The sequence below is a fragment of the Choristoneura fumiferana genome, chromosome 28 (assembly GCF_025370935.1).
Source record: "Choristoneura fumiferana chromosome 28, NRCan_CFum_1, whole genome shotgun sequence".
Taxonomy (NCBI): domain Eukaryota; kingdom Metazoa; phylum Arthropoda; class Insecta; order Lepidoptera; family Tortricidae; genus Choristoneura; species Choristoneura fumiferana.
The window spans coordinates 6,726,851-6,785,852 of record NC_133499.1 but is presented as its reverse complement, the minus strand read 5'-3'; the positions used below and the strand labels follow the sequence as shown (position 1 = coordinate 6,785,852).

The 59,002-nt window shown below is 38.4% G+C and overlaps 3 protein-coding genes and 1 pseudogene across 3 annotated transcripts; 2 read left to right on the top strand and 2 right to left on the bottom strand.

Moving 5' to 3' along the window:
• Positions 1-30,875: 30,875 nt before the first annotated feature.
• Positions 30,876-41,411, bottom strand: LOC141443683 (protein dj-1beta-like). Its single transcript, XM_074109028.1, has 6 exons — positions 41,175-41,411; positions 40,893-40,995; positions 34,163-34,282; positions 33,055-33,169; positions 32,047-32,189; positions 30,876-31,070 (listed from the first exon to the last, which is right to left on the bottom strand). The coding sequence occupies exons 1-6, from the start codon at positions 41,279-41,281 to the stop codon at positions 30,966-30,968; spliced, it is 693 nt and encodes a 230-aa protein (XP_073965129.1). The 5' UTR covers positions 41,282-41,411; the 3' UTR covers positions 30,876-30,965.
• Positions 34,582-37,442, top strand: LOC141443682 (uncharacterized). The gene has a single exon (XM_074109027.1). It carries the CDS (start codon positions 34,829-34,831, stop codon positions 36,305-36,307), a length of 1,479 nt encoding a protein of 492 aa, XP_073965128.1. The 5' UTR covers positions 34,582-34,828; the 3' UTR covers positions 36,308-37,442.
• Positions 41,412-43,971: 2,560 nt separating the features above from the next.
• LOC141443766 (uncharacterized) lies at positions 43,972-46,011 on the bottom strand (annotated as a pseudogene).
• A 2,036-nt stretch (positions 46,012-48,047) lies between these two features.
• Positions 48,048-58,996, top strand: LOC141443797 (uncharacterized). The gene is given in 4 exon segments (XM_074109161.1): positions 48,048-48,383; positions 54,481-54,666; positions 54,669-55,131; positions 57,429-58,996. Coding segments are annotated over 4 exon segments (1,887 nt in total). The 5' UTR covers positions 48,048-48,314; the 3' UTR covers positions 58,598-58,996.
• The last annotated feature ends 6 nt before the right edge of the window (positions 58,997-59,002 follow it).

Below are 59,002 nucleotides of genomic sequence, written 5' to 3'. Positions count from 1 at the left end.
ACTTAATTACACTAAAAGCAAAACAGAAAACCTGTTCTTTACGAGATGTGTTTATTATGTGCTACAGAAAACAGGAATCATTTATTTCTCATACGATTACGATGTGCAAATTTCAGTAGCTACTAAATAACAAAGAGAGCAGTGAATTTAGTAGCAGCTACGAGCACCTCTACAACGCGACGTAGCCACGTAGCACTTTTCGTAGCATTGCCATTTAGCATTGAATGAATAAATTAATAAGTCTTTTAAATAAGCAAAAGCCTACTAATATTATAAATGAGAAAGTTTGTGTGTATGTGTGTGTATGTATGTTTGTTACACCTTCACGCTAAAACGGCTGAAATTTGGTATGAAGATATTTGATATTGCTGAAAAATAACAATTCAAATATTTATAGTAGATACCTGCACGTCTCTAATAGTTATTTGTGCAACAAGAGAGCAAAGTTGTTTTTTGTTCCGAGTGTTGATTTTGAATCCCGAGTAAGCGAAGGATTCTATAATTGAATCACGAGCGTCAGCGAGTGATTCTAGGTTAGAATCCTGAGAGCAGCAACGGATTCAAATACACGAGATGCAAAAAAAGTTTGGTCTCGTGTGACACATACAATTTTTCACCTTAGCAGCGAGAACATCATTTAAATATAACATAGGAGTAAAACCCCATATACCTACCTGTTTATAAAACAAACACATTTTTTTAAATATAATCCGATTATTAAGAAACAAATATAATAATCACATTTAAAACCATAAAAAAGTGCCCAGTAGATACAATGCAAATCTCACTCACAACATGCATTGTAATGAGGGCTATCGTTTTTTGTCTCACTAGATGGCGCACTGTTGCGTGAGGTTTTTAAGTATGGCTTTCAAAGTCTGTTATTACGGGCGTAAAAACAAATTTTACATTAAAATCATATTTAATACACCTTAAAACCGTACCATAAAAATATCGAGCATGCCACAGTGTTGCATAGTCCCCGTTTTGTTCGGAAAAAAGGGAGGACAAAGGTTTCCGAAAGACAAAACTGTAACTGTCTCAAAACACAGACATTCATTGCCCCGGAACGCATATTTGCCATAATTAATTTCAGATATTGCAAAATATTCACAAAATTATTCTAATGTCTCACGGAGTGAGTAAAATGCGATTTTGCTCACTGATTTCTCATAGCAAAACCTGCCTGTTTGAGGTGCTGAGGTCAAAAGTATTTTTAAATAACGTACATACTCATACGTGTATGGTAAAGAAAAAAAAAAGACAGAAAGAAAGAAGACATTTATTCACACAAACAACAAAATTCAAACAACACACATGAATAAAACAAAAAAAATACAAAAATGAAAATAGTAGGGGTTTTGTGGGTAAGAATCTAAATTTAAGCTGAATTGAATATTTATGCGAAATGTACGTTTTCATTATCGAACAATGCCTTCTAGTAATGTTCCTGTGAAGCCTCCTAACGAGTAACCGGAGTGCAATGTCTAACAAGATGTCTGTTATTTGGATGGTTTATGTAAGTAACTGTTATAGAGAGTGGCGTGCTTATTGGAATAATGATACCTGCGTACTAGCTATGACTTTGGGTATCAAAACATGCATTTTATTAGCATAGCCTAATAAATAAGCAATCAAATTAAAAAGAATGGCTATCTGATACTATGAGAAGAAGATATTTGAACACGATATTTTTGTACAGAAATGTGTAATTACGCTTTTCAGCAACAATAATGTCCAAAATTCGCGTTTTTCACTCATAACTAATACCTTCCCCGGGACTTAATTAATTAAGTATACTTATGTATTGCTAAAATACTTAACTATGTACTTGCTCATGACAACGGCTTCCAGTTTTGTTTGTGAATTTTTTACCCGACTGCGAAGAAGGAGGAAGAAGGAGTTCTGTGTTTGACCAGTATGTATCTATCTATTTTGATAAATGATACGTCATTGGATTCGTCTTGATGACGCGAGTGACACTGGGTACATGAAATTCTTGAAAAATCAAAATGGCGGATTAAAATCCTCAATTCTATGCGAGGAGGGTATCAAATGAAAGCTAATAATTAGCCTATCCTAAACATACATGAGTTATAATTGTTTTAATCTACCATTTTCACAGAAATATCAAAAAGTGTCAAATAAAACAATAAATTAAAAAAAAAAACAAAAAACCCGACTGAAACTGATTCAAATCGTGATCAGCTCAAAAATTCTTAGTAGGTATTTAATTGGTCCCGGGTCCCGACTGTTGAACTTTAAGTTAGCTACTTAACAGAGTTCTAGTCCACTAGACCACTATTTTGCAGGTGGTAGGACCTTGTGCAAGGTCCGCCCGGATTGCTACCACCATCTTGCTCGCTAATCCTGCCGTGAAGCAGCAGTGATTGCACTGTTGTGTTTCGGCGTGGAGAGTAAGACAGCCGGTGAAATTACTGGCACTTGAGGTATCAAAGTCAAAGTCAAAGTCAAAATATCTTTATTCAATTTAGGCTACAACAAGCACTTATGAATGTCAAAAAAATCTACCACCGGTTCGGAAAAACCTCTGCTGAGAAGAATCCGGCAAGAAACTCAACGAGGTATATATATTTTTTTAAAACAGATTTACAATATTATTAAATGACATGTATACATCACAAGTATTTAACACAACTTTATTTTTTAACACAGTAGGTTCGCTATTTTGAAGGGATCGCTAATGCGGATCGGAATTATTTCCAAATATCCCTGTCCATGATATAATCATTAACTTTATAATACGCCTTTGATATTAATGTCTTCTTGACAATAGATCTGAATTTTGTATCCGTTTCATTTATAATATTTTTTGGAATTTTATTATAAAAACGTATGCAATTTCCCAGAAAAGACTTTTTGGTTTTAGCCAGTCTGTAAGATGGAACTTTAAGCTTCCCTGTGTTTCTAGTAGCCTTTGGCTTATCGACGTTAGTGGGAAAATCACATATGTTCTTCCTAACATACATGATTATTTCAAAAACATAAAGCGACGGCAGGGTTAGGATATCTGTTTCCTTAAAAAAGATCTTAAAGATTCACGCGTCTTCAAATTATAAATTGCTCTAATTGCTTTCTTTTGTAAGATAAAAATTGACTCAATGTCTGCAGCAGATCCCCATAAAATAAGGCCGTACGAAATAATGCTGTTAAAGTAAGCAAAATACACCAACCGTGCCGTCGCCACATCGGTTAGCTGCCGTATTTTCCAAACTGCAAAAGCAGCAGAGCTCAATCTACCCGCGATTGCTGTGACATGAGGTCCCCACTGTAGTTTAGAATCGAGCGTTATTCCTAAAAATACTGTTGATTTTACAAATTCAATAGTTTGACCATATATCCCATCTTAGGCCTCTAGGTTGGCAACGCATCTGCAATACCCCTGGTGTTGCAGATGTTTATGGGCGGTGATGATCTCTTAGCATCAGGAGACCCACTTGCTCGTTTCCATCCAGATCCAGATCCAGTCGAATAAATAAAAACGACTTGTTTTCTTCTTTTTAGTATTTTTTAAGGCAGTCGGGTTTTTGATTTTTTGAGCCCTTGTAATGTCCCATACTGCTGGGCAAAGACCCTCTCCCTTGGATTTCCAACTCGCCCTATCTGCACTTATAACTGGCCAGTCGCTGGAAATTAGACTTAGGTATAGGTTATGTTCGTTAATTTTACTAAAAAATATGATATTGCGTTTATAAATTATACGAGAAATACTATGATGATGAGGGCGCATTGGCGTTAAATTCTATCGAATCAAATTTGCCTAAACGTATTTTGGAACCGTTCAGGAAGTAATATTTCATAATATTTTCTTCACTGTCACAAAATAAACATCCCGCGCATACAAGCAGGTACTTATTCTGTTTAAAAAACATTTTTACAGTTGTCAGCGCCTGAATCGCAGTTCAAACGCACATATAAACTAGTTGATGAGTATGAGGTACCTACGCAGGGGTATAGCTCCGGTTGCAACAAAAAAAACCTCAAAGCAAGTGAAAAACGTTCTGGATCGACTATACAGACCTCCTACGCTTTGTATCTGCAATATTTTACTATAATATCAGCGTAGGTGATGGGTTAAGAGGTATCAATGAACTAGTCGACCCTTTCCGTCGAGAATTGGGTTAGTGCCGGCGTTTCAAAGAGGCTTTCTCCCGTCACTTAGTGAGTTTATATCCTCTTCATAATAATGTCAAAGAAGACATTATAAAACGACGAATAACCGATCGATCAATGCTAGTGGCTGTATAGTGGTAACACAGTTTTGATACGTTATAATAGCATAGCGTAATGAGCGCACCTTAGACTCGGAGTTACCTAAAGATCAGACATTAAATTAAATGACATTGTGGATTAACATGGCAATACATGAGTATATCAAAATTTGTAATTTTAATTAATTTAGGCTACGGCAATACGGCTGTTGTCAAATGTCTCCGACTCTGTTAATTTCCTCTTTCTGTGATGGTTCTTAGCCAATCTGTGTCTTGTGGAACTCTATCATCCCGTACCAAAGTAGTCTCATCTCTATTGTCCTGATTTTTTATACGTTGAAATTTTTCCCGAGTTAGCACTCTGCTTTTCATTTCGATTACAAGGAAAGCACTTATAAAATAAATGTAAATAGTATACGTGTAGTGATGATATCCGCAGTAGAACTAAGGTTACCGACATAGCCCGAAGAATTGCGAAACTAAAGTGGCAGTGGGCGGGGCACATTGCTCGCAGGACTGATGGCCGATGGGGTCAGAAGCAAAGACTACAGTATACATATATGGCCGACATGATGTTATGATGAAATAGTATACGAGCAAAAAATGTATTAAAAAAAATAGCTAAAATGAATAGAAAAAAAAAATTACAATTCATAAAAGACAACGTTACATTTTTTAAACATAGGTCAAAGGTTAATGTGGTAGTTGTAAAAAAAATCAATGGACTTTATTGTTATGCAATAATTAATTCAACAAAACTTTAAATGTTCAATATAATGATTAGAGACAAACGGTTGAAGTAAAATAGGTATTTTAGTAAATTTATTTGTAAAATTTAGTAAGTTGTCAAATGAACCGGAGTTAAGCTGTATCATAGCTGTATAGACCGATTGCTTTTATTCATAAGATTTTTTTAATTTTTCTGTTTTATATGTCTGCGTATAAGAAAAGTTATGTAAATGATTTAATAACTATTGACTAGCATTATAAAATTTGTAATATGACAAATTAAGAAAAAACTCAATAATTATAACATATATTACGCCGTATAGCCTGAATACGTATAGGTATGTGTTCCATTGACATCTAATGCCTTTTTATTTTTTTTCACCTCACTAGCTCGAAAAAGCTTTCTTTATCCTTCGAAATCTGCGTGAAAAGTTGCTTTTTATCCTCTTGGCTGAAAAGAGTTTTTGAAATTCGAACGTTATCGTGAACGGGCACCCCCTTGAAAATACATATCGGCCACTTACTTTCACAACCTCGTATCGCCACATAATATTGCTTTAAAGTCATCTTTATGGTAAGTACGATAGAGTCACAGTATAACAAAATTCCCTAGGGAAAACTTGTTATTCTGTGATAGTGTTGATTTGTTGTATATATTTCGGGAAGATACGAGGTTGAGGAAGTAAGCGTTGAATATTGACGTGTTCACTTCTGTTCTGTTCATTTAAATCTGTTAATTAATCTGTTATTATTTTAACTTTAAGAAGGTTAAGCTACTTGCATAATTAAATGTAAAAGTACTGACTGGCTAACTCATTTATCAACGTCCAACCCAAACCCTGGATCTAGAAAGCTGAACTTATACTTGGACTTCGAAATTCCCTCTTTTTATGGAGACAAGACCGTGGATGTATTTTGAGATATTTCCATGGGATGAGAATTCGATTTAGAACAAGCCACTTGCATAAGCTAGCTAGCATAACCTAAAACTGATTTATAACAGTGTTCAATTTATTTTCTTTCATCTACATTTTTCTCGCTGTCGTGAGGTGAAAAATTGTGTGTTTCGCTCGGCTGTAAAGTTGTTTAGCATCTCGTGCCTTTGAAACCCTCGACTACGCTCAGGATTCTTCTTTTGAACCACTCGCTTCGCTCGTGGTTTAATCTAAGAATCCTTCGCTTGCTCGGCTTTCAATATAAGCACTCGTGGCCAAACAGTTACTTTCCAGCCTTGCATAACAAATAACTATTAATTTATTTCTACCATTGAGAAGAAAGTATAGTTTTCCTCCCTGTTGTTAGATATGATTTGCCTTATTTTTCCGAGTATGGGAGGTTAAAACTTTGTAATAAGACTTACTTACTAAGTCTTCTACATTTGATAGAAGTGCTCGACATGAAGTCTGCGTTATTCTTCTTACGATTCGACGTACCTATATAGAATGGTCGGTAACTTACATTAGTGGGTAATTAGGAATTTTTTGACTCTAAACTGAGTTTGTAACAACAAAAACTCGAACAAGGGTGTTGTCTAGGAAAAAAAAGTGCAAATATCTCGAAAATCTAAATATACTCAGCGGCACAAAATTTGGCCCACTCTCCATACAAAATAACCTATTTTTGCATACATTTGAGGGCCAGATTTTTTGCCGCTCAGTATACATTATTTTAGAACGGCCTAAGGACCCCTATTAGGAAGCTGTTTATTCCAGTTTTCCACTAATTATCTAAGAAAAATAATAAAACTTCAGCGGTATTCTTTCCTTGTTCACTCGTCGTAAATCTTAATTAAGTAAATAAACATTCATAACAGAAGAGATCTAAACCCAAGTCAAAATGGTTTTAAAACGGATGTATTTTTATAAAGAAAGATTTGGCCATTTTTGGTTGTAAATATATATATTAGAAACATAAAAGGGAAACGTACTTTTTTATGTGACCTGCGGATCCGTTACCGTAAATTCCATATCATTTAAAAATGTCGGATCTACAATGTTTGTTGGTCATTTATAATCAGAGCGGAAGTTACTGCTTAGATATTTTTGATTGCGAAATTAAATAGGTATTCTTCACTAGGCTTGGCCAATTTGATGAAGCCAAGTAATTCTGAACCTGACATGAATTTAAGCGTCGATTTTGAACTTTTGCTAAGTCACTGTGTTCAATCATAAGTATTTTTCCCTAAAATCACTTTTCACCAGGGGACTGCCCGAAGGAGGGCTATGCTTTTGAAGCGTATGTAGGTATGTATGTGGGTATGTATGTCTATTGCTTTGGCTGGACGGATTTAACCATATGATGAGGTATTATTGGATTCGTCATAACTGTCGGTGTGTCAAAAGGAGTCAGCTGAAAAGTAAAACATACCTTGACTAAGAATATATACAAAATTCAAAAAGTATTTACTTCTGCAGAAAGGTATACGAGTACACTGGGTCTGGGAATCAAGTCGAGTTTTTCACCATTTCAAGGCGATACTCTGTACATAATTGACATTTTCACTAAGAATACCTGTATCTTTTTTGCATTCTGTGTGTCTGTGATATACTTAGTGAGAATTTAACTTCTCTTATGTCCAGACACACTCTTTCTGTATTGTATTTTTTTTTGTAAATATTATTACTATTTTTATTCTTTGAAAAAAAAAACGAGACTTGAATATTTTCTTTTACTTTTGTCGTTGCGAGGGGTTAGTGGTTTTTATCTTATTTTATTTATTTATCATTAAAATAAATATATTATAATTAATTGTTTGTAACACTGGTTTGTTTGTAACTATGTAGGACAAAATTACTGAACCAATTCTGAAAATTTACTTTATACTTATTTATACCAGGAAAATAGAAAATTTCATAGCACGCAGAAGAAATGCATATGCAATGTATGTTTAAACTTAGCAAAGCGCCTGTAGCTAAGCGATGTCAGTTCATATCCCCAGGATCCGTGTTGTACTCGTATGTAGTATTAGTAACGTGTCCGTATAAATAAATCGACGTTCCATATTCGAAAAATGACTCAAGTCCCATATCTGTGCACTACTACATACAACATGTCATCTCCATGTCATTTACAAGTTTTTATTTAACTTGCCCTGTTCGTTTATTTGTTTATTTATTTGGGAAATCTTGCAAGTTAAATTTGACCCACTTCCAGTAATCCGATCGACTTGAAATTTGGTAAACTTATGTAAATATGGTGACAATACAATAATCTGATAGTGACACCTTGGTAGTCCGGCCAGGATCGTCTCCACAGGTCGGAACTTCAACGTTTAATGGCATCGACTAGAAATTTTGGTATTCAAATGTAGTTTGGGTGACAATACTAATATAATTTAATACCAAATAATTTTTTTACCAAAAACGTAAAACTAATATGTTTCAAGAATTTTCATTAGGCTGTCATTAGTGTTTATTCTTATTACTTACGTAGCTACATTTTTATTAAAAAAATAGATTTAGATAGGGCCGGAATAATAAAGTTATTAACATGAAAACTCTCTTTTTGGTATTAAGTAAGGCATATTACTTCAAATTAGAATCAGCGGGAACGACCAAGAGTTCATTTAATATATTTTAAAGAGTGTCCTTATTTTATAAGGAGCCATGTTATTAAGTTCGTGCGGATTTTATTACAAGACAGGTCGTGTTAATATTTTTTTATTAACCAATAGGTACTGTTGGATTTTATGTGTACTCCCCACATTAGCATTGTCTATGACAGCTCATCCTTTGCACTCTTTTTATCTATGCTTTTCTGTCTTCGCCTTGTCAAAATCCCCACGAGTGCTACGGTGTATCTTTTGAGTCTCTATTTAAAAATCAGTGTCCATCTTCTAATACTATATTTATTTTTTTGACTCACAATGTGGAAATATATTATTGACATAATATAAAGATCTACATTGGCTGGATTTGTGTTTTTTGTTTTCGACACACCTCATACGAATAACCTTGGTAAGTATATCGCACGGCGACGCAGCCCACAGCGCAATTGCTCTTGCCAACAGGTTAGAGTGCCCAGAAAAATCCCAACGCCGTGTGATTGCTCAACAATTATACCAAGAAGGTAATATTTTTTTTGAGGTTATAAGTTTGCACTAATCCCCTCGTGCAAACAGATCGATACCCAAATCCAGCCACAACTTAACATTATGTCGAAGACGGAAACTACGACAAATATCCCCGTTGAAAAACTAGAAGGTATAAGTAATTATGTAAACTGGAAATTTGCTATGCAAATGTTGCTGACCCTGGATGGAATGTGGAAGTGCATCGACGGCACCAATACTGATGCTACCACAGACGGCCGCGCCCTGGCTCGTATTTGCCTCGCAATTAAACCAACTCTTTATCAATATGTCCGTGATGCAAAGACTGCAAAAGATGCTTGGCAGAAGTTAGCGAACACATTTGAACCAAAGGGTTTATACAGAAAGGTTTTATTACTCAGACAACTTCACAAGATTGAATACAAACAGTACAGCGGAATGTCGGAGTACATTGAGGCAGTAATGCGGCTAGTGCAGCAACTGGCGGATATCGGTAAAATCATTGAAGACGATGAGGTTGCGGAGATCCTGCTAAGCGGCCTGTCACAGGAGTTTGACAACTTAGTATCTGGTTTGGAGACAGCCTGTCTGACAGGCAACCTTACAAGCGAAATAGTCCGTACGCGCCTGCTACAGGAGGAGCATCGGCGCAATGGTGAAGAAGGCTCAACGGCATATTATGTTAAGAAGAAGAAGAGTCAGTTATTCTGCAGTTTCTGCAAGAGGACCGGCCACAATATCAAGAAATGTTTTAAGAAGAAGAGGGAAGATCAGAAGGGACCGCATTCCATGTTTGCTTCGGCTAATGCAGTATCCAGACAAGACTCCCAGGACTTCATCCTTGATAGTGGGTCAACGTCACACATGACCTCGGATAGGGACCTCTTTAGCGAGACTGCAGGTAAAAATTCTATTGTATATATAGCTAACGGTCATAAACTAGTTAGTAATATTACTGGTAAAATTCCTCTTTCTTCTAACATATGCCTAAGTAATGTTCTCCATGTGCCAGACCTTACTAGTAATTTATTGTCAGTAGGACAAATTGCTGACAGGGGATATTCTGTCATTTTTAAAAAGGATAAATGTCAAATATTTCAAGACTGTAAAGTCACTGGCAACCCAATTTTGACTGCTAGGAATGAGAAAGGTTTGTATAAAGTGAAGGTGCAAGGACGGCCTGTCTTTGAGGAGGAGCCTCTCAAGCCCATGCAACGGCAAGGTACAGAGAAGGCTCATGCAGCGTTAGATGTGTCCATGGACACATGGCACAAGCGTCTTGGCCATTTATCAGAGGAAGGTATGCGAACTTTGGGTGATGGAAAACATTGCATGAATTTTCGTTTTAAGGAACAACAGCAGGAAGGCATACGTGGTAGCTGCGTGTCGTGCTTGACGGGGAAGATGCCTACAGCACCTTATCCTACTGTCAGCTCCAGTCGCACTACTCAACCACTCCAAATCATACACTCTGATGTCATCGGCCCGATGCAAGTACGCTCATGGGGCGGAGCACGTTACTTGCTTACCTTTACGGACAACTTTACCCGAAAAACATGGGGATACCTAATGAAAAATAAATCTGAGGTGAGTTCTCACTTTATTCATTTTAAAAGCCTAGTTGAAAAACAAAAGGGACTGCCAATAAAAGTGCTTCGTACAGATAATGGTACCGAGTATGTTAATCATAGACTCAGTAGTTATCTTCAGAAGCATGGTATCATTCACCAAACCACTGTGCCCTACTGTAGTGCTCAGAATGGCCTTGCAGAAAGGGCAGGCAAGACTATTTTTGACAAAGCAAGGGCTATGCTACAGGAATCTGGTCTTTGTAATCGATTCTGGGGTGAGAGCGTAATGTGCGCAATTTATTTAAAAAATAGATCTCCTACCAGAGCTTTATCAGGTAGCATTCCTGAACGCTTATGGTCTGAGTCTGAAATAGATGTCAGCCATTTACGCGTCTTTGGCTGTCTTGCTTATGCTTTAATTCCTAGTCAAAAACGTCGAAAGCTCGATCCAAAATCGAAAGCTTATATATTTGTAGGTTATGGTGAAAATTGCAAAGGATACCGTTTGTCTGATCCTACCAATCCTCGTAATGTAATACTTTCAAGGACAGTTACTTTTATAGAGGATAAGTTTCCTGAAAAACATAACAGATGTCAGCCAAGTTGTGGGGATAATTTTTATTTTTACAATATTGACAATTCAAATAATGGCAATAATTCAAATTTTAAGGAATCTAGTCAAGAAACTATTTTAAATGATGATTTAGTTTTAAATAATGATTTAATTTTAAATAATGAATTGAATATGAATAATAAAGCCAATTTTAATGATGAACATGACAAATCCAATAAATCTTGCTCAACAAACCCTCATATAATTTCAGATGCAGAGTCGCCAACTATGCCTGCGTGCTCGCCGCTGTCTGAAAATTACTGCACTGGCGATGAAGGTGCTGATGACGATTATGGTGATGAGGATTACGTGCCAGAGGGCACTATGTCTTCGCTTCCTACGTCATCACTTGATGGTAATGACAAAGGTAATGGAGATTGTGTTCCACTGGACGCGGAAGCTTCTGTGCCTGAGTCTGCTGCACCTGATAAAGAGTCCATGTCGTCGGCTGTTCCCGACACATTTAACTCGCGCCCTGTACGTCGTACGAGAGGTAATGTTCCTGGCAGGTTTAACGATTATGATTTGTCCATGTTATCTATGATGGCTGATGGTTCTTTGGATGAACCGTCGTCATATGAGGAAGCTGTTAACTCTTCAAATAAAGACAGCTGGTGCCAGGCGATGAGAAGTGAGTATGACTCTATGATCAAAAATAATGTTTGGACGCTAGTTGATCGGCCCAAAAACGAAAATATCGTTAAATGTAAATGGGTCTTCAAAAGGAAGCTAGATGATTCAGGTAAAAATTCTAAATTCAAAGCTAGACTGGTTGCTCGTGGCTTTAGTCAAAAGGAGGGGATTGACTATACTGATACTTTTTCACCAGTGGTAAGGCACAGCACTTTGAGAATCTTATTTTCTTTAGCAACAGAATTGGAATTAGAAATTGATCATATTGATGTTACGACCGCTTTCTTAAATGGTGATCTTGATGAAAAGATCTTTATGGAACAACCACCAGGTTTTAAAAGTAATGACAAAGTTTGTTTACTTAATAAAAGCATTTATGGCCTGAAACAGGCGAGTAGAGTGTGGAATGCAAAAATTCATTCAGTATTGTCATTAAATAATTATGTTCAAAGTAAATGTGAACCTTGCATTTATGTTAAGAAAACTAAGTCAGAACATATAATTATAGGTCTCTATGTCGATGACTTTTATATCTTTCATAACAATTGTATTCAAAGTGTTCTAAAAATGTTACAAGATAATTTTGAAATCCGTCATTTAGGAAAGTTACAAAATTGTTTAGGTATGAATATTAATAGATATAATGGTGTTACTACATTAGACCAATCCGCATATGTAAAGCGTTTGTTAATTAAGTACAATATGTCTGATTGTAAAGCTGTTTCCACACCATTGCCTGTTAATTCTAAATTTGAAAAATCTGAAAAGGAATGTATAAGCGATGATGCCTATAAATATAGACAGTTATTGGGCAGTTTGATGTATTTAAGTGTTTGCACAAGACCTGATATATCATTTGCGTGCAGCCAGTTAAGCATGTTTAATAATTGTTTTGATGAAAGTCACTGGCGCGCTGCAAAACGTGTTTTGCGATATTTGGCAGGTACAGTCAATCACGGACTGTACTTCACTAAGAGCGATAGTTTTGATATCAATGCTTACACAGATGCAGACTGGGCAAACGATATATCAGACCGCAGATCTTACACTGGGTTTGTCATAAAGTTAGGCAATAATGTTATCAACTGGGAGTCCAGAAAGCAGCGTTGTATTGCTCTATCAAGCTGTGAATCAGAGTATATCTCTATTGCTGAAGTGTGCAAAGACATTTGCTTTGTTAAAAGTTTCATTGCTGAAATTATAGACAAAACTTGTAATGTAGTTGTATACAATGACAGTCAAAGTGCACAAAAGTTGCTTCTTATTAAAGATCACTCCCATAAGAGAACTAAGCACATAGACCTAAGATACCATTATATCAAAGATCTAGTCCAAAAGAAATACCTAAGTGTTAAATATTTGCAAACAGATCACATGGTGGCAGACATACTTACAAAGCCATTATGTGCTCAGAAACATAACAACTTTGTGAAGGCATTGAATCTTAAACCGTTAAGCTTGAAATAGTATATAATTGTAATGTTGTTATGTTAAGTTAATTATGCATCATTTTATTTTAATGCTCTACTTTATGCATGTTATAATGAGCTACTAGGCTTTAGTTTTTAAACTCTACCATACCTTGTTTGCCTGTTATTATGTAATGTATGCTTATGTAGAGCCATAATTGCTCATGTAGTCTCAGGATTAATGTAATCTAATGTGAGGCGTAAGGAGGAGTGTTGGATTTTATGTGTACTCCCCACATTAGCATTGTCTATTGTCTATGACAGCTCATCCTTTTGCACTCTCTTTATCTATGCTATTCTGTCTTCGCCTTGTCAAAATCCCCACGAGTGCTACGGTGTATCTTTTGAGTCTCTATTTAAAAATCAGTGTCCATCTTCTAATACTATATTTATTTTTTGACTCACAATGTGGAAATATATTATTGACATAATATAAAGATCTACATTGGCTGGATTTGTGTTTTTTTGTTATCGACACACCTCATACGAATAACCTTAGTAAGTATATCGCACGGCGACGCAGCCCACAGCGCAATTGCTCTTGCCAACAGGTACTTTATTCAAGGATAGACATTCCAATTCATTAAGTAGTTAAATAACACCGATACGAAGTATACTAAGTAATTTACCTAATAGTTAATTCATATATCTAGCTATTCTAATACTAAGTAATTTTAAGTATAGGCATTTCCTACAGCAACAATTGGAAAGTTTTAATATAAAAAACCAGCCAAGAGCGTGTCGGACACGCCCAAAATAGGGTTCCTTAGCCATTACGAAAGAATAAGTAATATTTTTCTAAGGATTTCGTAATTTCGTATTTTCGATTTACTCTTAAAGTACTAATAATTCTCAAGCAAACTTAGCCGTTATAGTTTCCCTTGAAAGTTTGATATATGTACTTACTACCATTCTGATTTTTTTTTAATTTTCGCTCGATTTTAATGAAAATTTGCACTTTAAAGTGAATATTTTGCAAACAAATCACTGAAACGAAAAATCGTTTTAGCAACCCCCTAATGATTTCAAATACCTATCCAACGATATCCCACACTACAAGGTTAGATGAGAAAAAAAAACACCCCCACTTTACGTCTATAGGAGGTACACCAAAAAAAATTTTTTTCTAAAGTTATTATTGTACCATTTTGTCGGCATACTTTACATACATATTCGTGGAAAATTACAGCTTTCTAGCATTGATAGTCCCTGAGCAAAGCCGCGGACAGACAGACAGACAGACAGACAGACGGACAGACAGACAGACATGGCGAAACTATAAATCCGTTTTTTTCCATTTTGGCTTCGGAACCCTAAAAACGCTAGGAGACGTCTGCCGTATATTTGTCCCGTTTAGAGAATGATTTATAAATACAAAAAGTTCAGGTACAAGAAAACAAAAGTGGCAAGTCACATATTTATTAAATTGTAAAGATATAATTTGAACAGGACTTGCGCTTGTAATTAACATTGTATCTTAATGCCTCCAACATTAACCGTAAAATACGCCTTTGCGGCCTAATTAATTCTTAAGTTACACTGACCATTGAAAGCTTTATGCTCTTCGTGTATTATTTACACAAATACCACTACCGCACTCATTCGCATACTGTGATTTTGCATATTGCTATATCTACATGCGTAACTAAATTTATGCCTTAATTTGACACATAATTAATTAATGTTTAATTAATGTCTTTATTAATGTCTTATATTTGACACATTTTTTTATTTAACCAAAGTAACTTGAAAAAATTTCAGAAACAAGTAAAATACTTATTTAACCGGCTTTTGAGGTCCAGTATGAAATGAGCAGTAACCGCATAGACTAGGGGCGTAGAAGCGAGTCGTTAGTGGTTCGTGGGGCGGGGTGTTCACTTGCGGAAGCACGAGATAGGGTTAAAGTAGCACTGCCTGAAGCGGACTTGGCGCTTGTCGGCGCGCCACGGTCTCGCCAGGCGGCCGTCGAGGGCTCGGAAGTTCCACCCGCGGGGCTCCGCTTGCGGCCAGGAGCGTCCCACGCGACCCAAGCCCAGTCTGCAACAATAAATTAACAAGTTACTCAATAATAATCAAAACATAATTAAGTACCTTGTTTCTTCGCGCCTGCGATGTGCACGGCAGTGCTCATGCATCATCCGTCTTTAAATCCTTATAAAAGTAATATCAGCGGAATTACAATATTTTTACAATAGCTCCGTATCTACTAGCTATCTAAAAACCCAATTAGCTAATAAAAATCCAATTAAATCCGTTAATCTTCATGCTATCGTCTATGCACCGACAAATCATGGGTTTTAAAAAAGTTTTAAAGAAATGATATATTTTCTCATGAAAATGAGAGTTAAGTAGGGACCAAGTTATATTTGCATTTGAATTCGTTTTACAATTGTTCAGTACAATTAGCTCTCTTAGGGGCTGTTTCACCATCCATTGATTAGCGTTAACCGATGGTTAAATGTGATGCCATCTCCGTCTATTTGAACAAAACAAATAGAGACGGCATCACACCTAACCGCCAGTTAACACTAATCAATGGATGGTGAAAACAGCCCCTTAATCTCTTACCTGATGAATACTTACCTGATTGAATACGTATTGTTCAATTGTTTTGAAAGATTTAAATCCAGTGCCAGTTGCGTTCAGCTTAAACTTTGATTTACCTATTATTTAAGCATGAATTGGGATACTGCTTTGAAAATTGGATCATTGTGGTACCTACTAAGAGCCACCAATTCTGTGATTCGCAGACACAAGACAGGGAGCTAATTACAAAGCCAGGGAAGCTTTGGGATCAAGTGTCCAACTCGTAAACTTCGCTTGCCACCGTTGTTAGTGGTGGTTAGTGTTCTATAAACAATGAAGTACCTGCGTTTAACTAAGCGCTCAGGGAGTAGGTAAAGTAGGCTGAAATTTGTCGAGCGAGAAAATAGTCTTCTAGTGTTGGATCCCATTCGATACGAACGCACGCGTCGACATGGCGTCAAAATCGATGAAAAGGTGCAGTATAAAAATGTATTACAATGTTCGTCAAGGGAGTGATGGCAATAATCAATCGAACTACAGATTGATTTATCAAAGACAGAGGCATCAATACTATTTATTTTATTTACCTACTAAAGTTTCCCGAATCGAGACTTGAAGAACTTTTCTATTTTTGCCGATTATATTGTTTGTGACAAACTTAACTTTACAGTTTCCCCCACACATAATACTGTTTACCAACTCCAAATATAATTTGTAATCGTAAAAATTCATTTTTTGTGATATACAAAAAATTACGGTTTTTAGATTTAGATACTTACCTGGATTCTTTTGTTAATTTAAATATTATTGTTTTCTAGCAATCTAAATGTTTCAATGAAAAACATTAACTAATGTTGCAGTTTTTCCTCTTCTTTCACGTTTTTTTCTTAATAAAGCTTAATTAAAACTATCGATATTTTTTATTTCACATCCCGAAAATATACACAGAACTTTCCTTATTCAGTGCGGCACAGAGTGCATAAGACCTTGTATTTTTATTATAGCTATACATTTTAAACAAAACAAGATGTTGACGTACGCCTTTAGGTTCATGTCAATTAATTCATTAAGTGATTTTAATATTCAAAGTAAATATATATATATATGTATGTTTATGGTGACATGACGTTAAAAAATGATTTAAGTTTCTAAACGGTACAGGATGTAATAAGCCCTGTACCGCCACAATGATAGTTTTATGACCAGGTGGAAATGGAATGGAAATAATAGAAAAATCACTGCCGCAGCGATCGTGTTAAAGAAATACGGGGGAAAAAATAAGTTTTAGCAATAGGCTAGCTAGAAGACTAAAATAAACTGTTTAGTCGTCAGTTAGATTATTAATCCACCTATGAGCGGTCTAGGAGACCACTAGTTTTAAAGGATATGCAATAATTATAGAAATTTAGTTTAAATTTAATAAAAACGTAATTAATAAAATTGTAAACAGTCTATGCTATTATTTGCAATAAAAATTACAAAATAAATCAATAGATTTTTTTATAAACTTTACACATTTCAGTAGGTTTCTCCGATTTTTCTGTAAAATTACTTACCCGAAGGGGAATGAGATCTCTAAAAATAGGAACATAATATAAAGATTATTATTAAAGTTTCATCAAATTGAATGATCAACCAAGTTATTTAAAACTGATTTAATTTTACAGGAACATTTTATTTTTATAAAATTGGAAACCTCAAAACAACCATTTTTTCGGCAAATCGATAATAATTTTTCGAACATTCGAGACAAAATTAGTCTCTTGCATTCAATGATGTCACTTATTTAACCACCTTTCGTGACTGTGATACTAGGAAGCATGTATTACTAAAATATAAAATTAATATTTTTATTATAATAAAAATGATAACAAATAAAACACAAACACACACAACCACCTGCGTTCGTCTCTGAGACCGTTGTCGCCAGTATTATGCTCACTTAATTAAAAGGAATACACCTCCAACGAGGTCGACCACATNGGGGTATCCCGTGAAACCATATCGAAAATACAAACTGAGACATGATGCACAGAAAACCAGAAAAAGAGACCAGCGCTGGGAATCGAACCCAGGTCCTCAGCAATCCGTGCTGCGTGCTATAACCCCTACACCACCGCTGGACAGGAATTTAGACACGAATTTTTCTATGCATACATATCTCAGGTTGCTTATTTCTACTACGCTACTTATGCAGCAGCACTAGCGACATCTATGTTTTCGCTCTCATCGAGAGACGTTCACATTCTATTCTATTTGGAGTCTTTTTACAAAAAGACTCCAAATAACCAATCATAATTTGATTGCTTAGTAGCGACATCTCTTGTCTGGGTGAGCGGTTGGTTCCGATAGAATGTGACGTCTCTCGATGAGAGCGAAAACATAGATGTCGCTAGTTGCTGCTGCATAAGTAGCGTAGTAGAAATAAGCAACCTGAGATATGTATGCATAGGAAAAATTCGTGTCTAAATCCTGTCCAGCGGTGGTGTAGGGGTTATGCACGCAGCACGGATTGCTGAGGACCTGGGTTCGATTCCAGCGCTGGTCTCTTTTTCTGGTTTTTCTGTGCATCCATGTCTCAGTTTGTATTTTTCGATATGGACGAAATTCATTATGACTTTGACCTAAAACCTTATTCCTTCAAATACCAAATGACCGTAATGAGAAAATATTAAAATAACTCAAACCGAAAACACCTAAATGGCAAAATGCCTAATTTCTTTGTGCCAAAAGATTACAGTCGCGGTAGAAAAAGGAAGATTCATCTTATGTGCAGCTGGTAGGACCTTGTGCAAGGTCCGCCCGGTTTGCTATCATCATCTTGCTCGCTAATCCTGCCGTGAAGCAGCAGCTGCCGTGAAGTACCTGTTGTATTTCGGCGTGGAGAGTAAGACAGCCGGTGAAATTACTGGCACTTAAGGTATCCCATCTTAGGCCTCCAGGTTGGCAACGCATCTGCAATACCCCTGGTGTTGCAGATGTTTATGGGCGGTGGTGATCTGTCACCATCAGGAGACCCACCTGCTCGTTTTCCATCCAGTCGAATAAAAAAAAACTCATAGTACAAGATGTTTTGGCTATCGTCGAGCTTAAGCCGATTTCGCGTCGATAGATGTGGGGGGGGGGGGGGTGAATTCTCTGAGATAAACACAAAGTAACATCTGATTTGATAAATCCGTTATTATTTTGTAGGTGCACGAGCGTACACATAGAAATGAACGGCCGTTCTTGTGCGACATATGCAATACCAGTTTCGGGACCAACTCCAGCCTCAAGAGGCATTTGAAAGTGGTAAGTGTTATTTCTATAAAGATTAGTACAGTCGCCAGCTCCAATGTCTGACACAACAAGCGTGCATTAAATATCTGATACGACTCTATTTCTAGGGCCGGAAGGACGTGTCAGATATTTTTGCGTGTACTGCCGTTTCGGCAAAATATTTATCGCCAAATTTCACTTCCCAAATTCAAATTCAAAATTCAAATGATTTATTCCAGTAAATAGGGCCGCAATGGGGCACTTTTACACATGTCATGTTTAAACTAACCAGCGCTTTCGGAAAGCCATCATTGCCAGAAGAATGCGCCGCAAAAAACTTGGCAGAAAGTCATTTTTTCATAAAAAATATAATTACAAATAAAATAACTTTAAAAACTATATTATACAATTAGAGAAAAAAAAAAAATACAAAAATAATAATAAAAGAAAACAGGGATTATGGGGTCCCTTAGTTACAATACTAACACTAACTATATCTAACTATATCTACGTTCAGTGGAAGTGTAGAATGCTCTCCACCTCATAAATTTAAAAAAACTTTATCGCAGTAGTTTCATTTCCCAAACGAATCTTTAGCATATTTACATTTCGCATTTTATTCATTTGGTCAAATTATCATTTGGCATAATTTTATTTTGTCAAAGTTTATTACGACAAACGTTTATTAAGCAAACGTTTTTATTTACTAATATTGTATTCCAAAAAAATGTTTGTCCAAAATGACATTTCGCACAAACCAACCACAGAAACCAACTGCTACCAGAAAAGTAGGTTAGAGTAGGTTAGACCTGCGTCATCCACAGAAACGAACTGCTATCACAAAAGTAGATGAGTACTTACCTTATTTAATTTTAATGACCTAAAATGAATTCACAACCCAAATCAAGGTATCGCAGTAATTTTGTATTATAAATTAATACGTTATAGGTTTGATTTTGGTCACAATGTCGCGATTAAATTTCAAAACGTCAGAGCATCAGAGCCAGAAAAGTTGCGGACGCTAGGTGGCGCTGATGTCGTGCACAGAGCCAATAATGGAACAAGCAACAGGTTACAAATACGTTCCCACGACTGACTACGAGGCGCGTCCAGCACTCAGGAGCGCATGTCCACGTCAGCTCATATCTCTGTGCATTTGCACTACAATATGAGCTGACGCCATAGTGGCCTAGTGGTTTGACCTATCGCCTCTCAAACAGAGGGTCGTGGGTACAAACCCCGGCTCGCACCTCTGAGTTTTTCAAAATTCATGTGCGGAATTACATTTGAAATTTACCACGAGCTTTGCGGTGAAGGAAAACATCGTGAGGAAACCTGCACAAACCTGTGAAGCAATTCAATGGTGCGTGTGAATTTCCCAATCCGCACTGGGCCCGCGTGGGAACTATGGCCCAAGCCCTCTTGTTCTGAGAGGAGGCCTGTGCCCAGCAGTGGACGTGTATAGGCTGGGATGATGATGAGCTGACGCTGCTAAGCTGCCCCTACAACCTCTAACAGTTTTTTATTAAACTCTGTCACTGTTGTATCTTGGACAACAGGAACTCTGTCACTGTTGTCTCTTGGACAACGGAAACTCTGTCGAAAATACAAACTGAAATATAGATGCACAGAAAAACCAGAAAAATAAGACCATCACTGGGAATCGAACCCAGGTCCTCGGTATTCCGTACCGCGTGCTATACCGCTACACCACTGATGGTCAACGGTACCGACACGAATTTCCCCTATGCACCTCATATCTCAGCTTGTTGTTTCTTATTTAGCCACTTAAGCAGTGACGCTAGCGACATCTATGCCGTAGCTCTCATCGAGAAACTTTTTTTCGGCACTCCATTGGAACTAACCGCTCACCCGAACGATATCTATCGTTACTAAGCAAAAACAAACAAGAAAAAGTTGAAAATACACACTGAGACATGGATGCACAGAAAAACCAGAAAAAGAGACCAGCACTGGGAATCGAACCCAGGTCCTCAGCATTCCGTGCTGCGTGCTATAACCCCTACACCACTGCTGGACAGGAATCTAGACACGAATTTTTCCTATGCATACATATCATCAGGTTGCTTATTTCTACTTTGCTCCTTAAGCAGCAGCACTAGCGACATCTATGTGGCGTCGACAGACGTCACACTCTTTCGGAACCAACCGCTCACCCAGACGAGATGTCGCTACTAAGCAATCAAATTATGATTGGTTTTTTGGAGTCTTTTGTATTTTATTTCAACTCCAAATTTGTTACTTTTACGAGTATCCCGTGAAACCATATCGAAAATATATGTAGTGTAGGGGTTATAGCACGCAGCACGGAATGCTGAGGACCTGGGCTCGATTCCCAGTGCTGGTCTCTTTTTCTGGTTTTTCTGTGCATCCATGTCTCAGTTTGTATTTCCGATATGGTTTCACGGGATACCCGTAAAAGTAACAAATTTGGAGTTGAAATAAAAAATACAAAAAGACTCCAAAAAACCAATCATAAGAAAAAGTTGATTGACCTTCGTATTGCGTAACCGCTCTAATCCGATAGCCCGCCTTACCGCTCTCTCTTTCAGTCCCACAGCGCGTCCAAGCCGTTCCCGTGCCCGACGTGCCACCGCTGTTTCGTGTCGTCCGCCACGCGGGCGCGGCACACGGCGCGCGTTCACGCAGACCCTGCGTCGTGCCCGCACGCGTGCAGCCAGTGCCCGCGCCGCTATAAGAGCTGCAAGGATCTACAGAGGCATGTGCACAAAGCTCACCCTAAGAAGAAGAGGGAGAAGAAACAAGAATAGAAAGAGACTGTTGTGTTAGTGCCGTTACATATTTAAGTGCGTCCGTATCGGCTCGCATGCTCGTTGAAAGTCCGAATGTATGTTTCTCAGAATGATCGTTTGTTATAACTCTTCTTTCTCTGAATCCAATAATTGTTCAGAATTGTTATAAAACCAACCTAACTTAACCTAAAGTCTTCTATAGGATGACCAGGTGGTAGGACCTTGTGCAAGGTCCGCCCGGATTGCTACCACCATCTTGCTCGCTAATCCTGCCGTGAAGCAGCAGTGCTTGCACTGTTGTTTCGGCGTGGAGAATAAGACAGCCGGTGAAATTACTGGAACTTGAGGTATCCCATCTTAGGCCTCTAGGTTGGCAACGCATCTGCAATACCCCTGGTGTTGCAAATGTTTATGGGCGATGGTGATCTCTTACCACCAGGAGACCCAGTTGCTCGTTTGCCATCCAGTCGAATAATAAAAAAAAAAAACATTTAAAAAAATGAGAAAATTTTAAGGTTAAAATTATGACAAACGATGATTCGAACAAACATTATGGTATGACTAGCGAGAAGTATGCGAACTTTGGCGATCCCATCAAGTATTACAACTACAGAGGTATGTGCACAAAGCTCACCCGAAAATAAAGAGAAGAAGCAAGAATAGAAAAAGGAACCAACTGTTATATTACCTATATGGTATATGCATAGAATTTATAAAAAGTGTAAACAAACCGATTTCATAAAAAAATCATAAAATAAACACCCTCTGGATCGAATCAATAACACATTTATCTATAATTAGTGTCTTTTAACTAGAATTTTCATTTTAAAAATCTTCGTCAAAATCTGACGTTATTTCTTGAATTGAATGAAACACGTGTATAATCTGTAGTAGCATAGGCTAGCGTTGAGATGGTGGAAAATTTGACATTTTAAAAATCGATTTTAATGCTCGATTTTACTTAGCTTAAAATTAAAAAATAGTTACTGCTTTTAAAATTGAATAAACACTCTTTGGAATGAAATCAAGTTTTATAAATAATAAAATAGACAAAAATACTTTGGTCTATTCAATTAATAAATTAATCGATTTACTGAACAGCTTAATTATTTTGCAATAGGTTCTACGTTTTCACATCACTAAATGTCTGTGGTCGGATAAATGGCGTCTTTGTTTACACTTTTTCATAAATTGGATTGAAATACAATATGGCGTCTAACATTCGCCGCCCCGAGTGCCATCGGTCATCGGTGTGCTAGGGAACGGACATCAAAGGGGTAATCCATAAATTACGTCACGTTCGAGGTCAAGCGGTTTATCAAAATAGTTATTGCCATTTTCATAGTAATACATTGGACAAGGGGGGCTAGAAATTATAAAATAATTACTAGAAACACAATTGCTTAGTATTGTATATACATACATAACTTTGTATGTATAACATCGTCTGAAGTTAAGTTTATTTTCAAGAAAATCTCGTTACTCCTTTTTTATACAATTGCCACGACCATTTTTAATGTTAATTATTGTACTAATAATATAATAAAACCAAAACAAACCTTCATGCAAAATTTTTGGTGGTAACTTTTTCTCCTGTAAAATTTGATCTGATGGAGTTACGAGGTCTGACGCTTTAGCCGATGAATGAATTAAAACAGGTTCATTATCTCAATATATCTCAAATTAATCTCGTCCACGTAACTTATAAGTTAATGGATAACTATAATTTTAAGAGCTCCCAGTATTTTAATTTTTAATGTCGAAAACTTCTGTATATTCTGGGATTTTTTCCCCACTTGCCGGCAGTGCAAACAAAGGGATATGGATAAGTGGCAATTCCTGCTATAGGTAGTGCCACTAGAGTTGAGGTCACGCTACAAGAACATGTCATGTAATGACAGCGGTATTTTGACATTCCCTCATTCATTCTTCTTTTATGCAATTAGTTATTCATGTAGCTGTGTGTGTCATTCACTTCGACTCTCGTGGCGCTACCTGTAGTTACTGGGATTTTTTCCCACTTTTCCTTGTTCCGCAATGCAGTACGACAATCAATCGATGCGGACAATCGGTTCCCGAAAGATGATCCGCCTAGAAATAGGTGCTCCACTGTGCGGAGCATTGTCGGTTCTGCGGACCACGAGAATTTGTATAAATGCAGAAGTGGTACAGTCGACTGCAAAAATATCGATACGGCCAAATTTACAAAAATATGTACGACCTAAATATTTAGCCAAAGTCGAGTATACATATTTTTGTAACTTTTGCCATATCGTCCGTTATCTTTGTAGTTGACTGTACAAGTGTCCAAATTGTTAGATTTCCTTGGGAACAATGATGGGACAGACAGAATAAACATGTTAAATGTATAAATCTTTCTTTACATGTGGAGGGTTAAGAAATAAAAAATAAGTAAATTATTAATTCTTAAGATGAATGTAGCGATAACAGTGTATGTATATTTTCGGATCTTTTAGTGAACTAAGTAACATGTAAAGTACGTTTTTTCTATATATGTATTGTACTAAGTATTTTTAGCGATTCCAAAGGACTTTTAAAATGGTACGCCTATTTTTGTTTTTTTTAAAAGACAGGTATTTTTAAGGGAATATGTTTGTGTAAAAGTTATGCGAGAGATTTCAGTTCCAGAAAGAACCATTTGAGAATAGTCTACAGGACAAAAAGTAACAAATAATAAGTGTTTCTGTAACAGCCTGCGAGGTCCGTTTGGCAACTTTGACATTTGCTTCACATTTGTGATTGGTTAACTAAATGAGCAGATCGTAAAGGTGGGGCCACATCACAGATATAGATTGCACTAGATAACGCAAACACCTCAATCTGTATGAAACCAACTGTGCCACTTTTTAGATCTACTGTGACGAGCAAATTAGCGATGTGAATTCCTGATGTCCGCGCAAAATCGCCCACTCCGTGGGGCTCGAGTCAGTCACTAGACATGATTAGTCATTAGCGCTCAGTGTTTGTATGGGGCCAACCCCGACGTTTGGTCGGGGTTCGGACACGCGAAGTAGATGCATTTGCGTAATCTAGTGTAAGCTATATCTGTGGGCCACATGCAGTCGCTCGTTTCCAGCGTCAAATCTGGTCACGTGACATTAGGCGATAAAGCTGGAAATGTTGAGCTTTATCGCTGGAAAAAAACCTCTTCAATTTCGGCTAAAACAGTTTTTTTTTTCATTCACTCCAATTTTATTTGTACCACTGCCACGACTGCTGCTAAATGAGATTAAGAAATCAGCTCCCAAGGCCAAGATCAATCTTGCAAGCAGTGGCGTAACTATAGGGTGGCAGGGCTGGCAAAATGCCACGGGCCCCCGCCCCAAGAGGGCCCCGGCCCAAGAGGCCGCGAGCTCAGAAATATTTTTTTAACATTGTATCTGTGTATTTTATTTTACTTAAAATTAAACTAAGTACAACGTGTCGATTTTTACTGATAGGGCCCCGTTAAAAGGATTTGACGCGGGCCCCAGATGGTATAGTGACGCCACTGCCTCCAAGAAGCCATCTAGTCGCTGCTGCTAGACGCGGCGACTTAACGCAAGTTTTTTGAGTCGCGGGAAATTCAAAATCACCTTCTAAACGGGGTCACGTGACCAGATTTATCGCTGGAAGCGAGCGACTAGCGACTGCATGCGGGGGCACCCTAAGACGTGTAACGGACCTCTCGATGGTAACGCCATCTAGCCTGTCGCAGTAACACTCATTGGTCGTATAGAGTTGCCACCAGAGTTGAGGTTATAGCAGTGGGAGTTTGCAGTACAATATTTGGGTCAATCAACATTTTAGTGTTTTTATTCTGTTCGGTAAATTTGGGAGACATCAGTGGTACAGTTTGATACGAGATGAGCCATAAAGGAATGAGGGCTATCGTTTTTTGTCTCACTAGATGGCGCACTGTTGCGTGAGGTTTTTAAGTATGGCTTTCAAAGTCTGTTATTACGGGCGTGAAAACAAAGTTAAGATTAAAATCATATTTAATACACCATAAAACCGTACCATAAAAATATCGAGCATGCCACAGTGTTGCATAGTCCCCGTTTTGTTCGGAAAAAAGGGAGGACAAAGGTTTCCGAAAGACAAAACTGTCTCATAACACAGACATTTATTGCCCCGGAACGCATACTTGCCATAATTAATTTCAGATATTGCAAATATTCACAAAATTATTCTAAATATAAATAAACCCGCGTAGCTCACCCAAAAACTATGAGATTTGACATTTCGGAGACCTCACGCTACACTAGCGCCTCTGCCTCTGCCTTAAAACTGTCACAACTAACTTTGGGTGTAGTTAATGTACGACTTTTTAATGCACGGCCTGATAATCCGTGCTCATGTGCACGAATTACCATGCCGTGCATTATCACCCCGTACCGAACTAGCAGGGGACCAATAATGTACGCGCAATAATGTACGACGTGATAATCCGAAGCATTATGTCTTCTGATTATCATGCCTTACGATTTCCGAGACTGAAATAAAAAAAAACCTAACGCTAACCCGGCCGGGTCGGGTCTGCTCCGACTATATCGATCTCGCTCGCTACGCTCGCTCGATCCGCGGCGAAAAATGTCTTGATTCGAATCAATTGGATTCAGATTATCACATCGTACATTATTGCGCGTACATTCAGAGTTGTACATTATTGTTTACGGCTATACTTTACGATTGAGCCAGCGTCATGTCGATTTCTCTCAATAAGAAAAAAAAAGGGATTGTTTCCCTTTGCAATTATAGGGGGCGACACTAGCGCAAACCGTAAAGAAACCGCCATGGCAACGTCAGTTCTCTTTATATTTTGTCGCCATGACAGATCATAATCATGACCAAAGAGCATTAATACCTATAGAAATCATGACATATTTATGAGTTACAAAATAAATGATATTTACGTCGACAGTAGCGATGGAGCTATATTTCCAAAAAAATAATTGAAATAATATGATACTACGGCATCCTACGGACATTTAAGATACTCGAAAAACATAAACCATAAACATATATGGTATGTGCTAGTGCTGCTCTCTGACGGGATAACATTGCAGTAACATTCCCTATTGTTTGACGGCGTCAGGGCCCCATTTGTGGAATTAAACCATAAAAGGAACTGTTGGTCTAATGTAAATATATTTTAAGACTTCATCGAATTATTTTTTGTAGTTGTTGTATGTAATCGTTATGACTTGATAGTATTATGAGGAAATTATGATAAGAGATTAAATGTGGTCACATATCTGGAAGCCTTTATTTCATTGCATTTTCTACTATAAATAAATAAATATCGTGGGACACTTGACACTAAATTGACCTAGTCCCAAACTAAGCAAAGCTAATGTTATGGGCACTAGGAAACGGAAAAACATAGGTACTTAACCCCTTTTTACCGCCGCCGCCGACATGACCACTATGGCACTTTTTTCAGCTGTCCTGTTTTACCGACCGTCCCGGTCAAAGGTTTAATAAGGTAGAGGCGATTTAGCGACCACTTTCATTAAGTTGGAAACTGAACCTTATTAAATTCATAATACTGCACAATTTTCATTGTAATTATTGATAAACTAACCAACAAAAAGTTGGAAAACCCCCTAACCGATTTTGATGAAACATGTCTGAGAACTGTCTCTAGAAAACCCGCACTCAAATCGGTCCACCCGTTTCACAGACAGACACACATAGCGGTCAAACTTATAACACCCCTCTTTTTGCGTCGGAGGTTAAAAATCGACTAGCTTTAAAAATATTGTTTGCCAGGTATGTATTCGATAGTATGCTCCAATAAATAGGGCCTTATAAAGGGTTAAATGAAATACTTTTTTTTTATACGACTGGATGGCAAACGAGCGAGTGGGTCTCCTGATGGTAAGAGATCACCACCGCCCATAGACACCTGCGACACCAGGGGTATTTCAGATGCGTTGCCAACCTAGAGGCCTTAGATGGGATACCTCAAGTGCCAGTAATTTCACCGGCTGTCTTACTCTCCACGCCGAAAAACAACAGAGCAAGCACTGCTGCTTCACGGCAGGATTAGCGAGCAAGATGGTGGTAGCAATCCGGGCGGACCTTGCACAAGGTCCTATCACCTGCAAAACATATTTAACACCCAAGAATCGAGAACAAACATTCGTATTTTTCATACACCAGGGATCGAACCCGGTACCCAAGCTTCGCAGTCAGGTAACCACTGGGCTATCTGGTAGTCATACTACTTCTAATGTCGGCGGCCGATCGTAAAATCCGCCAAATCACGAAATCCCTAGGCATATCGTGAAATAGCGCCATTTCATGAATTGGCTAAGGGACATCCGCCCCATCGTTCAAACTCAACGTTTAACGATTTGCGTACTGACGTTTAAACAGATCATGAAATTCCTAGGCATTATCATGAAACGCCGCCATATCGGTTCTGGCGCTTCGCCGGCCGCTCCCACGGTACGCTCGCTTCACTCGCTCGGCTCGTGCATTGTGGTCACGATTAATACTAACCACTCCTCGCTTCGCTCGTCGTACCTAAATTTTTTTTTCGGCATATCACGATGTGCCCGGTATAGAGCTAGGAATATCGACGAATGCGTTGCTCTAATCGATCTGCCGTATTGTTTCTCAGGCACATCGTCATGATCTGGCAGATTTTAAGATCGGCCGCCGACATCTACACGAAATAAAACACTTTCTAGATATAAATATTTATTCGACAACTTGAATCCCATTTTATCAATACAGGTATTCGACATTATGCCTGAAATAAACTCATTTTGAAATGAATTCCATTAGGTACATAACCAAAAACCTTTATGCCAGAACTTTACTTTGCATATTATTCAAAATATAAATGCACTATATTGTTTCTGTCTGTTCGTAGAGTTGATAATTGGGTTAAACTTTTTAGTGTATGATACTCTGTCCCGTAACTCAGGCACAATACAAGTAATACGCAGTATTTCGACTTCATACTAGCACTCGAATCGACGCACGCACAGCCAAGCGTCATTTACACGGCCGCTAACCAAACTTCGCAAGACTAAGCTACGCAGTGCCACGCCGCCAGTGTTGCCACTTTAGCCACTTTTTAGCTAGATCTAGCCACTTTTACGAAATAGTTAGCTACAAAAAAATTTTTAGTGGCCAAATTTTTTAGCTACACGTTATAGCCACTTAATACGGTTACTACCTACTTAAGTATTACCGCTGTTTCAATCAATTTCAATTTGTAATGTAAAACGTACTTAAGCGCAAAACTAAAAAACCTGAAAAAACTGAAGAAGCCGGACCTTCAACAAGTTCAACAACACAAGATGACATCGATTTTGAAGACATTTTTTCTATAAAAAAAAGTATTATGAATAAATAACTTATTATTATACATATATTTTTTTATTATAAATAATTATTTATGGAAAAATGTCTTCAAAATCGATGTAAGGGAAAGAAATATAAAAAGTAAAGATCACATGTTGGCTTTTTTTTAGCCACTTCTAGCTACTTTTAACACAGTATTTTTTTTCTAAACTAGCCACTTTTTACCGTATGTTTAGCTACTTCTTTGGGCAAGGTGGCAACACTGCACGCCGCGCGCCGCGTTGTCCGGTCGCTGGTAGTGCTGCGCCGCGCCGCCGCTCTATTCGCCTCGTTTCGATTCGATAACGTGGCTATAGCCCTCGGTACTAACTTCATAAGAATGAGATTTTTTTATGTGATAAAATTCAACAAGTCATTTCGAACTTGCCGCAATAGACGCATTTTTTTTCTATTGCCAACTTATAATTTAATAAATAATCATATGTTGTATTCCTACACCTAAAATTACACACATACAATAAAAATCTACACACGTCTGTTTTACTTTTTGTAGACGCCAACCCTAGCGCTCCGCCCAGCCGAAGGTATAAATTTGGAAAATACGGCAGAGTGAATCTACTGCCTATTACTTGTATTGTGACTCAGGACCGTTACCGGTTCACTGTAACCAAATTATAATACCAAGTTCCTAGTACGCCAAAACAGATTATAGGTAGATACTATACCCCGTAAAATCATGCATTTTATAAGTAACTCAGGGGACAATATAGCAGGGGAGAATATATTTTGGAAATATAATTCTATCGTTACCAGAATAAAAAAATAATAATACGACATTATGGCATCCTACGGACATTTAAGACTAAAAAAACTGTTTATCATTTATGCTAGTGCTGCATTCTGTCCGCAGAACATTAATTAAACCTTACGGTGGTAAAATAAATCTTGGTCGACTATACATAGATGTCAATGACCTTTCCCCATTTAGCAACATGGACTCCCCTACTACAACGCTCACTGAGTGCGTGAGGGTTTCAACAGAGGCGAAATATCGCTAGATGGCGTTAGTTTAGAGGACGTTTGCTTGCGATTGGTTCATTTACTTATTTTTCTACTCCTATACTGTAATCTGTGATTTACTTAATCACGAACAGTAATATAACAGCATACATAACAAGATTCTGGAAAAGTCTATATTGTCTATTCCCCATAACAGCACTGTATCGTAATGTTGCTAAAACGATACTGTAACCACTTACTTTTTTTTCTTAATTCGTACATGCTAAGGTGCAGCCAGTTATATTACATATTTCATATGGCTTTTATACAGAATAAAAATTTTCCGAGCATAATCCATAGCCTGCCAACATAAGTAACGCGTATTTTAACATCATCACTGGCAAGTAAACGTTAATCAAAAACAAAATTTTCATATTTATCTCTTGTTTACCTTCTTTTTGCGTTTGCCATACTTTTTACTAAAGTATGAAAACGTTTAAAGTTTACTATTTCTCTAATTTTGTATTGTAATTACTAAGTACCCAGTCGAAGAAAAAGTATTGTATGCAACGTTGTATAAGTAAGTCAAAAAAAGCTCGTGGCGTCTTTTTCTTACGATGTTCGCTAAAGCTCACATCGTAACTCGCGCCACTCACCTTTTTTGAACCCTGTTATACAACTGTTGCATAAAATACTATTAACCAATCACGAGCAAACGTCAAACGGAGCTCACGACACTAACGCCATCTAGCGATATCTCGCCTGCGTGAAACCCTCATTAGGAGATTTAATAACCGCTAATGATCATTCCCTTTTCGACGGCGTCTGCCTTCTCCTTGCCAGCCAGGAGTTGGATCAGGGACAGCCCAAACCAGTAGGCGGTTCCGGGACCCTGAAAAAAAGATTAGTATTTGATAGGGTATTTTTTTATTTCATACTTTTTAGATGTTCCTGTGAAAAGATTGCTTAATAACGCAGTTTTCCACCAGAGTGTTGCGAGGGATGTGTTTTTCAACCAATAGAAACGCTTCATTTACACATCCTTGCACAGCACATCTCTGGTGGAAACAGCTGAGCGGAGCGAGGCGAGGTAAATGAGGCGTTCCTATTGGTTCATGAAAAATACATCCCTAAAAACCTGTAGCATAGTAAAATAGGAGAAATATGTAAACTCCGACCCTTTAGAAGACTTAACTGCCTACTCCGGCGCAGACGCTTAGGGTTGTCAATGTCTATTTTAGATTAATTGTCTACCAAAGTTAACTTAAAATTGTCTTATGTCTGTGTCAGACAAACAAGATTTTATGGCGCTATATTATTATACTAAAGTTAAAAATATTATTTATGAATTCGCCGGATTGGCGATATGGCGACTGTGTATATAATACTCATGTTTACGTACACATAATACTATAACTATCATCATCATCAGGCCTACGCGTCTGTTCCAGACGAATTTTGGCGTGGCGCCTGTGCACAACGTCTTTGGTGACTGACCAGACCGATGCGAGAGCCACATGTTCGCCCATAATACTATATAATTATAGGTGGGTAGGTATCTATTATTTTTTCATGTGTCCTTGCACGAAACTATTACACTACACTTATGTACTACAAATTTACAACTATACCTAATACAAAAAATACGTACGTACGAGTACGCGAACGTAAAAGGTGATCATCGCGCAAGACGAGCGAGCTAAAATCAAAACGTAAGGCGCCGACGGCAGCGCAGCCTTGACTAAAGAAAACTTAATCCACCTTAAATCATCAGTGTGTGCGTACCGGCGCCAACCAATTTAAACCGCGCGTTCTACTTTTGTTTGAAGTGAACTTACTTCTATTTCACTATGCCTGTAGGCACTCACCCGGCTAGTAACAACATTGTCGTCAACGACGACCCTCTCTCCCTCCACGTAAGTGTAGTCTCCTGTGATATGATCCTTGGTGGTCGGATAGGAGGTCACTTTCTTGCCGCGACCAATGCCATGGGCCACAAATGCTGTGGGCGCTGGAACAATACAAAGTCAAAATCAAAACAAACCTTTTCACTTGTTATGCTCGTAAACTTTGTCTTTACGGATCTAGGCGACGCGACATAAAATGAACTTTTTATGCTCTAGTGCATAAAGTAAAATCTTCGTCTAACACCAAGGCGATCAGGTGTCAACAGCCACAAACAAAAAAGTTTCTGTAATTTTTTTTTGTAGTTTTTAATTTATAAAAAACTAAAAAAACTAAATTTTATAGCTTGAAAAATAAAGGGCATCTAATAAGTGAACAATTATTTCCACTGTTGCTATTTATTTCCTCGCAATCGAAGTGAAAAACAGAGTATAAAACTCGAGCATTAAACCCATTTTCCCCTCAATCGCCGTGGCGGCTCGGGTGGCTATAAGAAAGCCTCGGGTAAAATGACTCGTTTTATGCTGTTGTTGTACAATCCAAATGTATCTGTCGGCGGCCAATCGTAAAACCCGCCAGATCACGAAATTCCTGGCGCCATTTCATAATATGCCTAAAAGTTGGCCAGGCATATCATGATGTGCCTGAGAAACAATACGGCAGATCGATTAGAGCAACGCATTCGTCGATATTCCTAGCTCTATACCGGGCACATCGTGATATGCCCAAAAAAAGAAAAATTTAGGTACGACGAGCGAAGCGAGGAGTGGTTAGTATTAATCGTGACCACAACGCACGAGCCGAGCGAGTGAAGCGAGCGAGAGAGAATCGATATTGCTAGGCGATGTCACTAGGCGAATCGTTAAACGGTAAGTTTTGAACAATATGACGGATGTCCCTTAGCTAATTCATGAAATGGCGCAATTAGACTGGCATCTACTTGTAGCTACGTAGTGCAAAGCTCTGTTTACCAGCACAAATGGCCGCGACGATCTTGCCGGCTTTCTCATGTTCCTTTAACAGCGTGCCGACGACGGACGACTTGGAGAGGCGCTCGGACCCCTCCAGGCCCCCAGGAAGGATCACCTGCCACATATACAAATAGAAATAAAATAATATGTAGCTATGTACTACTAAGATAGAGGATAAGTCCGCCTTTGTACTTAACACTTTACTTTCTTTTCTGTAACCTTTTTGTTTTTCCATTTAGTACAATAAAGAGTATAAACAAACAAACAAACAATATTATAAATGCGAAAGTTTGTATGTACGTGTGTGTGTGTGTGTGTGTGTGTGTGTGTGTGTGTGTGTGTGTGTGTGTGTGTGTGTGTGTGTGTGCGCGTGTGTGGCTGGACAATTTGGGTGGAATTTAGTATGTACATACATACCGATATTCCCATGGGATAGGGATAATCTCGAAATAACCGTAAGCTGTGTGCTGAGCAGAGTCCTTTTGGCATCACACTATAGCGCAACGTCTCTAATTTCTCTCTCTTCTCCTCTTCATGTTTTGACTGTATCTTTGTTGTGATGTAGTGTGTTTTTACTTTTTTTATTGTCAATAAATGTGAGATTGAGTTTGAATTAATAATGTAATTCTCAGTCAGGAATTTCAATTCTACTGCTTTATACAGGCCCCTCTTCCCCACTGGGCACACTGGGCACGTGCCCAGGGTCCCGCGATGCATTGGGCCCCCCTAGGACTAGTCCCTACTCCATTACCAAATGATAACCGACAGCTACTCTACTCTCAGGTTCTCAAATGGCGTCCGCGGACCGGGAGACAAGCTGTCGGTAGGCCTCCAACAAGATGGAGCGACGACTTGGTTAAGATCGCGGGGTCGCGGTGGATGCGGAAAGCACAAGACCGGTCTGAGTGGAGAGCCTTGGGGGAGGCCTATATCCAGCAGTGGACGTCTTTCAGCTGACATGATGATGACTCTACTCTTGCCTGAAAATCAGGCTTACCAAATGCAGCATGTTGTGCCCAGGGCCTCTAATAGGTGAAAGACGGCCCTGGCTATATACAATGATGCTCTATCTCTCTCTTTCACCATGTTATCAGATAGTTCCACTTACCGCATCATACTCAGGTTTGTTAGCCAGTGCATCAGCTAACGACTGATCTGGCACTAAGGTGACTTGACGAGAGCAGAGGACCGGGGTGCAGCCATCCAAGCCTGCCAGTATTACAGTCACCTGAAATAATCAGACAAGCTGCAGTTAAAGGACAGTGATAAAGCTATGTATAAGGGGGAGGGTTAGAGGAGTATGAGCTGAGAGCTGCTCTGAGCGAGGATAGGTAGGTAAATGAAAATAAAAAAAAAATATATATATATATTTGAGACAAAATATCACAATACATAAGGAAATTAACAATGAAACCTAACCAACAAAAAGTTGGAAAACCCCCGACTCTGTCACTACAATATTCAATATCTCTAAACACGGCTGACCCGATTTTGATAAAACATGTCTAAGAACGATTGCTGATACAGAAAAGTCAGGATTTGACTTGCTCTCCTAAAATATTTAGAATTTTAGACTATTAGTGGCTGTTAGTATCTGAACTGTGAATATTTCTGCAGTGATGCTGAGTACACATTGTTTACTAACATTCTAATGTAGTGAAAGTGATTAATTTTAGTGAAATAAACAATTTTAGTATAAGTGACTATTAAACTACCCCAATTATATTTATTCAAACTTAATACATTTTCAAGTCAAGTTGTAAGTGGTTTGTTTATGATGGAGTCTGAGGATGAGGAAGAAAGTTGCAATGCCATTTTGAGTGGGAATTTGACACGAGAAGAAATCAGTCAAATTATATTAGGGCCCGAAACAGAATGGGAAAACAAGGACATGGAGCGGGGTGAATCTGGTCGTAAAAGGGGGAGAGAAGAGGCCTCATCAGAGTCTGACGAGATGTTGCTGACGCAAGGTTTCACTTTGGTACATGGCAGAAATAAGAAAAGAGACCAACGTGACTCTCCACATAGAGATTATGAAGTTTCTATTAGCAGCAAGGAGGCTCTACCAAAGAAAATTGGTATGGCAAAACTTCTTAAGGATGAAAATATTACTGGGATAATAAAAGTGGTGTATAGGAGCCCGTATAAACTACTGATACGATTTAAAGACAATGAGTCAGCTGGCACACTAGTGAACTGCACGCAAATTACATCCAGAGGCTGGAGTTGTCGAAAAACAAATGAACTGACATACGTTTATGGAGTAGTAAGAGATGTTGATTTGGAAATTGAGGATGAGAAGATAAAAGATGAGTTACAGTGTGGGATAGAGATCATAGATGTAAAGAGGCTTAATAAAAGAGACAAAGAGGGCAAATGGACTAAAAGTGAAAAGGTACGCTTACGGTTTAAAGGCTCCGACTTACCTACATATGTTTATTCATATGGGATAAGGATGGAAGTCGAGCCATATATATTTCCTGTGACACAGTGCAGCAGGTGTTGGAAATTTGGCCATATTAAGAATTTTTGCCCATCTAACAAACCAATATGTCCTAAATGTGGCGCCGATCATGAAAATTGTGAAGCCAGTGTTTTCAAATGCGTCAACTGTAAAGGAAATCATATGTCTGTGGTGAAAAGCCTGTGCCCAGCTTTTCACAGGGAGAAAAAGGTGAGAGAAGTTATGGCCGAGTACAAATGTACCTATAAGAGGGCACTATTAAAAATTCGAGAGGGTAGTCCTACTCCTGAGAAATTTGATGATAGGGAAGAATTTGAAGACCGCCCTCAACATGAAGAAACGCTTGAAAATCCCACTCCACAGTCAGCAACTACCTTATATGTGGATGTTCTAAAGAGAGGTAATTTTAACACCAATAAAAACATAAAAATAAATAAGCCAAAAGCTACAGGAAAAGGGGAAAATAATCGAACAAAGAAAAATGTATCACAAGAAAAGCTGGCAGGGAAAAACCCTATGGAGAACAACGACAGAGAAGAGAAAGAAGAGTCAGAGACTGGGCCGCAGAACCAGCAGAATAGTAAAAAGGATAAACAAGGATTTGGGATTTTTAGGAGATTTATTGCAAAAATGAAGGAAATATTAATGTCGAGGGATGGATGGGAAGAAAAATTACACAAGGTAGTGAGATATATAGCAGAGGAGATCAAACTATTATTAAAGGAATGTTGGAATTTTGATACATTGCTGAATATCCTAAGTTTCTCTTGTGATGGCCAGACAAAGTAAAATTGACGTTTTGAACATTCTTCAGTGGAATGCGCACAGTATCAAGGCTAAGTTAAAGGAATTAGAGAATATCTTCATTCAGGACAAGGTTCACATAGGATTTATCAGTGAAACCTGGTTATCTGAACAGGATTGCATTAATATAAGCAACTATAATGTGTTGAGACTGGACAGGGATGATGGTTATGGAGGGGTATGCGTTTTCTCACATAAATCGGTTAAATTGCTACCTTATACATTTGATACACCTAATCCTAACCTTGAGGTACAAATTGTGACTATTGAAAATGTTGCAGGGTTAAAAAACATAGTCTCTATATACTGTCCGAACTCCCAGCGCATTAAACAAAGTGATTGGGATAGTTTATTCGGAATTTTTGATAAAGAGACTATTATATTAGGAGATATGAATACTCACCACTTGCTATGGTCGTATAAGACAGACACCAAGGGAGAAAAGCTATATAAGGCCATGTTTGAGCACAACTACATTTGTCTGAATAATGGGGCTCATACCAGGATCAGACTAGCGGATGGCCAGTTGCAGCAATCTTCTCCTGATGTGACGTTTGCGTCGACTGATATCTCACTTAAATGTACATGGATGGTTTCAAATGAATCGCTAGGGAGTGATCATTTAATAATAAAATTAAAATTTGGCTACGAAAAATCTAAAACTCCTATCTTAAGAAGAAATTTTAAAAAAGCTGATTGGAAGCAATACACGGATAAAACAGGCTCGTTTTTTGATAATCAACAATGGTCGCTAAATGTTCAGCAAAATTATGACACATTCGTCAGGGGCGTCAATACCGCAGCTGATACATCTATACCGTGGATTAAACAATCTCAGGACCCAACCAACAAATTCTCCCCTAAGTCATATTGGTGCCCAGAGATCTCTGAAGCTGTAGCACAAAGACGACTAGCTTTAAAATATTTTCGTAGAAACCCAACGCCTAGCAATTTTAGTACCTTGCAAATAAAAATCTCAAAAGCTCGACAATTAATTAGGAAGAGAAGTTCGGTAGCATGGAGAGAATTTTGTACAAATATTGACACTGAAACTTCGCCTTCAGAGATGTGGAGAAAAATGAGATGGATGAAAGGGAAGCCAAGGGGAGACAGTACTTTTGATCCAGCCAAGGCGTCAGAATTGCTGCAATCATTGACACCAGATTCCGTTGAAGAGCCTTTACCAGTATTTTCTAGTAGTTGTAATAATATATTAGAGAGAGGAATTACTATGCCAGAACTTGTTAACTCACTTAAGCGTAAAGATACTGCTCCAGGTACTGATAATATTTCATATACTATGATATACAACTTACCAAGTTCTGGCAAAGCAATGCTTCTATATATCTATAATCTTGTCCTGGTGACTGGCGAGGTACCTGCACAGTGGCGAAATATTAGAGTGGTTCCCATACCAAAATCTGGTCAACCATCATCACTAAGACCAATCTCTCTGATGTCTTGCCCTTGTAAGGTGTTTCATTACATTATTATGAAAAGGCTCGAGTGGTATGTTGAGAGCCAAGGTCTTTTGTCACCATCGACAATTGGATTCAGAAGATCAAGGTCCTGTATTGATAATTTGGTGCGTTTAGTTTCTACTATTCAGATAGGATTGTCAAAGGGAACTGCTGTTGTCGCTTGCTTCCTCGATATAGAAAACGCATATAATAGAGTTAATATTGGCTTTCTTGTGAGGATGTTGGAAAGAATAGGAATTGGAAGAAAGATATGCCAGTATTTGTGGAATTTTCTGTCCAGTAGAAAACTTCAAATCTTTGGCTTAAATAGTAACATTTTGGAAAGACATACAAATCTTGGGCTAGCGCAGGGTGATCCACTATCTCCATTGCTTTTCAATATTGTCACAATGGATATTTGCAAAAAAGTATCTAACATTTCTATATCTCAATATGCAGATGACTTTGTTATGTATAAGGTTGTGGAGGAAAGCTTTGGTTCTGTTGTTGATAACATTAACATGAATTTGGAACTTGTTGTAGAGCTGTTAAATGATATGGGTTTGTCACTGTCCGATAAGAAATCAAACATTTGTATATTCAGCAGAGCCAGAAGACAATATGATAATATAGAAATAAAAATAAATAACAACTTGGTGAACGTAGTTAAAAAAATCAAATATCTTGGACTTTGGTTCGATTCTTCTCTTCGTTGGGGTTTGCACATCAAAGAAATTTGTTCAAAAGTATATAAATACATTAATATATTAAAAATTCTAGCTGGTACTTCTTGGGGTGTTCACCCAACACACCTAAGATGTCTTTACATATCATTGATTAGAAGTAGATTAGATTATGGCAGTTTCTTGTATGGATCATGTGCAAACTCGCACTTGAATAAGTTGGACATTGTGCAGAATCGTGCTTTGCGTATATGTGGAGGATTTATTCGGAGCACTCCAATTCATGTGATGCAGAACGAACTCTGTTTGCCACCTCTTTCAGTCCGCAGACAGTTTTTGGCATCACGTTACTGGCTCAGAGTTGGTTCTGTATCGAGCGATGAAACTATTGAACTCCTGCAGCAGTTGTCTGGGCAGTGCGAACTTAGTTATTGGACCAACAAAGCAAAGCCAATGCTTGTCGCGGTGAACAATTTTTTTAGAGAGGTAGATATGCATAGAGCTCCCATATTGGATATGTATACAATTGGTATATGGGTATCATATATTGACATTCAGGCTTGTGTTAAATGTTTTGTAGATAGTGTAAGCAAACCAAAACGAAGTGTACCAATTGATTGCCTTAAGAATAATGTCATCCAAATGATGGTTCAAGAATATGATGGATTCTATAAATTGTTTACAGATGGATCCAAGAGTATGGGGGTTGGGGCTGCATTTTTTGATCCACAGTTGAACATCTCTAAGCAATTTAATTTGGATTCTAGAATCTGTATAATGAGAGCAGAGCTAATTGCCATATATGAAGCTCTTTTATATGCTCAGACTATTGAAAAGAGCAAGGTAGTTATACTTTCGGATTCGAGAAGTGCACTTCAACACCTGGCTCAGTGTGTCTCGGGTTCCCGAGGTATGCCGGTAGCCTATGATGTCATAAAACTTATATATTTCTTGCAATGTAACCACACCCAAATTGTTTTGCAATGGATTCCATCTCATGTGGGGGTAGCTGGTAATGAGCGGGCAGATAGATTGGCTAGCCTGGCTGTCACAGGGGGGATTGATCGTGTTTCTAAGCCATATGGTACTGAATTAGTGCAACTGGCTAAGGAGGAGTGCGTTTCCAAATGGCAGGAACTTTTTAGTGCAGCATCGTTGACAAAGGGCATTTGGTATGGTACCATGCAGAATAAGGTATTTAAAGTTCCCTGGTTTGATTGTGCCGGCCTTTCCAGGGGCCTTCTTGTGTCAGCACTACGTGTTCGATCTGGTCACATTCCACTTAATTGTTTTTTGCATTTGATGAGAGTTGTGCAATCACCTTTGTGTATGGGATGTGATAAGACTGAAGACCTTATTCACTTTCTTGTGGAATGTGATCAGAATAAGGAGATCAGAGTCAGGTATTTGGATGGTATGGGCTTGTTTAATGGAGGTGTAAATGTAATTCTCAGTCGACCGCTTTCAGAAGAAGCGACGCGAATTTACAGATTCATTGGACGGGCCTTTGCATCCAGAGACGTGGTTTCAGTGCAAGGGAGAGTGTAATATCTGTCTTTAGTGTGGTGTATATATCTGAGGCTCCCCATGAGGCTGACATAGTCACATTTGGTGTGCTAAAGCCTCGTTAAAATATTAGAAGGAAAAAAAAAAAAAAAAGAATTGCTAGAACCGGCTTTCAACTAATTTAAAAGCGGCCAAGAGCGTGTCGGACACGCCCAAAATAGGGTTCCGTAGCCATTACGAAAAATATAAGTAATATTTTCCTAAGGATTTCGTATTTTATACCTTAGGCTGCTATTTACTCTTAAACTACTAATAATTCTCAAGCACACTTAGCCGTTATAGTTTTCCTTGAAAGTTTGATATCATCATCCCAGCCTATATAGTCCACTGCAGGCACAGGCTCCCTCAGAATGAGAGGGCTTGGGCCATAGTTCCCACGCGGGCCAGAAAGTTCAGAAAGTTTGATATACTTACTACCATTCTGAATTTTTTCAAAATTTTTCCACCACCTCCCTCAGTTTAAGAGCTACGGTGCCACAGACAGACACACATTCACAGCATTCTACACTTGCACTGAACGTAGATATAGTTAGTGTTTAGTTTTGTAACTAAGGAACCCCCCTGTATTGTATGTAGTTTAAAAAATGATGTGTAAAAGTGATCATTGCGGCCTATTTGAATTTAAACTACTTTGTTTATTTTTAATTTCTATTTATAATTTCCTAAAAGTTGGTATCCAAAGGTTATCTCAGAGATCTCCCATTCGCGATAAGACTGCATGTTGTTTACTTCTCCCCTCTCTTCATCCCTATGACAATTCAAAAGTGCTATGAGGATTCCGGGCTCTGTTCATGACACATTCCTCACCACGCATCCTCGTCTACCTCTCTCTGGTGGAAAGGCAAATTTTTAAGTACTTACACCGGCTCTTCGCAACATGTCGACAGTTATAATGGTTTCCATCTCTTCGGCGCCTTGAGCCAAGATTACCAGCGCTGACTTCGACATTTTGGATGTTAGCGTACTGGGGAAAGATAAAGTATTAAAATTTAGAAGAAGATGGTACAAAGAATTATTATTTGATATAAAAAAAGCGGTGGAAGAAAATATTTGCAGGTTACCTATATTTTTTTTATCACACTAGACCAAAGCCTAGCTTAGAGCATATAAAAATGCTGGTATAGAACCATAAAATGGACATACCTTTTTTGAAAGTTGCAAAATCCTAGTGGATTAAGTATTTCGCGTCTAGCCGCCGAGAATTTTTGTAGAAAACAAGTTGTTTTGACCAGAATTCTCCGGAATAACATTAAAATGTTGACAGCCGTAACTTTTTAAATATTTGATTAGCTGCAATGTGCTAGGCGGAGCGGAGCTTTTGCGGGGCTAATTTTATTTATCTACTAGATAGAAAGTTGTGTTTTTAAATAACGATTACATCATTAAAGGTCACTATATCACTTTGACCTTTATATAATGTAATAATTTTAATTTTATGCTAACGAATCGCAATGCAACATTACGTTTCATTTTTAAATAAAGTCAAATCAACATCGAATTGGCTTTTAATAATTTATTTCTTAAGTCAGTACGACGTAATAAATCACTTTTTTTAACATGCCATAAACAAGTATAGAGATTACTACATTCGTCCTTCCCATCCCGAACACGTTACATCTCCTCAATGAGTCGACGAGGGGTCGCACTGTCCGGTGGCTTTGGCGTCGTGTAGCCGGGTGATCATAACAGCACGTGGTGCCCCTGGGTGTTCTCTTGTGGTGATGCTACTGGACTTGGGTGTTGGCTGCATGGAGAAGAGGTTTCAGGTGGTGGAGAAACTTCCGCACTTGAGGGAATGCTTAGTGGCGTTGGTGTTTGAGTAGGAGTCGGATTGGGTGTTCGAAAGGGTGGTGACGACAGTGTTCCTGGAGGACTATCTGTCAATGATGCTTGATGTGAGTTTTCTAGTGGTGGGTTCGCAGGTAGTGATTCCGATGGCAATCTAGGACGGATATGATCAGCGTGCCGGCGAATATTACCACCTCTTGGAGTTGAAATGATGTAAGCATAACGATGTTTCCGTTCGGTTACGACTCCTGGTTGCCAGGTTTTCTGCAATCGTGTTCTATGATAAATTGCGTCACCGGGCGTATACTCTGAATTTTTATTTGTGGTTTCATTTATAGTGGCCTGTACGTGTTGGTACTGCCAAGTTCTTCGTTTGTTTGGTCGTATGTTCGATAACAAACAATTCAACTGTCGTCCAAACATGATTTCAGCTGGTGATTTGCCAGTAGTGGTATGTGGTGTGATCCGGTAAGTGAAAAGAAATTCTTGTAGACGCTGTTGCTGGGAGCCTGATGAGGATGAGTATCTGGTTTTGAATGTGCGTACGAGTCTCTCCGCTAAGCCATTAGTTCTTGGGTGATAAGGTGATGACCTGATATGTAATATTCCTTGACGTTGACAGTACATTTTGAATTCTGTTGACGTGAATTGTGGTCCGTTGTCAGATACGATCATTAGTGGTAGACCAAATGTGCAAATATGTCGTCCAAGACGGAGCACAAGTTTAAAGTGGTAATGCTTCTCATTGGTCTCACTTCAATCCACTTGGACAACGCGTCACTTAAAACAGCCAATAGGTGCCTTCGTAAGGACCTGCGAAGTCGATGTGTATCCTTTCCCACACTTGATCTGGAATTGACCACGAGTAAATGGGAAGTTCTGGATTGTGTGGTCTATGTTGTTGACATCTAGTACATCTCTTGACGTAATTGTCTATGTCTTCGTCAATCGATGGCCACCAAACATAGAAACGAGCAAGTGCTTTCATTGCTGATATGCCTGGGTGACCTCTATGAAGGTAAGTCAAAACTTTTTGCTGTAGGTTTGTTGGTATAATCATTCTTCCTTGCCACATAATGATTTTATTTTCTACAGAGAGTTCGTTGCGTTTTCTGAAGAAATGTTTTATGTCGTTAGTATATTCAAGTTCTCTCCATCCAGTTTTTATGTACTTTAAAACGTCCATTAGTGTCTTATCTTGAGCAGTTTTCTCTCTCAAGATGTCTTCAGAAAGATGTAAATCAGCCATCCTAGTTCCTAAAAGGTGTGACTCAATTCTGTGTACTACTCGTTCTGTTTTTGATGGCCGAGTCTCACAGTTGGGCAGTCTTGATAAGCAATCAGCTAGTACATTATTTTCTCCCTTTGATAACATATTTCGTAATTGTAACTGCCTATTATTAGTGCCCACCTCACAAGTCTGTTGTTAGCAAGTTTAGGAAGGTTACGTTGTGAGCCTAATATATGTATCAGAGGTTTGTGGTCAGTCACCAAGGTAAATTTTGTGCCACGTAAGTACTGGTCAAACTTCTTTATTCCAAAAAGAATCGCTAGAGCTTCTCGATCTATAACAGAATACTTTGTTTCTGCAGAACGTAATTTCCTCGATGCGAAAGCTATAGGCTGTTCATTGATTCCATTTTTGTGATATAACACGGCTCCCACTCCCTTCTCTGAAGCATCACAAGCAAGGAAAATGGGGCGGTTTTCATCAAATGCTGTTAAGGGTTTTGATGCGGCTATACATTTCTTTGTTTTTTCAAAAATGTGTCTTTCACGCTCTGTCCATCGCCATGGGTGTCTTCCGCTCGTCAGTTCATGTAGGTCCGCACAAAGTCCATGTAAGTGAGGTATGAAGCGTTCATAGAAATTGACAAAGCCAAGAAATGATCGTAATTCCTTTGAATTAGTTGGTTCAGTTGCTTTGGATATAGCTTCAATCTTTTTTGTAGTAGGGCGTATGCCGTCTTTGTTTATTTTGTGTCCGAGGTATTCTATTTCATTTTTCAGGAAGGAGCACTTTTTCAAATTAACCTTGAGTCCTGCTTTCAACAAGCGTTCAAAAATTATACTAAGAGTACGTAAATGTCCGTCCATATCTTTGCCTGTCACTGCAATGTCATCAAAATATACTGCTGTTTGGGTATATCTCTTAGCAGTTTGTCAGATAGTGTTGGAATATGGACGGAGCTGTGGAGATTCCGAAAGGCATTCTGTTGTATTGAAAATACCCTTTATGCGTTGACAGGGTAAGATATTTCTTTGACTCCGGTGCTATTTCAAACTGCAAGTAAGCGTCTTTGAGATCAATTTTCGAAAAAAGTTGGCCATGCGCCAGATTCTGTCGTAGTTGGTCAAATAGTGGGACTGGGTGTAGATGTTTTACAAGAACAGGATTTAGTGTACTTCTGTAGTCTCCGCAAATTCTAATATCACCGTTTGGTTTACGACGTTGACTGTGGGCGTGGCCCACTCCACAGGCGTCAAGTTCGGATCGACTTCATTAATAATCCCTTCAGAAACAAGGCGATCTATTTCTTTTTCAATATTTCGTTTCATTCCAAATTTGATAGGCCGTGCCGGTAGATGGACAGGCTCTGCTCCTGGTTTGACATGGATATTAACTTGATAGTCGTTTACTTTGCCGAGTTTGCCGTCGAAAAGTTGTTCATATTTTTTTATGATATGTTGAAGCGTTGTATGGTTTACCTTTTTGATAGAGTATACAGGTTTTGGAAATTCCATCCCAAAAATCTCACTCCATTGTAACCCAAAAAGCATCGGGTCAGCGTTTTTCATGACTACTACAGGTACAATTTTCTGTTTGTTATCAACTTCTACTGTCACTTCTGATAAGCCCTTTGATTTTAGTTTGTAGTTGCAATATGCTTTTAACTTGGGTGCTTTAGTTAAAGTTGGAGCTCCTATTTGTCGCCAAAATTGCGTGCTTATAATTGAATATGCAGAGCCGGGGTCCCAGTCCATAGTGCAGCGTTTTCCGTTGATTAGTACATCGATTCTTTTACAGTCCTTGTTATGCGCCTGTGCAATACTGCATACTAATTCATCGCCCGAGTTGCTGTATTCCGAGGTACTTGAACTATTATTGCCTGTAGTGTCTGTTACACGCTGTAGCCTGTGTCGTGATTTTTGTGGCTTGTCTTTCACAAGGTATGCTCGACCAGATTTAATGCAACAGCTTTCGTAGTGTCCAGCAGTGCCGCATTCTTCGCACGTATGTGTCTTGGCTGGGCAGTTGGAAAAGTTATGCGTATCATATTTTCCACAGCGAAGGCATTGGTTGGAACGTATTTTGCGTGGACTTCGGTAGGTTTCATTTCGTAGACTGTTATTTTGTTTGGGTTTGGTCTTTTGTATTCTTTTAATGTTCGTTGGTGGTGTGTCATGTTCGGCTTGTTCACGGGACTGAGCAACGGCGAAGAGCTGTGCGAATGTGACTTCTGTGGTTTCGCCATTGTACGTTTGTTTCAAATCTGGCCACTTTTGTTTTAAATCCGTTTCTAATTCTGTATGATTTAGCCCAGTTGCGAATCTGTCGCGGAGTTGTCGTTCTAATAAATAGTCGTCATAATCACAGTCTTCACTCAAGCTCTTTAGTCGGTTGGCGTAGTGTTCCATCGATTCGTTCTCATCTCTAACACAATTCCAAAACTCTGTGAGAGCTCTATATCGTGTTCTCTTGACGCGGTATAAGTCTAGTAATTTGTGCGTATATCGCTATATGTGCTCGTGTCGAAATTCGGTGTGAGTGCTGTTTTACTTCCCGGAAGATGTCGGGAGTAATGCTGTTCAAAAGGAGATCCTTTTTAAGGGCGTCATTATTGGTTACACCATGTATTGTACATTTGGCTTCGAAAAAATCCATGTAATCGCTTACCCGATAGTTGGCGGGGTTGTATTTTTCCATTGAAAATGTCTTAATTACAGCCATCCTGCTGGGTGGCTGTTGTGAGGTACCAGCGCTCGTCACGCTGCCATCTGTTGGTGTCATAGTAGCCGTCGCCTGTGTCGGTGTTTGGGCGAGAGCTATTTTTAATATTTGTAACATTTGCTCCTGTTGTGCCTGTTGAGCGCTCAGGAATTTCGCGAATTGTTCGGCGTCCATCTCGTCGCCAATAAAATAAAGTCAAATCAACATCGAATTGGCTTTTAATAATTTATTTTCTTAAGTCAGTACGACGTAATAAATCACTTTTTTTAACATGCCATAAACAAGTATAGAGATTACTACAATTTTGTTTGTGAAATTTGATAAATATTAAAATTGCGTTTATTTCTGAGCGAAATTATTCATTTTCTGATCTCGATTTCTGAACGTAAGCCTCCATTTTCTATGGTTTTGTGTTGCCATGTTTTATAGTGTTCCAGTAAATTTTCGGAATTTAATTCTTACAAAAAAGTACACAAACTGCAAACAATTTAATTAATAGTTACATTCCATGCTCTGTCTTGTTAACTTTCTATCAGGCAGTTTTTCCTGTCACTTTGCTAAAATTCTATTCAATTTATTTTTTTAACAATTTTTTGCTTAGTCCCGTTTTGTTCGGAAAAAAAGGGAGGACAAAAGTTTCCGAAAGACAAAACTGTCTCAAAACACAGATATTCATTGCCCCGTAACGCATAATTGCCACAATTAGTTTCAGGTAATGCAAATTATTCACAAAATTATTCTAATTATAAATAAACCCACGTAGCTCACCCAAAAACTATGAGATTTGACATTTCGGAGACCTCACGCTACACTAGCGCCTCTAGCGGTGAATTCATACGCAATAGCCTTCATTGACCTAGTCTAGTCCCAAACTAAGCAAAGCTTGTACTATGGATACTAGGCAACGGATAAACATACTTAGATAAATAATTAATAAAAAATAACTAATTTAAGTATTTTTTTTCGAAGAGACTTGTGACTAAACCCAGAATCCATACTAATATTATATATGCGAAAGTGTGTTTGTATGTTTATCTGTCTTTTACGTCGAAACGGAGCAACAAATCAACGTGATTTTTGGCATAAAGATATTTGATGGGCCAGAGAGTGACATAGGCTACTTTTTATCCCGGAAAAATGCACAGATCCCGAGGGAACAGCGCGCGATAACCGAATTTCACGCGGGCGAAGCCGCGGGCAAAAACTAGTTAAAGTATACTTAATTAAATACATATTGAACATCCAAGACCCGAGAACAAACATTCGTATTATTCATACAAATATCTTCCCCGGCCGGAAATCCAACCCGGAACCTCAAGCTTCATAGTCAGGTTCTCTAACCACTTGGCCACCCGGTCGTCTTTTTATCTACGGCATATTATAAGTCCTCTATTATACGTTCAAAAACCGCTGGCAATGACCAGCATTAAGCAATCGATTTTACTATGACAACTTTCTTGTCTTTGGTAGTAGGTATCAACGGTAACGTTAATGTTCATTACAGTATCAAACATGGTAAGTACTGTAATGAGTTTCAAATTTGGAACAGCTATCAAAATCAACACAATTTAAATGGGCCTCTATTCTAATACGTATGCATAGATAGAACGTATTTTCGATTTAAAAAGTTACTTTGGTATGTTTTAACCCCTGACGCAAAAAGAGGGGTGTTACAAGTTTGACTACTATGTGTGTCTGTAATTCTGTATGTCTGTCTGTGGCACCGTAGCCCATAAACGGGTAAACCGATTTGACTGCGGATTTTTTTGTTTGAAAGCAGGGTTTCTAGTGATGTTTGTTAGACATTTTATCGAAATCGGTTGAGACGTTTTTGAGATATTAAATTTAGAAATGACAATGTGGGGGTTTTCCAACTTTTTGTTGGTTTGCTTAGGGGCCATTCATTTATTACGTAAGACGATTTTTGCCTGTTTTGGACCCTTATTACGTAACAGTTGCATAAAATACTATTATGACTACGATCCATCTATTTTTACGTTACGATCATTGGCGTCGGGGTACACCCGGGGTATAAAGGATTTCACATGGCAGTCCCACACACAGTCAAGGTCTATTTCTACGACATTCGAAACATCGAAAGTGAAAGTTTTGTCATTCGAATTTCGTATCGTGCCATCCCTCTCACGTTCTCCTGCATGTTTTTTTTCAAGAGGAGAATGACAGAGACGGAACTACACTAGCGACGGTTTTGGTAGTAGCCCCCTTGGCGAGGCACAAGGCACAAGGCGGACAGCGGACAGATGTTCGTTGATGTAAACTCTATATTGCCTATGATCAGCTTCCTTTCTTTCGCTCGGTAGATTTTTATTAGACAACGAATTTTGTAGTTTCATGTATTTTGCTATAAAATGTAGAACTAAATAATTTTATAAACTAAAGTAAATCAGCTTCTAATATTGTGTTTAAAAGAACTTTATAGGGTTATTTTTAACTGAGTCTAAAGGGTGTTAGAGGTTAGAATTTGATTGTTCGGAAAAAACTGTTTTCTGTTACTAATTTCCCTGTTTCATGTAAGAAAAAGCATGGATTTCGTGAAACGTGAGGAACAAGCGGTAATTGATGATGAACACTACAAGACATATCTGGAAAACGTGAGTAAAACATTGAGTTTATTTTAATGTAGTTATTTCAACGAATAACGCGTAGCGTAACAAAGCCACAATACCACTCATTCAAAGCCCTTTTTTCTTTTCCATTGGAATAATTAAAATATTGTGCCAGTCTTTATTTCATACACTGGTATCAAATGAGAAAAAAACCACGCGTTTTTAATTATTTAATCAAATGTTTACACTGGCACGTTTTTAGCACCCGATAGTTATTTGACAGAGACGCATTTCAACTGGGTAGTGCTTTGTATACAAAGTCCAAAAGATGCATTTCGAACTAGAGTTAGCACCATTTCTTTCCTTTTTAACCCCCAACACAAAAATCTGTGTATCAGTGTGCCTGTGTGTCTGTCTGTGGCACTGTAGGTCTGAAACGGGTGGACCGATTTGAATGCGTTTTTTTATCTTCCATTAAGTCTCCAGGAGAATAGAATATACCTATTGTCAATAGAAAACATCTATTCTCACAGCTGAAATAAATAAAAAGTAAACATGTATTATTTATCTCCACTTGCTTGGATTTCATTAAAATAAAATCTCTGCCCAACCCCTATACTCCAAAGTGTAGAATTTGAACTTTGTATCTTGCCATCCAGCTGACACATAACTTAATACAAGAGTGAGAGGGATGGTACAATACAAACTTTGCTTTTCGATTTTCGTTGTAGCCCCCCCAGTAATGGAAAAACCTCTGTATCACATACAGTACTGGGCAAAGACAATGTTTTAATTTTTAATTTTGTATAAAACAATTTTTCAAACTTTTGCTGCTAGTTATTATTTAGAGAGTAATAAGTAATACACAGCTTCATTAGTCTGCTTAAAATAAGCTGGCATCCAAAATGAAGTAGCATTCTTTTTACAAGCTTTTATTTAGTGCCACCTGTGTCCCGTTGTCTGTCTGTCTGTCTGTCTGTAATCAAATCTTGCAAGTTGAATTTGACCAACTTCCAGTAGTCAGATTGACTTGAAATTTGGAATACTAATGTAAATTGCGTGGCAATACAATAATCTAGTAGTGACATCCTGGTAATCCAACCAGGATCGTCTCCGCAGGACAGAACTCTTCAACGGTTAATAGCATCGACTTGAAATTTGGTATGCAAATGTAGTTTGGGTGACAATGCAAGTACAGTCAACAAAAAGTACAGTCAGCAAAAAGAGATTAGTTAGGTTATTATTATTTTATTTTCCATCAAGAATTCTATTATTAACAAAAAAAAAACAAAATGTTTAACTACCGACTGAACTAGAAACTGATTTAAGATTTAGATAATGCTGTCATTAAGATTAAAGGTGCGACCAAACTGCTGCTGCAAAAACGGTGATGACACTGAATCGCAGTGACGCACCATATGCGCACCGTTTTTTTTGCATGCTTTCTACACCGCTGCTTAAAATACGCAAATGCGGAATCGCAGTGGCGGACGGGCCGTAAAAGACAAGACTTTTGTTCAGTAAAGTCCTGACGTTTACGGCACGTCACTGCGATTCCGCATTTTAAGCAGCGGTGTGGACGCGATATAAACGGTGCGCATACGGTGCGATTCCGTGCTGTCACCGTTTTTTAAACAGCGGTGGTTTGGTCGCACCTTTAATCAATCATCAGGGATTATTAGAGTATTTGTGTGTGACATTGTTGTTGCTAAGTTCAGCAGTAATAAAAGATAATTGGTTTTGGTTTATTCAGGTCTCAGGCATTACTTTTGTTATACCTAATATTATGTTATTTATTCTGGCGCTCCTTTTCCGGGCAGGACTACGTCTGCCAGTCAGCTAGCATTAAAGTAAAGAATCTAAAACCCGACTGCTTAGAAAAAACTAAAAAGAAAAAAGTCCTAGTTGTCTAGAACTGTTAAGCAACTTAAAGTTCAACAGACGGGACCCATTACTAAGAATTTTTGAGCTTGTCACACTTAAATACTCCAATTCACACTTGGCCAGTGATTTTTGTTTTTTTTGTGCCGATTTGTGGTATGCAACCTTTTGAGTCCTGACATTTTTTAACAAACTTAGTGCTTAAGACCTAGACGTGGTTGACCTGCTTTGCTATTTTGGATATTAGTTCAAAATTCTTAGAATTATTTTTTCAATTAACAATTTGTACTTTATAAAGTACATTCAGCTGTTATTCTTAGTGTTAATTGGTCCTTTATAAAGTACGCGAGAGGGGGCGCGACCACGTGCAACAGCAGGTCGTCGCGGGCAGACATACTTACAGTTCTCGTTAATGCAGGTCATTCTCAATGGTTCGCGGAACACATGATAGAGGATTTAATATATGGATATAGATAAAATATTGTATGCAACTGTACGTAATTAGGCCTTAAAACACTCATGTGACCCTATTACCCACACTCGTGTTTTAAGGACCCCTATTATGATACAGTTGCATAAAATACTATTGTCGTTAAATCAAGTGACGTTATGAAGAGTTTACACTGTGTATGTGTATACATAGAGATTTTCTAAGGTAAGCTATAGGCGGCCTTATCCCTATAATATTAAGAATATTTGTATTGTATTGTATTTTAAAGGGTATTACATGGAATACCTATTTTTTTTTAAATGAAATGATTTATTCATGCATGCGGAGATTGGGTTACAGTTGCAGTCACACTTGCAACTTTAGAAGTCTCACCAAACCCTACCTTTACAGGTGTACATACATTTGTATAAACTAGATGATAAACTACTTATTTAATCAATTATTTAAAAGACTTTTAATAATAATACAGGTTTTAATAAGATGAAAGGTGAAAAACCAAAAACCTCAAGTGCCTCTACTATCAGTATCAGTATAAATTGGAAATAAATGGAAATAGATAAAGATAAACATATCTTAACACTGATGATGGATTATTTTATAAATAATGTAAGCAAACACCAAGCAATTAATTACAAGCTTTCATTTAACTTGTAAATGTTGTAATGTACAGTCACCTTTTTCTTGCGGTGGGAAAATTAAAACGCAAAAGTTATGTGGGACTCCCTCCCCCGTAACCTCCTTCCCTGGCGGAAGGAGGGGGGGAGGGTTACCCACTACAAACCCTCCGGTATTCCTTATTGCCGTTTTTCGGGTGCTCTGGGAGAATGAGTAGACTCCAGGACACCCGCCGGCTGCCCCAGCCTTAGCCGGGCGGGGCTTCCGCACCAGCAGGGGGGTTGGGAATACTCAACCCCCTAGACGCATGGGCCAGGGGTTGGGTCCTGAATGCCGTACTTGCATTTAGCCTTGGCATTCAAAACATCTCAGTAGTATACTGACCAAGTATAATGCAAAATGACATGTTTATCTAATCCCAAAATTGTATAAGTTCCAGGAAGACTTATTGGGCAAAACGTCTACGTCGTGAAATGCACAAGTAGGCCATTGGCGTATCTATTTAGGGGGTTATTTGCCAAGGGGGGGGAGGGTCTGGACTGGATTTTTGTGTCATGATTTCAGTATTATAGAACTTCGAATCAGTAGCCCAACATCCTTGGGTGGGCACTAGACCATACTGTTAAGACGCGGATCCGTGTCAAATTTATATACAGGGTGTATATAAATTAGACACGCCCCCCCTTCTATACAGGGTGTAACATTCATATTGGTCGGTATGGGAAAGTCTGAAACTATAAGACATACGAAGATCTGTTCTTAGGAAACATGTCATCGATTTTAATAAGAAGAAAAACGGCATTCATACATTTACAAAAAAAAAATACTTTTACTCAGTTCGGGAATCAAACTCGGTCGTTTTGAAAAATAAAACATTCATTATTTCTATTTCGATATCGGTAGTGTATCTAGAATGAATAAAATGCATTGTATGTCATATTCTTTAATAATGTAAGTTTTATTTCCAAAACATCTGGGTTCGATTCCCGAGCTGAGTACAAGTTTTTGAAAATGTATGGTTGCAGTTTGTCTTGTTATTAAAATCAGTGACATGGTTCCTATCCTAAGAACGGATCTTCGCAAACTTCTCGTATGTATTATAGTTTCAGACTTTCCCATACTGACCGGTATGAATGTTACACCCTGTATACGCCTATTGTTGTGTCAGACATGCCAAGCCAATCAATGTGTGTGAAGTTCCCATTTCGCACTGGGCCAGCTTATCATCCTGAGATCAGGCCTGCCCCCAGCTGTGGGACGTATAATAATCCTACTAATATTATAAATGCGAAAGTTTGTGAGTGAGTGAGTGAGTGAGTGAGTGAGTGAGTATGTTTGTTACTCTTTCACGCTGAAACGGCTGGACGGATTTGGATGAAATTTGGCGAAAAGTTAGTTTATAACCTGGATTAAAACATAGGATACTTTTTATCCCGGTATTCTCACGGAATAGGGATAAAATCTCGAAATAACAACCTCTGGGCTTAGAGTCATGAAATTTGGTATGTAGGTAGTTGGACGTTTGGAATAACAGATAGGTGACTTTTTGACCCGATATTCCCACGGGATACCTAGGGATAAAATCTTGAAATAACAACCGCAGGGCTTAGAGCCATGAAATTTAGTATGTAGGTAGCTGGACCTCTGGAATAACACATAGGCTATTTTTTATCCCGATATTCCCCCGGGATAGGGATAAAATCTTGAAATAATAACCACTGGGCTTAGAGTCATGAAATTTGGTATGTAGGTAACTGGACGTCTGGAATAACACGTAAGGGACTTTTTGACTCGATATTCCCACGGGATACCTAGGGATAAAATCTCGAAATAACAACCACTGGGTTTAGAGCCATGAATTTTGGTATGTAGGTAGCTGGACCTCTGGAATAACACACAGGCTAATTTTTATCCCGATATTCCCACGGGATAGGGATAAAATCTTGAAATAATAACCGCTGGGCTTAGAGTCATGAAATTTGGTATGTAGGTAACTGGACGTCTGGAATAACACGTAAGGGACTTTTTGACTCGATATTCCCACGGGATACCTAGGGATAAAATCTCGAAATAACAACCACTGGGTTTAGAGCCATGAATTTTGGTATGTAGGTAGCTGGACCTCTGGAATAACACATAGGCTTTTTTTTATCCGATATTCCCCGGGATAGGGATAAAATCTTGAAATAATAACCGCTGGGCTTAGAGTCATGAAATTTGGTATGTAGGAAGCTGGATGTCTAGAAAAACACATAGACGTCTTTTTGACCATCGGGTCGATATTACCACGGGATACCTAGGAATAAAATGTCGAAATAACAACCGCTGGGCTTAGAGGCATGAAATTTGGATGTAGGTAGCCGTATGTCTGGAATAACACATAAGTACGCTACTTTTTATCCCGATATTCCCACGGTATAGTTTTGTAACTAAGGGACCCCATACATCCCTGTATTATTATTATTATTATTTCGTATTTTTTCTTTAATTGTATACTGTAGTTTTTAAGTATTTTATTTGTAATTATTTTATTTTGAAAAAATGACTTTCTGCCAAGTTTCTTGCGGCGCATTCTTCTTGGCAATGATGGTCTTTCCAAAAGTTCTGGTAGTATAAAAAAGACGTGTAAAAGTGCCCATTGCGGCCTATTTACTGAATAAATGATTTGAATTTGAATTTTGCATCTGAATTTGGATAGGGAAAAATTTTGAAACTTCAGCACTGGGTTTAGAGTCTTGAATTTTGTACAGTTATTCACAACACAACCTCAATGAAGACCACGATATAAAAAATTGGAAATTTCCAGGGGAATTTTGTAAAATCCCGAAAATTTCAATTGTAGCTACCACACCGAATAGTTTACGCGTGCGAAGCCGCGGGTAAAAGCTAGTAAATAAATAAATATCACGGGACAATTCACACCAATTGACCTAGTCCCAAAGTAAGCTTAGCAAAGCTTGTGATATGGTTACTAAGCAACGGATAAATATAATTATATAAATAGATACATACTTAAATACATAGTAAACACCCAAGACCCGAGAACAAACATTCGTATTTTTCATACAAATATCTGCTCCGACACGGGAATCGAACCCGGGACCTCAAGCTTCGTAGTCAGGTTCTCTAACCACTAGGCCATCTGGTCGTATTCAGGCTGAGATATAGGTTCTAATGACCAATGTCTTGTTACAGCTCCAGAAATCGCATCAAATTGATACAACGGATTACCAGCACGCCATATCGATGGAACAGCTACACCAAGCCATGCAAACCTCCATCAACACGACCATAGCCCACAATTTCCAGCTGCCCCTTTCGCCCCGCCAGATATCCACTCTTATGCTGAAAACCAATCATTTCAACAGAAATTTCAATGAAATCCCGCCCACTTACAAAGGAATCTGTCAGAGATTGACCTGGTACAAAATTTGACCAATGACTTGTCCCAGAATCTGAGGAATGAGGATATAATCAATCAGAATCTTAATTTACGTTTGAACGAGATAGAATTGCAGAATACTCTAGTGCAGAATATACAGTTGAATGAGCAGGAGATTTCTAGAATTAATCATGATTTGAGGATGAATGATTTGCCACAGAATCTGGGGAGGGATTTGGAGTTGAATGATTTGAGTGTCGCTCATTTGGGCGATGATCGGAGGTTAGTGGATAGCATGTTGGAGCCAAGGTTGGACCAAAGGTTGGTCGGGTTGGAGGATCCAAGGCAGTTGGGCGATCATCTTATACCAATGCCGTTTCATATAAAAGCAGAGCAGGAAGACGACGGTTATTTCTATGATAATGTCAATCATGGAATAGCCAATGTTAATAATGGGTTGAATGGTAAGATTTGTTTTTTTGTTTCTGTACCTGAAGAATAAATGCTACACTGTTCGTCCGTCTGTCCGTCACTGAGCTGTACAGTCACCTGTAGTACAGCTGTCTTGTAGTAGGTATAGGCAGGAGTGTGCGAAAACATCTGACACGTCGTACCAGCTTTAACCTATTGCGGCCCAGTGTCCTATATAGGACTTATTGTAATGCGACATAGAACTCTTTCATAAATCAAAAACCTAACCATAAAAATTTTGGTCAAAATACCACGCACAGGACTTATCACGCTAACACACACGAGTAATATTTACCTCGACGTTTCGGCAACATTACAGTTGCCGTGATCACGAGTAGACTGAAGTGTGGGGTGTCAAGTCTGCCTAGCAGCGCGAGTCCTTCGAACTACCCGCACTTGATCACTAATAGTACCGGCACTCGTATCACGAACTACCCGCACTTGGTCATTTAAAATTTAACACCCCATCAGAAAAAAGAAGTTTTGTGAGGGAAAATCACGAAAGCTAAGACATCATAAATTTTTTATTATTAAAACAAGCTTTTTTGTTGACTGTACTTGCATTGTCACCCAAACTACATTTTCATGCCACATTTCAAGTCGATGCTATTAACCGTTGAAGAGTTCCGTCCTGCGAAAACTATCCTGGCTGGACTACCAGGATGTCAGTATATATTTCAAGTCAATCTGACTACTGGAAGTTGGTCAAATTTAACTTGCAAGATTGGATTACAGGCAGACAGACAGACAACGGGACAGGTTGAAACTAAATAAAAGCTTGTAAAAAAAAACTCGACATATCATTTGTAGCTCTCAACCTTGACGCTGGCAAATTTTTCCCATTGGACAAAAACCATTTATTAAAATAAAAAAATAAAAAGTTTAAAAAACTGAATAAACGCGCTATAAAAAGTATGAAATAAGAAAATGTTTAAGAACTATATACGCAATTAATTTGCTCCTCCGGGACCACATTGCTTGATTGAATAAGAATAAGACGTTACTTTGCGGAGGTTCATATTTGTTTCGAATTTGGAGTTGAAATAAAAACTACAAAAAGACTCCAAAAAAAACCAATCATAATTTGATTGCTTAGTAGCGACATCTCTTGTCTGAGTGAGCGGTTAGTCCCAAAAGAATGTGACGTCTCTCGATGAGAGCGAAACATAGATGTCGCTAGTGCTGCTGCTTAAGTAGCGTAGTGGAAAAAAGCAACCTGAGATATGTGTGCATAGGAGAAATTCGTGTCTAGACTCCTGTCCCGCGGCAGTGTAGGGGTTATAGCACGCAGCACGGATTGCTTGCTGAGGACCTGGGTTCGATTCCCAGCGCTGTTCTCTTTTTCTGGTTTTTCTGTGCATCAATGTCTCAGTTTGTTTTTTCGATATGGTTTCACGGGATACCCGTAAAAGTAACGAATTTGGAGTTGAAATAAAAATACAAAAATATTCCAAAAACCCAATCCTTACGCCTCTTTTCAAGGGAATCGCTTTCGACCTCTATTCCTGTAGTCGGACTCACATAGTGGCGTTTATATACGAACACGTTAGCACTTCGATATAATAACTAATAGTCAATGCAGCATCGCTGGAGAGTCAAGCACCGCCCATGTTTCTACCGAATCAAAGGCTTTCTCGTAGTCCGCAAACGCTAGACATAGTAACACGTTAGTAACCTAAAACCTTTTTTTTTTATTTGGCTGTACGTAATTTGATACTGGCCATCAACAATGCCATGTGATACTTAAAAAAAAATAATTAAATGGTTCTTTTCTGTCATAAGAAATGGCAACACGTATTTTATATAAAAAGGTATCCTATATCACCCGGAGCATAACAACGAATCGATTGACACCTTATTTATTAAAATCGGACGAGTAGTCTTGATGCTACGGTGAAACATACGTATTATTTATTTATTAAAAAATCATTACTCTTCCTTTGGCTTTGCCGTAGTTGAATAAAAAAAATTGACCAGGGCCGCAGGAGGCTAGAAATAGTGTCGTATCAGATATTTATGCACCGTTGGGTCAGATAGTTTTGCTGGTGACTGTACTATGGTTATATTAAATAGTATGTCACGATATTTTTGGGGTTTTCAATTGTAAAATATCTTTAATATTCAGAAAATTTCAACAAAATTACACGTCATGGCACGTTGCGTGAGAAACATCCGTGCAAATTTCATGTCTAAACTTAGAGATTTCGGGATATAAAAGTAGCTTTGTGTTATCACATAGGCCCATATGTACATTATTATCTTTATTTCATGTAATCCTTATATTTTTCAGGTCATACGTCAGTTCATGCAGACCCCGCCCAAACCATGCATCAAGAACAAATGTATACAGTGTACAACAATCATTTACCCAGCATACCAGCATTGAATTCACTAGACTTGTATACTCGACCTCAGAACTATGTACAAAATTATGTAACAACCAGAGACAACCCTGAAAACTTAGTAGTACATAGACAATTCGATAACTCTAGCCCATATAATGAGGAATTTAAAAAGTTACGAGATGAAACTAAGGAACGTAAGACCGAAGAGCCTAAAGAAAATTTGAAACCTACCGATCAGAATAAAATACTGTACGCTAATTATCCTAATGAATTCGCAGCTGAAAAGGAAACTCAAGTAGAACCTAATAAGGTACAGGAAGAACTATCAATGAATATAAAAGGGGAATACTCGTGTTATAAATGCAGTGATGTGTTCACATCCAAACGTGGCCTGAAGCAGCATGCAAAGACTTGCACGGAGCCAGCTGAGAATGCCGAAGCTGTAGAGAAACTAGGCAAATTCAGTTGTACGCAATGTGTATATAGATGCCAGTCACCAGCCATTTTGAAAATACACGAGCGCACGCATACAGGCGAAAAACCATTTTCCTGTACTTTCTGCGACTACAAATCCGGGCAAAAGAACAATGTAGCCAAACATATACTCGTACACATGAAGGAGAAACCTTTTCGCTGTCAATATTGCGACTACAGGTGCGCTCAGAAAAATAATCTAGTTGTCCATGAACGCACACATACAGGTTACAAACCGTTTGCATGTCCTTATTGTGATTATAGAACTGTGCAGAAGCCTAATTTGGTGAAGCATATGTATTTGCATACGGATCAGAAACCGTTTTCATGTGATATGTGTAGCTACCGTTGCGTACAGAAGACTAATCTCACCAAGCACAAGCAACGGCATTTGAACGAGAAAAATGGGGAGAAAGTGGATTTAAAAAGTCAAGTGAAACCGTATAGGCCTCGGCAGAAATCTGTGAAGTGTCCGCAGTGTCCGTATAAGTGTGTGCAGAAATCTAGTCTCGATAAACACATGCAGTTTAAGCATTGTGACGCGCAGTTGGACTATGTTAGGACTGAGGGTGATGTGATACAGAATTTGAGTGTTAAAAAGGATTTCGAGTGTCAAGATAAAGATATGGAGGTGTCATAGTGATTTGTTTAGTTATAAGTTTCAAACTTGCGCTGGTTGTTGTGAGCTTAGTTTATAAAATCTATGAGAATCATGGAGTGTCCTACTATAATTGGCGTTTAGCGAACATTGTTGTACAAACCAACGCACGTAAAAAAGCTCCTGGCGACATACCTGAGCAGTTAGCGAGACGCGGACCAAATTGGCGGCGGAGCAGTGGGGGACGCGGGAGGGGGCGTAGGAGCGCGCGCGCGGCCGTCACGCTATTGGCTTGTTAGTTAACAGATGCGCAAACGTATCCCCTCCACTAGCCACCCAGAGCTCTTTTTACGTGCGTTGTCTTATATCGGTATTACTGGTGAAATGTATGACAAGGAAATTTAGCTTTTCGAGTGGAGTTATGATTCGGAAGGCGATCTCAGACTG

Bases quoted from the DNA above. Each gene is read 5' to 3' on its own strand.
- LOC141443682 (XM_074109027.1), top strand. From the start codon at position 34,829: ATGATGGAGTCTGAGGATGAGGAAGAAAGTTGCAATGCCATTTTGAGT.
- LOC141443683 (XM_074109028.1), bottom strand. From the start codon at position 41,281: ATGTTATTCCGGAGAATTCTGGTCAAAACAACTTGTTTTCTACAAAAA. The intron at 40,996-41,174 runs GTATGTCCATTT...ATCTTTCCCCAG, and splicing joins TTTTGCAACTTTCAAAAAAG to TACGCTAACATCCAAAATGT. The intron at 33,170-34,162 runs GTAAGTGGAACT...TATATGTGGCAG, and splicing joins ACAAACCTGAGTATGATGCG to GTGATCCTTCCTGGGGGCCT.